The sequence below is a fragment of the Aethalodelphis obliquidens genome, unplaced genomic scaffold (genome assembly GCF_003676395.1).
Source record: "Aethalodelphis obliquidens isolate GAN/ISIS:26980383/991018 unplaced genomic scaffold, ASM367639v1 scaffold9, whole genome shotgun sequence".
Classification (NCBI taxonomy): Eukaryota; Metazoa; Chordata; class Mammalia; order Artiodactyla; family Delphinidae; genus Aethalodelphis; species Aethalodelphis obliquidens.
This window is the reverse complement of record NW_020837953.1, coordinates 6,048,700-6,120,788: the sequence shown is the minus strand read 5'-3', so window position 1 is coordinate 6,120,788 and position 72,089 is coordinate 6,048,700. Positions and strand designations below refer to the sequence as shown.

Sequence of the window (72,089 nt, the reverse complement as noted above, 5' to 3'; positions counted from 1 at the left end):
AAAGGAACTTCTCTAGGCAGGGAACACAAGAGAAGGAAAAGACCTACAGTAACAAACCTAAAACAATTAAGAATATGGTAATAGGAACATACATATCAATAATTTAAATGGAAATGGATTAAATGCCCCAACCAAAAGACATAGACTGGCTGAATGGATATAAAAACAAGACCCGTGGGCTTCCCTGGTGGCAAAGTGGTTGAGAGTCTGCCTGCTGATGCAGGGGACACTGGTTCGTGCCCCAGTCCGGGAAGATCCCACATGCCGTGGAGCGGCTGGGCCCGTGAGCCATGGCCGCTGAGCCTGTGCATCCGGAGCCTGTGCTGCACAACAGTGAGAGGCCCGCGTACCGCAAAAAAAAAAAAAAAAAACAAGACCCGTATATTTGCTGTCTACAAGAGACACACTTCACACCTAGGGACACATACACACTGAAAGTGAGGGGATGGAAAAAGCATTTCCATGAAAATGGAAATCAAAAGAAAGCTGGAGTAGCAATTCTCATTTCAGAAATATAGACTTTAAAATAAAGACTGTTACAAGAGACAAGGACGGACACTACAAAATGATCAAGGGATCAATCCAAGAAGAAGATATAATAATTGTAAATATTTATGCATCCAACATAGGAGCACCTAAATACATAAGGAAAATTCTAACAGCCATAAAAAGAGAAATCAACAGTAACACAGTGATAGTAGGGGACCTTTTTTTGTAACAAATTTATTTGTTATTTATTTATTTTTGACTGTATTGGGTCTTCATTGCTGCACACAGGTTTTCTCTAGTTGCAGCGAGCTGGGGATACACTTCGTTGCAGTGAGTGAGTTCTCCTTGCTGTGGCTTCTCTTTTTGTGAAGCACAGGCTCTAGGTGCACGGGCTTCAGTAGTTGTGTCACACAGGCTCAGTAATTGTCCCTCATGGGGTCTAGAGCGCACAGGCTCAGGAGTTGTGGTGCACAGGCTTAGTTGCTCCATGGCATGTGGGATCTTCCTGAACCAGGGCTCGAACCCATGTCCCCGGCACTGGCAGGTGAACTCTTAACCACTGCACCACCAGGGAAGCCCAATAGTAGGGGACTTTAACACCTCACATCCAACAGTGGACATATCATCCAAAATGAAAATAAATAAGGAAACACAAGCTTTAAAAGACACATTAAACAAGGTGGACTTAATTGATATTTACAGGACATTCCATACAGAAACAACAGAATACACTTTCTTTCCAAGTCCTCAGGGACATTCTCCAGGATAGATCATTTCTTGGCTCACAAATCAAGCTTTGGTAAATATAAGAAAATTAAAATCATATCAAGTATCTTTTCCAACCACAAGGCTATGAGAATAGATATCAATTACAGGAACAAAATGTAAAAACTACAAGCAAATGGAGGCTAAACAATACGCTAAATACTAAATAACCAAGAGATTACAGAAGAAATCAAAGAGGGTATAAAAAAATACCTAGAAACAAATGACAATGAAAATATGATGACTCAAAACCTATGGGATGCAGCAAAAGCAGTTATAAGAGGGAAGTTTAGAACAATACAATCCTACCTCAAGAAATAAGAAACATCTCAAATAAACAACCTAACATTAAACCTAAAGCAATTAGAGAAAGAACAAAAAAAACCCAAAGTTAGCAGAAGGAATGAAATCATAAAAATCACATCAGAAATAAATGAAAAAGAAATGAAGGAATGATAGCAAAGATCAATAAAACTAAACGCTGGTTCTTTGATAAACAAAACTGATAAACCATTAGCCAGATTGATCAAGAAAAAAAGGGAGAAAACACAAATCAACAGAATTAGAAATGAGAAAGGAGAAGTAATAACTGACAGTACAGAAATGCAAAGGATTGTGAGAGATTACTACAAGAAACTTATGCCAATAAAATGGACAACCTGGAAGAAACAGAGAAATTCTTAGAAAAACACAAACTTCTGAGCCTGAACCAGGAAGAAATAGGAAATATAAACAGACCGATCACAAGCATTGAAAATGAAACTATGATTAAAAATCTTCCAACATACAAAGGCCCAGGACAAGATGGCTTCACAGGCAAATTCTATCAAAAAAAGAGCTAACACCTATCCTTCTTAAATTCTTCCAAAATAGAGCAGAGGGAGGAACACTCCCAAACTCATTCTGTGAGACCACCATCACCCTGATACTAAAACCAGACAAAGATATCACAAAAAAAAGAAAATTACAGGCCAATATCACTGATGAACATAGATGCAGAAATCCTCAACAAAATACTAGCAAACAGAATCAAACAGCACATTAAACAGACCATACACCATGATCAAGTGGGGTTTATCCCAGGAATGCAAGAATTATTCAATATACACAAATCAATCAATATGATACACCATATCAACAAACTGAAGGATAAAAACCATATGATAATCTCAATAGATGCAGAAAAATCTTTTGACAAAGTTCAACACACATTTATGGTAAAAACTCTCCAGAGTGTAGGCACAGAGAGAACTTACCTCAACATAATATAGGTCATATATGACAAACCCACAGCCAACAACATTGTCAATGGTGAAAAACTGAAACCATTTCCACTAACATCAGGAACAAGACAAGGTTGCCCTTTCTCACCACTGTTATTCAACATAGTCTTGAAAGTTTTAGCCACAGCAATCAGAGAAGAAAAACAAATAAAAGGAATCCAAATCGGAAAAGAATTAAAACTGTCACTGTTTTCAAATGACATGAAACGATACATAGAGAATCCTAAAGATGCTACCAGAAAACTTCTAGAGCTAATTAATGAATTTGGTAAAGTAGCAGGAAACAAAATTAATGCACAGAAATCTCTTGCATTCCTATACACTAACGATGAAAAATCTGAAAGGGAAATTAAGAATACACTTCAATTTACCATTGCAAAATAAAGAATAAAATACCTAGGAATAAACCAAACTAAGGAGACAAAAGACCTGTATGCAGAAAACTATGACAGTGATGAAAGAAATTAAAGATGACACAAATAGATGGAGAGATATACCATGTTCTTGGATTGGAAGAATCAACATTGTGAAAAGACTATACTACCCAAAACAATCTACAGATTCAATGCAATGTCTTTCAAACTACCAATGGCATTTTTCACAGAAGTAGAACAAAAAATTTCACAATTTGTATGGAAATACAAAGGACCCCGAAGAGCTAAAGCAATCTTCAGAAAGAAAAGCAGAGTTGGAGGAATCAGGGTCCCTGACTTCAAGCTATACCACAAAGCTAGAGTAATCAATACAGTATGATACTGGCACAAAAACAGAAATATAGATCAGTGGAACAGGATAGAAAGTCCAGAGATAAATCCATGCACATATGGTCATCTTATCTTTTATAAAGGAGGGAAAGCATACAATGGAGAAAGGACAGCCTCTTCAATAGGTGGTGCTGGGAAACTGGACAGCTACATGTAAAAAAATGAAATTAGAACACTCCCTAACACCATACACAAAAATAAACTCAAAATGGATCAAAGACCTAAATGTAAGGCTAGACACTACAAAACTCTTAGAGCATAACATAGGCAGTACACTCTATGTCATAAATCATAGCAAGATCCTTTTTGACCCACCTCCTAGAGAAAAATAAACAAATGAGACCTAATGAAACTTCAAAGCTTTTGCACAGCAAAGGAAACCATAAACAAGATGAAAAGGCAACCCTCAGAATGGGAGAAAACATTTGTAAACAAAGAAACTGACAAAGGATTAATCTACAAAATATAAAAGCAGCTCATGCAGCTCAACATCAAAAAAACAAACAACCCAATCCAAAAATGGGCAGAAGACCTAAATAGACATTTCCTCAAAAAAGATATACAGATTGCCAACAAACACATGAAAAGATGCTCAACATCACAATGATTAGAGAAATGCAAATCAAAACTACAGTGAGGTATCACCTCACACCAGTCAGAATGGTCATCATCAAAAAAATCTTCAAACAATAAATGCTGGAGAGGGTGTGGAGTAAAGGGAACCCTCTTGCACTGTAGGTGGGAATGTAAATGGATACAACCACTATGGAGAACAGTATCGAGCCTCCTTAAAAACGTAAAAATAGAATCACCATATGAACCAGCCATCCCACTACTGGGCATATACCCTGAGAAAACCATAATTCAAAAAGAGTCATGTACCAAAATGTTCATTGCAGCTCTATTTACAATAGCCAGGACATGGGAGCAACCTAAGTGTCCATCGACAGATGAATGGATAAAGAAGATGTGGCACATATATACAATGGAATATTACTCAGCTATAAAAAGAAATGAAATTGAGTTATTTGTAGTGAGGTAGATGGATCTACATTTTGTCATACAGAGTGAAGTAAGTCAGAAAGAGAAAAACAATACCATATGCTAACACGTACATATGGAATCTTAAAAAAGAAATGGATCTGAAGAGCCTAGGGACAAGAGAGGAATAAAGACTCAGACATAGAGAATGGACTCGAGGACATGGGGAGGGGGAAGATTAAGCTGGGATGAAGTGAGAGAGTGGCACGGACATATATACACTACCAAATGTATAATAGATAGCTAGTGGGAAGCAGCTGCATAGCACAGGGAGATCAGCTCGGTGCTTTGTGACCACCTAGAGGGGTGGGATAGGGAGGGAGGTTGAAGGGGGAGGGGATATAGGGATATATGTATACATATAGCTGATTCATTTTGTTATACAGCAGAAACTAACACAATTTAAAGCAATTATAGTCCAATAAAGATGTTAAAAAAATTCAACTGAGTAAAGATCTTATTGGCTGTATTTAAGCATTCATGAATCAGGCTACATCCAACCTAGCAGATAGAAAGGAGCTCCAAGGAATTGAACAAAATGAAAGACTTTCATAATCAGAAGGAGTAGAAATAAGGAAGTCATACTAGACCAAAAACAGGTTATTTATTGCTAGATTAGTTTTCTTTAGGGGATAGCAGAGGTCTATCAGGTAGATTACCTAAATAGTGCTGATCAGGTGAATCCTGATTGACTGGTTTAAGATTCCATTTCTGGGAGAGTCAAAACTGTAATTAAGTCTTGGTTTGGTGGCCTGCAGCTTCACATAAGCTACTCATTTTTGGACATGGTGATTTATTTTTAACAATTCTTTCCTGAATCATACCTTTGATGTTGTATCTAAATAATATCTCTTAAAATTTAGTTTTAAATCCTCTTTACAAGGGTGAAAATCTTCTTTAGACAACATTGAATACAGAAATGATGATTTAACTAAGAATATTTGAAAGTCTTCAACATATCCTATATATGTCCTGTAGGATTATATATCCTGTAAAAGTCCCAAAAGACAAAACTAAAACAAATTCTACAGAAGAATTATTTAAGATATATTGGATAAGAAATGTCCAGCAAGGTGAATCTTTTTTAAAAAGTGAGCACAAATATTAAGAATATAAATACAAATACGTCCATGTCCAGATATGTCAAAGATAAAAAAAAAATCTTTAAAGCCAACAGAGTAAACAAATAGAAAGATTACCTACAAAAATGGCAATCATTCTGATAGCAGACTTCTCATCAACAACAGCAAAGAACAAAGACAATGGAGTAATATCTTCAGCATGCTGAAGGAGAACAGTCTTAAAATAAGATACAAAATCATTATTCAAAAGTAATGAGGAAAAAAATAATTCCAGACATACAAAGGTTAAGATCTTTACTAAAAGAAGTGGTAAAAACTATAGTTCAGCAAGAGGAAAGGATTTATACTAGGAACATGAAAATAGTATAACAAAATATTGATGAGACTTTTTTTGGGAAAAACACATAGACAAAGTAAGTCCTGAATTATTGAATAAATACCATAAAGTTAGCAGTTGTCTCAATATTAATTTGTAAATATATCATGATACTGATTAAAAATTTCATAGCTTTTTTAAAAAATGAAATTTGGCAAGATGACAATAAAATCCAAGTGGGAGAATAAGAACAGAGGACAGCCAAGATAATTTGAAGAAGATGAAGCAGAATGTGATTGCACTTGTCCTACCAGCTATTAAGAAATATTTTACTTCTCTCCTTCCAATTTGAATATTATGTTTTTTGTTTTTTTTTTGTCTGATCGCTGTGGCTAGGACTTCCAATACTATGTTGAATAGAAGTGCTGAGAGTAGGCATCCTTGTCTGTTCCTGAATTTATCAGAAAGGGTTTCAGCTTTTCACTATTGAGTATTATGTTGGCTGTGGGTTTGTTGTAAATAGCTTTTATTATGTTGAGATATGTTCCCTCTAATCCACTTTGTTGAGAGTTTTTATCATGAATTTATGTTAAATTTTATCAAATGTTTTTCTGCATCTATTGAGATGAACATGTGGTTTTTGTCTTTCATTTTGGTAATGTGGTATATCATATTAATTGATTTGTGTATGTTGAACCATCTTTGCCACACTGGAATGAATCCAACTTGATCATGGTGTATGATAATTTTTACGTATTGTTAGATTCAGTTTGCTAATATTTTGTTGAGGATTTTTGCATTTATATTCATCAAAAATACTGGCCTGCGACTTCCCTGGTGGCGCAGTGGTTGAGAGTCCGCCTGCCGATGTAGGGGACACGGGTTCATGCCCCGGTCTGGGAAGATCCCACATGCCACGGAGTGGCTGGGCCTGTGAGCCATGGCCGCTGATCCTGTGCATCTGGAGCCTGTGCTCCACAATGGGAGATGCCACAACAGTGAGAGGCCCGTGTACCACCAAAAAAATAAATAAATAAAAATAAAAATACTGGCCTGTAATTTTCTTTTTTGTAGTGTCTTTTTCTGGTTTTGGTATCAGGGTAATAGTGGTTTCATAGAATAAATTTGAGAGTATTCCCTCCTCTTTAATCTTTCAGAATAGTTTGAGAAGGATAGGTATAAGTTCTTCTCTGTATGTTTGGTAGAATTTCTCAGTGAAACCATCTGGTCCTAGACTTTTGTTTGCAGGGAGTTTTGTTTTTGTTTTAGTTTTTGTTTTATTACAGATCCTATTTCCTTTCTAGTGATTGGTCAATTCAAATTGCCTGTTTCTTTTTGACTCAATTTTGGCAGGCAGCATGTTCCAAGAAACTTGTCCATTTCTTCTAGCTTGTCTCATTCATTGGCATATAACTGTTCATAGTATTATCTTATGATTTTTTGGTATTTCTTCAGTATCAGTTGTTATTTCTCCTCTTTCATTTCTTACTTTGTTTATCTGGGTCCTCTCTCTCTTTTCTTCTTGGTGACACTGAGTAAAGTTTTGTCAATTTTGTTTATCTTTTCAAAAACTAATTCTTGGTTTTATTGATCTTTTCTATTGAGTTTTGAAGGGAAGAGGTAAGATTGTCATTATTTGTGATGATATGATACTCTATATAGAGAACCCAAAAGATTCCACAGAAAAACTATTAGAACTAATAAATGAGTTCAGCAAGGTTGCAGGATACAAGATTAATATACAGAAATCTGTTGCATTTCTTTAAAGAAACAATGAAGTATCTGAAACAGAAAGTAACAAAACAATCTCATTTAAAATTGTATCAAAAAATAGAATACCTAGGAATAAATTTAACCAAGGAGGTTAAAGACCTATATGCTGAAAACTATAAAACATTGAAAACTATAAAACATTGATAAAGGAAATTGAAAATGATTCAAACAAATGGAAAGATATCCCATGATCTTGGATTGGCAGAATTAATATTGTTAGAATGGCTATAGTACCCAAAGCAATCTACAGACTTAATGAGATCCCTATCAAAATACCAATGACATTCTTCCCAGAAGTAGAACAAATAATCCTAAAATTTATTTGGAACCACAAAAGACCCAGAATTGCCAAAACAATCCTGAGGAAAAAAAACAAAGCTGGAGGCTTAACCCTTCCATATTTCAGACAATATTACAAAGCTACAGTAATCAAAGTAGCTTGGTTTTGGCACAAAAACAGACATATAGATCAATGGAACAGAATAGAGAGCCCAGAAATAAACCCACACATCTATGGTCAATTAAACTATGACAAAGAAGGCAAGAATATACAATGGAAAAAAGACAGTCTCTTCAACAAGTGGTATTGGGAAAGCTGGACAGCTACATCTAAATCAATGAAATTAGAACATTCCCTCACACCATATAAAAAAATAAGCTCAAAATGATATAAAGATCTAAATGTAGTACATGACACCATAAAACTCTTAGAAGAGAACTTAGGAAAAACATTCTCTGACATAAATTGTACAATATTTTCTAAGGTCAGTCTTGCAAAGGAAAAGAAATAAAAGGAAAACCAAATGGGACCTAATCAAACTTCAAAGCTTTTACACAGTAAGGGAAACAATCAACAAAATGAAAAGACAACCTATGGAATAGAAGAAGATATTTGCAAATGATACAACCAACAATGGATTACCTCCAAACTATACAAACAGCTCATACTCAATATCGAAAAAACAAACAACCCAATCAAAAATGGGTAGAACACCTAAATAGATATTTTTTCAAAGAAGACATACAGATGGACAATAGGCACATGATAAGATGCTCAACATTGCTAATTATTAGATAAATTCAAATCAAAACCACAATGAGGTATCACTTTATACCAGTCAGAATGGCTATCATTAAAAAGTCTACAAATTATAAATCCTGGAGAGGGTGTGGCGAAAAGGGAACCCTGTGACACTCTTGTTGAGAATGTAAATTGGTGCAGCCACTATGGAAAACAGCATGGAGGTTCCTCAAAAAACTAAAAATAGAGCTACCATATGATCCAGCACTCCCACTCCTGGGCATATATCCCCAAAAGATGAAAACTCTAATTCAACAAGATACATGCACCCCAATGTTCATGGCAGCACTATTTACAATAGCCAAGGCATGGAAGCAATCCAAGTGCCCATCAACAAATGATTGGTTTAAGATTTATATATATATATATATATATATATATATACACATACACACACACACACACACACACACACACATACACATACACAGGGCATATTAGCCATAAAAAAGAACGAAATTCTGCCATTTTTAGCAATATGGATGGACCTAGGGATTATCATACTAAGTAAAGTAAGTCAGACAGACAAAGACAAATATTATGTGATATCACATATATGTAGAATCTAAAAAGTAATAAAAGTGAATCTAGATGTAAAACAGAAACAGACTCACAAACATAGAAAACAAATTTATGGTTACCAAAGAGGAAAGTGGGGGGAGGAATAAATTAGGAGTATGGGATTAAGAGATACAAACTACTACACATAAAATAGATAAGCAAAAAGGATTTACTATATAGCACAGGGAATTATATTCAATAACTTATAATAACCTATAATGAAAAATAATGTGAATGTACATATTATATATATATATACGAATCACTTTTCTGTTGACATGAAACTAATACAATATTGTAAATAAACTATATTTTAATTTTAAAAAGACATATTTTAAAGGCATAGACATTAAAACTGTGGAATATGCCCAGAAATAGACAAGTATAGCCATGGAACAAATTACAAAGCTCAGAAGCAGATCCAATAATTGATGGGAACTACATATGTAACATAGATGCTGTCTCATGTCAGTGGAGGAAGAATGAATATATTTGTTGTGTTTTTCTTTGCATATACATTTGAACTTGGAGGGACAAAATCGGAAGTCTTAATCTTGTCATAGATCAAGCTATCATTCCTTATCAATATTTAATAATAATATGACATATCAATAACTGTTTCTCTCATTCCTTGTTTTATCTCTCACTTGATTGGAAACTCAGAAATCAGGGAGAAAGGAATTAACTGTGATTAAGTATTAACTTAATCTTAAAATCTTATCTGTAAAATGAGGATAATAGTATTACTACTTCAACAAATGCTGTGAGATTTAAATGAGTTAATGCATGTTAAATGCTGAGAGCAATCCTAGTTCAATAAATGTTCACTATTATAATTATCACACCACACTCCCTTGCTTGTCAGACTATTTTGTTGGTGGTGCAAAAAATCCTGGTCAGATTTTATGGACCCCAGTCATTTTATCACTTACAAATGATTTAGAATAAGAAGTAGATATCATTGTAACCCATATCCTTACCTATCACCAGCTTTATGTATTTCAAGACAGGAAGCTGGGACCACTTTAACCCTAATTTATCTAGACAATGTAACAAATTTCATGATGGGGCCACTGTGCCCATTATGGTCAACAAATTTCTTTCCTGGTTCTGTGCTCCAAGTCACATATACACATTAAGCTATACATAATTATTTTCCATCCATACATGGTATTTAGACCAAAACATAAAATGTCCTTCCCACATTTGTCATTTTATCGAACTGCATATATTTTTCCCCTAGCTTATTTTATGCTTTTGGAAATAATTTGCATTATTCCATTTATCACATTATTCCATTCTACATCATTAGGAATAATGAAGTAACTGGGGCCCTCTGAGAATCAATGGAAATAAATTAATTTGACACTTCCTTTCTCACTGAAGGTTGGGATTGTTGTGATGTATCTATTAGCTATCATCTTGATGCCTGGGAGCAAGCGTGGGCTTGAGAGCATTATTTGTGTTGGCTTGTATTTCACTGCACTATACTTTGAGTACTATACTGTGCTTTGCTTCCTTAGCAACATCAATGCTTTCTGTTTTCAAAAGCAACACATTCAGTATTCTTAGGAGGACCATCTTCTTGGATAGTACATTCTTAACAAGTGAACTGATTGGAAATTGATCACAGAGTATATCCAATTACATATATTTTTTAATGTCTGATATGTCTATTAAATAGGTTAAAAAGATACATAAAACATAGTCTCTGACCTTGGGTGTCACAGAAATCTAGAGAGAGCTAGAAAAAAATAGAAATTTGTTCAAGGTATACATTCAGTACAGGGAAGAAAGTGAGTTACTTTTCAAGGGACATCGGGCAAGGCTTCACAGAGAATTCTCAGCTGATAATAGGGTTTTAAAGGATGACTACAAATTCCTTAACCAGACTGAGTCAAAAAAGACAACATGTTCAAAACTATTGAATTAAGAAATAATATACTGTCTCTCAAAATTAAAAGACTGTACACATATTCACTAAAACTTTATTACTGACTATAAACACAAATGTGTACATTTAAAATATAAATATTTTATGCTGGTTAACTTGCTGCATAAAAAAATTACCTCAAAACTCAGTGGCTTAAAACAACAGTAATTTATTATTGTTCATGTGTCTGCAAGTCCACTGGAGGTCCCCTGACAACCGATCTGGGCTGGGCTCAGGTAGGGCAATTCTGCTCTATGTGTTTCTCAACCTCCTCCTGTGACCAGTGTGCTGCCTGAGCATGACCTCATGGCGATGGCAGACATGTAAGGGCAAGAGGAAACACTGAAGTTTCTTAAAACCTAAGCACAGTACTACTTCCACCTTCTGTTACTGTCCCAAGCAAGTTACAGGGCCAAATCTCAAGTCAAGTGTCAGGGAAGTACACTCCACCCATGATGAAGCAATGGCAAGGGTGTACATGCTGGGATGGGTGAAGAATCAAGGCTATTAATAGAGTCTACTTTAGACCTCCAGCAAGGATTTGCTGCAGTCTACAACAAAAGGCATAGAAGGAGGTCTGCTACTAAAAGACCTGTCTAAATAGACACGTTACAATAGAAACCCCAGGCCAAGGGAAACTTATAATCAGGTATGGGCATGAGTTCTGAGATTCCTGACAGTCAAAAGGAAAAAGAAAGAGGGAAAAGAAAATTTTCTTTGCAAAAGGGCAAAAGGAAAAATATGGGGGCTTCCCTGGTGGCGCAGTGGTTGAGCGTCCGCCTATCGATGCAGGGGACATGGGTTCGTGCCCCGGTCCGGGAAGATCCCACATGCCGTGGAGCGGCTGGGCCCGTGAGCCATGGCCGCTGAGCCTGCGCGTCCGGAGCCTGTGCTCTGCAACGGGAGAGGCCACAAGTGAGAGGCCCGCTTACCGCAAAAAAAAAAAAAAAAAAAGGAAAAATATGTCTGAGAAGGAAGAACATTAATTTATGATAGAAACTAAGTACGTACACGTATATTGAACTCACCAGCACATTTACTATATATGCATGCATTCCCAAACATTGTGTGGTTAGAAAATGGGCTATTATGTATAACAAGATACATTCTTAATCTAAATAATCTTGTATGAGTCCATCATTCATTCTTTATCTCTCTCTCTCTCTCTTCTTCCCCCCAGCTCTTGCAAATATGGCATAACCTTTGTGTATAGGGTCCGTTTTAACTGTAAGGAACAGACTATCCCTTTTACCTCTAAAGAATCCCCTATTTTTCAGCCAGAGAGAGCAGACAAAGATTAACAGGCAGATTGTTTTCCATCTCCAGTGTCTGACTGGATGACAAAGAAGTCTGTTACTTTAGCCAAGTTGTCTGCCAACATTTCACTTTCTTCACTTGTTGTTTGTTGCCTGGTCGCAAGGAAAAAGCAAAACAAAACAATCTTCAGCAAAATCTGGACCTTTTAGCCCCCACTTAATAAATATTTGAGTCAATATATTGCTTCACATCCTGTGTGGGTTGGTATGAAAACCTGTTTTGCTATCTTATACAGAAACAAACAAATATATGCCTTTGAGCTGATATCTGGTGATGCCCTGTGTGTGTGTGTATACTGTTTTAAACTTTCTCAAACAAGTGGCAACACGGTGAGGTTGAAAGGTTTTAGTCTATGACAGCCTCTGATTTTATTGCAGTTACTTACTCTCTGTGAAATGGAAACATCAGTTAATATATTTGAATCTTAATTCCTTCATTTGTAAAAGTGACAACAATAATATCTACCTCAAAGCATGGTTATGAGGATTAACATTGAGACCGTTTGTGTGTGTGTGTGTGTCTGCCGGGATGAAAGTTGTAGCACGTATTGAGTATTTAGGAAATGTTTGACACCTTTCCCATATGAAGTCAGAAGGATTATGCCTTATTCATTCACTAAGCACACGACAGATTAACAGATTAAGTTAACAGATTAACTTAAACCAAGAAAAAAAGAAAACTGAGCTATGAAATAATCAAGTACATTTCCAGTAGTCACACAGAGGAGACTCAAGACTAGAAACTACATTTCCTAGTTCCTCGTTCTCAAACCTTTGTTTTTCCATTGTTATACTTTCCATTCATTCATTCACTCATCCATTATACATTTGCACCCACTCTGTATTAAATACTCTGCTAGACACTGTACATTTAAATAAGTAAAAGAGACTTACCCTCAACTAGCTTACAGTCTATAAGGCTACAAAAAGAGAAGAACAATTATATTATCCTGTAATAAAGCTTATAACAAAGGATTTGGTAAGAGATCAAGGAGAAAAGAGCTAAAGTGATTTTGAGAAAATACCTGTGTCCATGGTTCTCTTTCTGAGAACTTCTTATAAACCTCTAGTTCTGTTGGGACCTGGCTGTTAATAAATGACACATCTTTCAAAAAGGTTAAACTGACAATTGTCTGAAAGAGTATTTTGTATGTTAAATCTATAGCAGTAGGTTTAAGACAAAATTAGAATGAATGGAACATTAAAAATTTGATATTTCCCATTAACTGGAATCTTTGATAAGAAAAAGATATTGTCATGCCAAATCTGTAGACACTCTGTCGCTACTTTAACTGTTGTCTCCCTTCTACCTTCCCCAATCCCACCGTCCCTTCAGCTGGCCTCTGCCCTCTTATTCTTGATGGCTAAATTTAGGTGTAACCTCTTCTAGCTCTTGTGGGACTTTAATTATCTATTTGGCTATCTTCAAAGATGTTTTGCATCTGAAATAATTGTAATCAAGTCTACCATGTACAGTTGTTTAGACTTCATACTACACATTATAATCTGTGAATGGCACCCCCGGCTATTGTGAAGCATACAACCTACACAGCTATACCAGTCGTCCCTAAATTAAATCAAGCAGAGAAATTTCCTCTTCTCTCAAGGGCCTCTCTAATTTTATCAAACTCTTTTTAAAAAGTAATTATTGAGATTTTTGAAAATTGAAGTACAGTTAATTTACAATGTTGTGTTAGTTTCAAGTGTACAGTGAAGTGATTCAGTCACATATACATATATATTCTTTTTAAGATTCTTTTCCATTATAGGCTATCACAAGATATTGAGTATAGTTCCCTGTGCTACACAGTAGATCCTTGTAGGTTATCTATTTTATATATAGTAGTGTGTATATGTTAATTCCAAACTCCTAATTTATCATCCCCACCCCCTGCTATCCCCTTTGGCAGCCATAAGTTTGTTTTCTATGTCTGTGAATCTATTCTGTTTTGTAAATAAGTTCATTTGTATCACTTTTTTAGGTTCCACATATAAATTATATCATAAGATATTTGTCTTTCTCTGCCAGACTTACTTCACTTAATATGACAATCTTTAGGTACATCCATAGAGATATACTGTGTATATATACCACATATTCTTTATCAATTCATTTGTTGATGGTCATTTAGGTTGCTTCCATGTCCTGGCTATTGTAAATAGTGCTGCTATGAAAATTGGGGTGCATGTATCTTTTCAAATTAGAGTTTTCTTCAGATATATGTTCAGGAGTGGGATTGCAGGATCATATGGTAACTCTATTTTTTATTTTTTAAACTACTGAAAATGCACACTGTAAGAAATAAATTCATGCAAAATAAACAAGTGTACATCTGTCTCATCCTCTACTTTTCTAAGCTCCTCCACAGAGGTAATCACTATTAACTATTTCTTATTTCTCTTTCTCCCCTGTACAGTGTTAAGTTTCAGTAGCAATTAACCTTTGAAATATCCTCACTTTCATGTCATTTACAAGTTACTTATTACATCCCCATTAAGACCACTCTCCTGACTCCAGACACACCTATCCATCTTCCACATTTCTCGTGTCTCAAAGCACTTAAAACTTACATCCAAAAACAAATCCATGATCTTTCCCTGCAAGATTTTACCCTCTTCCAGTGCTCCCTAGCTCAGTGAATTCACTACCGTCTACCCAATTAAACAAGTCAGAAACCTAGGAGCCATCTCAGACACCTTCTTCTTCCTCATCCTGACATCCTTCCCATCCTCCAACTTCTGTCAGTTTTACCTCTTCCCTTTCTCCTCAACTTATCTCCCTTTCTACTTACACCAACAACAACAATCCAGCTACCATTATTTCTTATCTGAACTATTGTTATAACTTTGTTACTCATACACTGATATCCAATATCTTACCCTGATTCATTATACACACTGCAGTCTGAAAGATCTTCTGGAAATACAAATTCAATATGTCACCTCCCTTCTTAAAAACCTTTGCATGTCCTCCCATTGTTTGTAGCACAGCCTAGGAGACCCTGTGACCTGACCCCTTCTAAACCTCCTAACCACATCTTCCCAACACTCACTGTTTCAGTCTTCTCATTTTAGTTACTCTGTTCCTCTTTCAATTTGCTGCTTTTTATTAAAATTATGCACCAGATTATTCGTCTTTGTAACACATTTCAATGAAGACTGATAAGCAAGATTTTCTGTCTCTCCTCTCATCCAGGGATTCCCACTTGGTCTCCTTAGGAGTTCATTCCATTCCAGTCTTTCAATGCATCAGCGTGGGCACTTGGGGATGGCCCAATCTGGAAAACTTTATGGAATGTGCACCTCATGCTATAATTGTCTAAAGCATAATATAATAGAGGAACAAATGTCATGCAGCAGGTTTGTGAAAATAACATTCATTTCCTTCTCACTACGGAGGAAGGCCTTAACTAGGTAAGACTAATGGAATAATTTCTGTTTTGTTCTGGTCTTAAGTCATCACTACATCACTCAAGTTCTTCTGATTTCCTTCTGGGTCTTTCCCCCATTATACCTAAGACAACCTCATTCTGAGGTACTGATGATTTGCAGCAGAGCTCTTCACACTATTTTACAGAAATTTCTTAACATTTGCTCATGCTGTTCTTTAGTGTTTACTTCAAACATTGAAGTTTCTTTAAAGAATTGATAAGGAGGCTTTGCTTCCAAGACACTAACAGGTGATAGGTAGAAAGTTACTAATTAGCACATCTTGATTCTGAATATAGGATCCAACAGATTTTTTTGTAGTCTGGGTACTCAGCCCAGCTGCCTCATTATTTTTCTCTTAGGATTTAGTATGTGGTTGTCTGTCTCCCTGTCTTAAAAACATTTCTTTTGGTATGGCATGAAAAAGTACTGTAAGACTCCTTGAGTTAGGAAGGTAAGTTCCTGACTGAAGTCCAAGATTAAAACAGAATCCTTCATTGGGGAGATACCTGGACAAGATTATATTTCCCATACAGCATCATTAAACATCCTCTTTGTTGCCCTAGTTCACGATTTTTTTTATTGTTTAACCAGTACGTGTTGACAGACTTGTGGGTTGCAGGTCTGTCTGACTGCCAAGTGCACATTATTTCCGTCAAGGTACATTCCATTATATTCTCTAGGAGGAAAAGTTTTAAGTGATGCCAAGTGAGAGATTACTAGTTACATTTCTACCTGAATCTGCCATTATTTTAAGGATTAATTTCTTTCCCTCCAGTTAGCTAATTGTTGTTATTCACCTCCGGTTTGGTATACCACATTTTCTGCCTTTCCAAATCTTACAGAATTTTCAAGATCTAATTTCTTTTTTCCAGCTAATATGCACTCCTTGCTGTTTTGAAATTTCATCGACTTTGGAGTTTGTTTATTTTTAATTTATTTTGTTCAGGAGAGTAGTTAGTGTCATTTGACAACAACCCTATAATTATCTAGTTTCTTGGATGGTTCTTTCTTTTTATTTAAATTGTTAATAACCTGCCAGATTAATAATGATTTTCCCTGAAGGCAGAAGCTAGTTTCTTCTCACAGTGGGAGGACATGCAAAGGTTTTTAAGAAGGGAGGTGACATATTGAATTTTCTTCTATTGGATCCTCAGGATATAGCCAAAAACCTGGGCACAGATTTGGCATTTTATGAATAGTTGTTGTCTATTGTAACTTCAAGTGAAAAAATACCAATCGAGTCATAGTCCTAAAGCACGCAAGGTGATGAAAGCTGGAAGAAGGCAGAGTGGTTTGTGATAAGCAATATAGTATATAAAATGTACAGAGGCGTTAAAAACATGGATTTTAGAGCCATACAGACCCCAGTGCAAATCCTGGCTATGCCACTGGATAATTATGTGACATGGGTAGGGACTTCCCTGGTGGCACAGTGGTTGAGAATCTGCCTGCCAATTCAGGGGACACGGGTTTGATCCCTGGTCTGGGAGGATCCCACATGCTATGGAGCAACTAAGCCCGTGTGCCACAACTACTGAGCACAAGTGCTACAACTACTGAAGCCTGTGCATTCTGGGGCCTGTGCCCCGCAACAAGAGAAGCCACTGCAATGAACCCACGCACCGCAACGAAGAGTAGCCCCTGCTCGAGGCAACTAGAGAAAGCCCGCACACAGCAACGAAGACCCAATGCAGAAAAAAAAAAAATTATGTGACCTGTGTAATTTAATTGACATCTCTAAGCCTTTGTCTTCTCATCTGTAAAATGCAGATAGTAACATCTGTCATATGGAGTTGTTACGAAAACTGAGTGAGATAATGCATGAAAGTCTGAGCGTAATATCTAGTTCTTAGTAAACACTTAACAAACAGTATATGTCTTAATGTTACTTATTAGTAGTATCAATATTAGTACTATCAGTATTAATGTCAATATTGAAAGAGTGATGCCTTTGCATTTGCCTCTTATTCTGACAGTTATTATTTATGTGACCTTTGTCAGGTAAGGTCCTTTGAGATGCAGATGACAAGACGGGATATACAAGAGACTTATTGCGGGAATGATTATGAAGGATAAAGATGGGGGGAATAGGAGAGGGTAGGTGATGTAGGTCTTCCAGCTTTAAAAGGAGAGTAGAAATGAAGGAGCATCAGATAGAATCTCTGACTGCCATTCTGAGTATGGCCAGGCCAATGCCGAGCCTCAGAGCAAAAGTTGGAGGAATTCCACATGGGGCAGGAGTGGACTGGCTTTAGTGCCACTGCTGCGCTCAGTCATGGCCTGGGAGCAGCCTGAGTGAAGTGTGGCCTTGGCATGAATGTCAGTGTAGCTCTGAAGATGCAGCAACAGCATCATCTACACTACGTGCAGCAGATTTTCTTAAAAGGAGATCTGAACAATGTACCTCCATGCCAACCACTTGGTCTTAGACTCATTATTCTGTCTGTTAGAATCTTACGTTGTCATCTGTGACATGAGGAACACAACAAGTATTCCATGGAGACAGTGCAATATTTCACTTAGATGATCTACGTGGAGTATCTGGAACACAGACAAGTGCACAGAAAATGTCCATTCCTTTCCTTTTCCCCAGTTGCATCTTCTGTCTTTAACTTCTCATCCCTTAAAGATAGATTCCCAATCTTTCCTGAATACCTCCAGTGTGAAGTTTCCACCTAATAGATAAATATCTTAAAATCTTCACTCTTGCTTTGGTCATCCAATCTTTTGGCCAAACATACTAGAATCAAATTATTCATATAATGGCTCTGGCCATCTTGTTCCTTTATCTAGACAGAAACAGTCTCACCAAAAAAAAACACAATAAAAAACAGAGAAATGAAGAGCAATTCATATTGTGGCGTTACGTCTCTCTACTTGAGGGAATAAAGCTTTCTTCTCTTTGAGATTAAATACTTTATGAGAATGTTATGTTTTGTCCTATTCAAATCATTGGGGCACACTCAAGAAATAAAACTATTTAGGTCAGAGAATATGAGTTGAGGGGAAAGATCACTATCTTGAGTCTATTGGAGTTCTTAGAAAAAAACTCTTCTGAATTCTAGCCCACCAATAGACCACACAAAGGGGCAGAGGTTGAAATAATTACATATTACACAGAGAAATTGAAAAAGAAAACATCAGTAATGGGATTACAATTCTACAGGAGAATTTTTTACAAGCTATGGCAAGCAAAGGCAGTTTTTAAATGATTCTTCCTATACACAATCTTATAAACATTGCTCTTCAGAGAAACACATTTGGCTTTTGCTTCTGCTTGATTTATAACCTTGTGATAACAAAGGTGTTGTGTAGCCTCAAAAGCTTTTCATGGAGAAGCTTTCCCTCTTCCAGCTCCAAACACCACCAGTTTAAATTGGTTATGTTCCAAAAGTTTCACAATGTTGTGTGGTTGTCTTTGGGTGCCTTGACAAATAAACAGAAGAAATAGTTTAATATTATTCTCTCGAGAAAGTTTCTCAATAAAGGATCTTTGTTCCATGGCTGACTTAGCAAGGCCAATCCTGACTGTACCAATTCATTCTGGATATTTATTTGAATTGAGCATTGTTGAGCTCCATTCTATGACATGGAAGATACAGCACTCAGGTTCCTCTGATGGCCTGTTGATGCTCCAAGTGGTCAGACTTCCTGCTAAAGATATTCTAAAGTTCCTTACCACTTACAGAAAAAAGACAGATTATTTGGCCTAAGCTTCTCTTCTATTTAGAAAATAATCTTTTTTTTAATGTCTCTACTTAGTAAACATATTGAAAAATACAATGAACAACATAATAAGCACACATGTATCCAAAATCCAGCCTTGCCAAATCTTAACATTTAGCTGTGACTGCATCAAGTCTTTTCAAAAATGACACTAATAATTAGAGCTAGAGTTGTAGGCTTCTGTGATACCCTCCTTCATCCCACTTCCTTTCTGCCCTTCCCAGAAGTAAACCATGTCCTGATTTTTTTTTCCCTTGTCACTGAAAATTTATATCTTATAATTATTTTTTGAATTTAATTTTATTTATTTTTTTATACAGCATTTTCTTATTAGTCATCCATTTTATACACATCAGTGTATACATGTCAATCCCAATCCCCCAGTTCATCACACCACCACGCCCACCTCCCACTGCTTTCTGTTGGTATCCATATGTTTGTTCTCTACATCTGTGTCTCAATTTCTGCCCTGCAGACTGGTTCATCTGTACCATTTTTCTAGGTTCCACATATATGCATTAATATACGATATTTGTTTTTCTCTTTCTGACTTACTTCACTCTGTGTGACAGTCTCTAGATCCATCTACATCTCTTCAAATGACCCAATTTCATTCCTTTTTAAAGCTGAATAATATTCCATTGTATGTATGTACCACATCTTCTTTATCCATTTGTCTCTCGATGGGCATTTAGGTTGCTTCCATGTCCTGGCTATTGTAAATAGTGCTGCAATGAACATTGGGGTGCATGAGTCTTTTTGAATTATGGTTTTCTCTGGGTATATGCCCAGTAGTGGGATTGCTGGATGATATGGCAATTCTATTTTTAGTTTTTTAAGGAACCTCCATATTGTTCTTCATACTGGTTGCATAAATATACATTCCCACCAGCAGTGCAAGAGGGTTCCCTTTTCTCCACACCCTCTCCAGTATTTGTTGTTTGTACATTTTCTGATGATGCCCATTCTAACAGGTGTGAGGTGATACCTCATTGTAATTTTGATTTTCATTTCTCTAATAATTAGTGATGTTGAGCAGCTTTTCATGTGCTTCTTGGCCATCTGTATGTCTTCTTTGGAGAAATGTCTATTAAGGTCTTCTGCCCATTTTTGGATTGGGTTGTTTGTTTTATTAATATTGAGCTGCATGAGCTGTTTATATATTTTGGAGATTAATCCTTTGTCCATTAATTTGTTTGCAAATATTTTCTGCCATTCTGAGGGTTGTCTTTTCATCTTGTTTATGGTTCCCTTTGCTGTGCAAAAGCTTTGAAGTTTCATTAGGTCCCATTTGTTTATTTTTGTTTTTATTTCCATTACTCTAGGAGATGGATCAAAAAAGATCTTGCTGTGATTAATGTCAAAGAGTGCTCTTCCTATGTTTTCCTCTAAGAGTTTTATAGTGTCCAGTCTTACATTTAGGTCTCAAATCCATTTTGAGTTTATTTTTGTGTATGGTGTTAGGGAGTGTTCTAATTTCATACTTTTACATGTAGCTGTCCAGTTTTCCCAGCACCACTTATTGAAGAGACTGTCTTTTCTCCATTGTATATTCTTGCCTCCTTTGTCATACATTAGCTGACCACAAGTGCATGGGTTTATCTCCGGGCTTTCTTTCTTGTTCCATTGATCTATATTTCTATTTTGGTGCCAGGACTATATTGCCTTGATTACTGTAGCTTTGTTGTGTAGTCTGAAGTCAGGGAGTCTGATTCCTCCAGCTCCGCTTTTTTCCCCCAAGACTGCTTTGGCTATTCGGGGTCTTTTGTGTTTCCATACAAATTTTAAGACATTTTGTTCTAGTTCTGTAAAAAATGCCATTGGTAATTAGATAGGGATTGCACTGAATCTGTAGATTGCTTTGGGTAGTAGAGTCATTTTCACAATATTGATTCTTCCAAGAAACCAAGAACATGGTATATCTCTCCATCTGTTGGTATCATTTTTCATTTCTTTCATCAGTGTCTTATAGTTTTCTGCATACACATCTTTTGTCTCCCTAGGTAGGTTTATTCCTAGGTATTTTATATTTTTTGTTGCAAAGGTAAATGGAAGTGTTTCCTTAATTCCTCTTTCAGAAATTTCATCATTAGTATATAGGAATGCAAGAGATTTCTGTGCATTAACTTTGTATCCTGCAACTTTACCAAATTCATTGATTAACTCTAGTAGTTTTCTGGTGGCATCTTTAGGATTCTCTATGTAGAGTATCATGTCATCTGCAAACAGTGGCAGTTTTTCTTCTTCTTTTCCAATTTGTATTCCTTCTATTTCTTTTTCTTTTCTGATTGCAGTGGCTAGGACTTCCAAAACTTTGTTGAATAATAGTGGTGAAAGTGGACATCCTTGTCTTATTCCTGATCTTAGAGGAAATGCTTTCAGTTTTTCACCATTGAGAATTAGGTTTGCTGTAGGTTGGTCATATATGGGCTTTACGATGTTGAGGTAGGTTCCCCCTATGTCCACATTCTGGAGAGTTTTTATCATAAATGGGTGTTGAATTTTGTCAAAAGCTTTTTCTGCATCTGAGATGATCATATGATTTTTATTTTTCAATTTATTAATATGATGTATCACATTGATTGATTGATTTATATTGAAGAATTCTTGTATCCCTGGGATAAATCCCACTTGATCAAGGTGTATGATACTTTTCATGCATTGTTGGATTCTGTTTGCTAGTATTTTGTTGAGGATTTTTTCATCTATATTCATCAGTGATATTGGTCTGTAATTTTCTTTTTTTGTAGTATCTTTGTCTGGTTTTGGTATGGGTGATGGTGGCTTCATAGAATGAGTTTTGGAGTATTCCTTCCTCCTCAATTTTTTGGAAGAGTTTGAGAAGGATAGGTATTAGCTCTTCTCTAAATGTTTGATAGAATTCACCTGTGAAGCCATCTCTTCCTGGACTTTTGTTTGTTGGAAGATTTTTAATCACAGTTTCAATTTCATGACTTGTGATTGGTCTGTTCATATTTTCTATTCCTTCCTGGTTCAGTCTTGGAAGGTTATACATTTCTAAGAATTTGTCCATTTCTTCCAGGTTGTCCATTTCATTGGCATAGAGTTGCTTGTAGTAGTCTCTTAGGATGCTTTGTATTTCTGCAGTGTCTGTTGTAAATTCTCCTTTTTAATTTTATTGAGATGAGTCTTGCTAATGGTTTATCAATTTTGTTTATCTTCTCAAAGAACCAGCTTTTAGTTTTATTGATATTTTTCTATTCTTTTCTTTGTTTCTATTTCATTTATTTCTGTTCTAATCTTTATGATTTCTTTCCGTCTGCTAACTTTGGGTTTTGTTTGTTCTCCTTTCTCTAGTTCCTTTAGGTGTAAAGTTAGATTGTTTATTTGAGATTTTTCTTGTTTCTTGAGGTAGGCTTGTATAGCTATAAACTTCCCTCTTAGAACTGCTTTTGCTGCATCCCATAGGTTTAGGATTGTTGTGTTTTCATTGTCATTTGTCTCTAGGTATTTTTTAATTTCCTCTTTGATTTCTTCAGTGATCTCTTGGTTATTTAGTAATGTATTGTTTAGCCACCATGTGTTTGAGTTTTTCATGTTTTTTTCCCTGTAATTCATTTCTAATCTCATAGCGTTGTGGTCAGAAAAGATGCTTGATATGATTTCAATTTTCTTAAATTTACTGAGGCTTGATTTGTGACCCAAGATGTGACCTATCCTGGAGAATGTTCTGTGCACTCTTGAGAAGAAAGTGAAATCTGCTGTTTTTGGATGGAATGTCCTATAAATATCAATTAAATCTATCTGGTCTATTGTGTCATTTAAAGCTTGTGTTTCCTTATTTATTTTCATTTTGGATGATCTGTCCATTGGTGTAAGTGAGGTGTTAAAGTCCCCCACTATTTTTGTGTTACTGTTGATTTCCTCTTTTATAGCTGTTAGCAGTTGCCTTATGTATTGAGGTGCTCCTATGTTGGGTGCATATATAGTTATAATTGTTATCTCTTCCTCTTGGATTGATCCCTTGATCATTATGTAGTGTCCTTCCTTGTCTCTTGTAACATTCTTTAAAGTCTATTTTATCTGATATGAATATTGTTACTCCAGCTTTCTTTTGATTTGCATTTGCATGGAATATCTTTTTCCATCCCCTCACTTTCAGTCTGTATGTGTCCCTAAGTCTGAAGTGGGTCTCATGTAGACAGCATATATATGGGTCTTGTTTCTGTATCCATTCAGCAAGCCTGTGTCTTTTGGTTGGAGCATTTAATCCATTCACATTTAAGATAATTATCGATATGTATATTCCTATGACCATTTTCTTAACTGTTTTGGGTATGTTTCTTATGTCCTTTTCTACTCTTGTGTTTCCTACTTAGATAAGTTCCTTTAGAATTTGTTGTAGAGCTGGTTTGGTGGTGCTGAATTCTTTTAGCTTTTGCTTGTCTGTAAAGCTTTTGATTTCTCCATCGAATCTGAATGAGATCCTTGCCAGATAGAGTAATCTTGGTTGTAGGTTCTTCCTTTTCATCACTTTAAGTATATCATGCCACTCCCTTCTGACTTGTAGAGTTTCTGCTGAGAAATCAACTGTTAACCTTATGCGAGTTCCCTTGTATGTTATTTGTCATTTTTCCCTTGCTGTTTTCAATAATTTTTCTATGTCTTATTTTTTGCCAATTTGATTACTGTGTGTCTCAGCATGTTTCTCCTTGGGTTTTTCCTGTATGGTACTCTCCACACTTCCTGGACTTGGGTGGCTATTTTCTTTCCCATGTGAGGGAAGTTTCTGACTATAATCTCTCCAAATATTTTCTCGGGTCCTTTCTCTCTCTCTTCTCCTTCTGGGACACCTATTATGCAAATGTTGTTGCATTTAATGTTGTCCCAGAGGTCTCTTAGGCTGTCTTCATTTCTTTTCATTCTTTTTTCTTTATTCTGTTCAGCAGCAGTGAATTCCACCATTCTGTCTTCCAGGTCACTTATCCGTTCTTCTACCTCAGTTATTCTGCTGTTGATTCCTTCTAGTGTAATTTTCATTTCAGTTATTGTATTGCTCAACTCTTTGTTTGTTCTTTAACTCTTCTAGGTCTTTGTTGAACATTTCTTGCATCTTCTCGATTTTTGCCTCCATTCTTTTTCTGAGGTCCTGGATCATCTTCACTATCATTATTTTGAATTCTTTTTCTGGAAGGTTGCCTATCTCCACTTCATTTAGTTGTTTTTCTGGGGTTTTATCTTGTTCCTTCATCTGGTACATGGTCCTCTGCCTTTTCATCTTGTCTATCTTTCTGTGAATATGGTTTTTGTTCTACAGGCTGCAGGACTATAGTTGTTCTTGCTTCTGCTGTCTGCCCTCTGGTGGATGAGGCTATCTAAGAGGCTTGTCTATCTTATAATTTTTAAAAACACTTTTTTTATTATAAGAATTTTGTTTAAGCCATCAGACTACCACCCTTTATTTTATTTTTTATTGAAGTATCATTGATTTATAACAGTATATTAGCTTCATGTGAAAACACTCTTCTAAACTTATACAAATGTGGATATTTATCTTCAATCACTCTTATTATCACAAGAGATGGAAAGTATAAGCAAAATGTACTGACAAAGGTATTCCTAAAATTTCTATCATTCAGAGTCAACTTTTCAACTCTTGTCCTGATTTTGATGTGCATCATTCCTGCACATGTGTTTATATTTCTCCTATGTATAAAATATATACAAAAACAATTCATGGTATTTTCCAGGTTTTAAAAGGTACATAAATATTATATGCTATGTATTCAACTAAAATTTATGTTTGCATGTGATGTGAGAGATATATTTTTATTTTTCTTTCCTAATAAGTAATTTTTACATCCTTTCTCCATATGTAGGCTATAATGTATTCTCTCTCTTTTATCAATTTGTTCAAGTTGTTGAATTTTATCAGAAGTTTTGTCTTCATCTATTGAGGTGATCATCTGATTTTACATTTTCTTCTTGGGTCATTTGTGATAGCTATATTTTTCTAGGATATGGTCCATTTATGCTAAGTTTTTGAATTATTAAGCAAGGCTTCACACATAAGGTGATATTTGTGCAAAGGCCTGAAAACAGTATCTGAGGAAAAATTATACAACCAGAGGAAACTGCAAGATCAAAAGTTCTGAGGTGGAAACATGGTTAGTGATTGAGGAACAGTCAAGACGGAGGTATGGCTGGAGCAGAGTGACAAGGTAGAGAGTTGAAGGGGATGTGTTCAGAGAGTTAACAGGTGCAAATCACATAGGGCTGTATCAGTCATTGTAAGTACTTTAATCATTAATGGGAAGCCATTGGTTGGTTAAGCAGAGGGTTGACATGACATGAACTGACTTGCACCTTTTAAGGTTCAGATGTTGAGAGCAAACTGTAGAGCCAAGGGCAGAAGCAGGAAGGTCTGGTAGGAGGCTACTGAAATAATCCTGTTGAAAGAAAATGGTGGGTTGGATTATAGTCACAGTGGTGAGTGACATTAGTGAGAAAAATGGGACAATTTTAGCTATCATCTTTCAAATATTAATTCCCCTGCCATTTTTATTTATCATTTTGAATCCCATCTTCCATGTCTCCTAAATTTTTTAATGTTTATCTCTCTGTAGTATATTCTTGGCAATTTCTTCAGGTCTATTTTCCAGTTCACTAATTTTTCTTCAGCTTATTTCAGGCTACTATTTATATTATGCATTGCTTTTAATATCAATGACCGTATATTTTATTTATATATTCTTTCTCAGATACATATTTTTAATGGTTTGTTACTCCTATCTCATATATGTGATTTCTCTTTTTTTTTAATGTCTTTAATCATTTTTAAAGTACTTATTTCATAGTTTCTATTATCTGAGGTTTTAGGAGGTCTACCTCTTTTTTACTGATCATCTACCTCCCTCTAATGATTGTTCCCTCATTATTATGTGATTTTTCTTTGTGACCTATTCTTCAGTGGGGCATTAGCTTCAAAAACATTTTATAACTATTTTTGATGGTGTGTCTGGCCAGAATAATTTTGCACTCACTTCTTCCTGGAGCTACCAAAATAACACATGTCTGGAATCCCTTTTCTGTTAATTTCTCAGCTTGCAGCTTTCCAAGTCACTCATGTAGCATTTATTCAAATTCCAAATTCAAGTGCAACCAGGACTTTGGTAACAAATAATCAGAGAAGACAATTTTGTTTTTATCTCCAGGCTGACAAACAGATTTTATTTGTGAATGTCTATAACAGCAGATGAATATTTTTAAGCCCTATACTTTCTTTTCATAGCCTTTGGATGGCTCTTACTTTGGGGGATAGATATCAACCATCTATCTCCAACACTCCACACCTAATGTCTCATTCATTGTCCCCTTAGGTACATAAAAGTCAAGATCTTTGTTAGTCCCAGGGTCAGCTCATGAGCTTACTAGTGAAGTTTGCAGAATTTTTGTTTTTTGGTTCCTGTGGATTTTCCTTTCTAGTCGATTCAGCTATGCATTTAAAGGATGTTTGTTGTGTTTTATGGAGATGTCTAATGTAACATATTGATAAAAATGGACAGTGAACTGTCTTGCCTTTCATAATCTGTTACTAACTTATCTTTCTGCTTTCATCTTCCATTTGTCACCCACAGTAGCTTCATAAGTTGGCCAAATTGATCAATTATAACCTTGCTCCTTCTGTTGTCTTCTCCTGGATTTCTTCCCTTGCTAATCTCTTATGTCCATATATTCCTCATATATTATGGCCCTGCTTAAATGTCACTTCTTTCAGGAAGTCTTTCCTCATCCAGCAAAGAGAAGTGATATTCTCTCCTATAGTGTCTTATCTTTACTTCTTATGTATTGGCTTCCACATCCATTGTGCCCATTGTTATGCTCTTACTTTCTCTAACTCCACCCCACTCCTACATTAAACTGGAAACTTTTGATCCAGGACAAAGTCTGTGGTCAATTCATTTTGTATATATCCCATATGTAGCACTATGCCTTTTAGAGTCTGAGAGCTTATTAAACAAAATTGAATTGAAGCAGAGTTTCAAATAGAAGCTGTATTATGAACGTATTATAGAATGGGATTAGTATATATCTAGCGAATACTTAGATTAGATATCTTAAATGCATTCCAATCTTAAAACCTAATAAAAATAATAATTGTCTAAATGGTTAAACCTATTGTTTTTCGGGCACTCTGCTAGTGCTACTTATATCATCTCTAATTCTCATGACAATTCTGAAAAACAGAAGAGGTTAAGGTAGTTGGTCAAGATCAGAGAGGTAGGAAGAGGCAGAGCTGAGACTTGGATCTAGATCTATCTGGCTTCCAAAGACAACAAAAAGCAAATATACATAAAAACCAAAATAGAAAATCTATATGCTTTATTGATGATAAAGTTGTTTGCTCCATGTGGATGATCGGAAATGGTGGACCAAAGTAGAAGGAGCTGGAATGATGCCACTTGTGAAGGCTCAGCTCCACCGTCACCCCCTCCAGAAAGGACTGACTCCACCTCCCTGGTTAGTTTCCTCCTATTGGATTTCCAGTCCTCTCTGTATTTACCTTAATTGTTGCACTTTTATCACTTGATTTTAAAAGTCTGTTTATGGGGTTGTCTTTACACTAGGCACTGACTGACTTGTAAACAGGAACTTTATTTTTTTGCTCTGTTTTACCATTTTATTCCCATGATAAGGAAAAGTCTTCTTATCAGAATGTTTACATATAATATCCTCGTTTTGATGATTCACAATGCAAATTAGTAACTAAACGTTCTAAGAAGTTATTCAGAAAAGATATTTGTTTGGCCTTAACTAAAGTAACATTTCCCAATCTTACTTGACCACAGAATCTTTTTTCTCAGAACACTTATTAGCATATTTTGTGAATTGGATGTTCCAGAAAATAAAACTTAGGAAATAGTGTTCTTACATGACTTTCTTGAATGTTCCCTTTCTCCTCATTTTTGGGGTGACAGGTACATAGTGACAGTGATAGGTGAATAATGGAACTCTCCAATTTTATAATATAAAAGGGATTGTCCTCATACCAATTGCTAAAAGAAATCATGCTGTGTAGCAAGAGGTAAACTCAAAGTTATTAAAGAAAACTGCTGTCTTGGCAAGAGAACGTACTTGTTATTTCTGTTTTTGAGGTAACCACACCTGTTCTAGGGATTTGGGAGGGCAGAATCCCTAAACCCAAATTTGCTCTTTGCTTTTATTTCTCCTTTAGAATGTGACTCTGTTCCTTCAAAAGCATGGGCTTCTTTGTCCACTCTTTCTGTTGAAGCACATAAATCCAAGTTTATGGCAGCTGTAGTATTTAGAAATACAAAATACAGGGGAAGGAGTTCAATAGTTTTCTCAAAGCTAATGGCAGCCAAGGGCTGAGCCCTGTGTGTCGTAAATGATAGGACTGTCCAGAGGAAAAAATCCTCTGTAGGCAGTTTTTATCCCCTTTTAAATTTTTTGGTTTTAAAGAGTGGAATCTTTCAGTAGCAGAAACAGTTGCAATCAAACCCCACCTGTTTTTTATATCTCACAGCTCCTCAGGGAAAAAAGAAAATGAAGATGACCTGGGGAAGAAGAGGAGTTGATGCCAAGTTCCTAGCAGCACTGTTTTCCGGAAGACTTACTATGCAGAGGTGCTTTTCTTTTTATAACCATTTTGGTGTCTCTTGCCCCATGAAATGGCTCTTGAAAAGTCCCCTTTTCTACAGCCATAAATGCCTCTACTATGACCCTCAGGAAAATAATCGTAAAACACACTCATGTGAGGAATTCAATGTTATTTTTCTCATGGGTCCCTGGTACACTATGTACACAGGCACAGGCCTACATTTAATACCAAGACACTTGGAAGTAGTGCACCCCAAGATTTTCAGTGCTGAATGTAATTATAAAACACTTACGGAAGCAGAGTTACAAAGATGTTTTTATCCTCAAAGTTGTTGTTTTTGTTTTATTAACTTTTCATGGTAAGGAGGCAGTAACTGTGCATGGTAAGGAGGCAGACTTCTAAATCAAAAACAAAAGTCAATTTAAAAATAATGCTGGTAATATTTTGATAAGGGAATAGTAGCATTATTCAGTATCTATCATGAATCAGCATTCTGTATTTTACTCCATTAAATTCTCACATCATCCCTAAAAGGATAATTGCTATCCTCATTTTACAAATGAGGAAAATACATCTTGGAGTTAAGAGGTCACAGAGCTACAAAATAGTGGAGCCAACCTTTGAAAACAGGTCTGAAAGATCTCCAAGGATGCAACAGGAGGTGTTGGTGGGTAGGGCAGTTTTAGGTCAAGTTACCGAGTGAGGTAACATCTGCATAAAGACCTTAAGGGCATCAGCTCAGAGTCTGTGTGCAAAGCCATTACCAAAGGACATGGGAACACTGGGCACGAAATCGTGGGACCGTTAATGCAATCCATCTAACACACCAAGCTAGTTGGCAAGGGGTGAAGTGGCACAAAAAGAGACTGGGGGTGTAGGCAGGGTCCGGACAACACAGGGCCTTGTGGAGTGTGCTCAGGGGGTCTGGTTTTTTTAAGGCTGAGAAGGAAATCCTGGTGGTGGCTAGGACTAGCTGATACCAACAAAAGCACAGACCAGTGGGCAGAGTTGAGCTATATTGTGTCCATTGAATGGATGGAATTGGTGACATTTTAGTTTTGGGGGCTGAAGAACTCAAGGATGATAGTTGGGTCTCTTACTTGAGTAAATGTTCTATAATGGCCCCTTGTCTGAGCTATAGAAGAACAGGGAAAGACAGGGAATTTCAGGGTAGGAATCAAGAGTTCTGTTTAGGGCACTGACTTAGCCAGTGTCCTGATAAGAAAAGCAGAAACTACTAGATATTTGACCCAAAGAGGAATTTGTTGCTGGGAAATGGTCACAGAGGTCTGGTTTGCATTGTAACTTTCATGGCCCTAGGCACTGTTGCTTTCATGGGCCCCTTCCTCCATACATTTTTTTCCTTCCAATTAAAAAAAATAAAAATAAAACATTTCTAAGGCCCTAAACTGTTATGGGCCTGAGGCACTGTGCCTGCTGTGACTAATGGGTAAGTCAGCTCTGACAAAGGTGTTGAAAGGATTTGTAAGCAAAGGGGGATGGGACATTACACGGAGGTCAGGAAGCTGCTGCCACCAGTGAGCTAGGGCTCAGGAGCCACACTTAACCACTTGGTGCTGGAAACGTCAACTCCTGCTGCTAAGTAGGAGCCTTCATTGCTCCCTCTAGTACTGTGGTCACCTGTACTGCTGATATTACCGTCACAGAAACTGCTGAAATCATGGCAGCTGTCACTGAGCAGAAAACACCAGGGTTGCCATTGCCAGAGATACTGCCAGGAGCTCAGTAGCTTTTCGTTTCTTCCCCTTTCTCATCTCCATGTAATACCTTTAACTGGCAGAACCTGACATGAAGTCTGCAGGTTTGGGAGTGTGAGAGTTGTCATTTGCAGGGTTCCAGTCCTAGCAGGGGTTAATAATCAACCAATAAATATCTGGCACATGCATGTTAAGTTTGAGATGTCTGTGAAACATGCTAATGGAAATGTTGAGTGAGATCACTTTTAAGGCAGTGTAGAGAAAGAGGAGTTGGTCAACCGAGACTAAGAACTAAGATCACAACGTTTTCATCAGATTAAGGAGGAGAAAATGGCAAAGGAGATTGAGAAGTTAGAAAGGAAAAGCAGACAACTGTGGCAGCTAGAAAGGGTGGATGATCAGCTGTGTTAAATCCTGCTGAAAGGTTGAATAAGACAAAAACATAAAGGTGACATTGGATTTCACATCATGGATGTCATTGGTAACTTTGACAAAGGCCATTTCAACCAAGTGCTATGCATGGAAGCCAAAATGGCTTCATGTTTTCTGATTTATTTTATGAAAAACCCTGTGATATGTGGATCATATCTACAGAGTGGTGGAATAAAATTTCCAACCCAGGTTTCTGATAAATCCAGTTTTCTTTCTACTATCTTAAAAATTCTTAAAATAATCACTGTCCTTCCTTCACAAGCAATGACATTGAAAAATAAAAGGTTCCAATCCTTTCTTGCAGAACTTCTGGCCACGTGAAACTTGGTCCACATTGAATTGCAAATTAAAAAAATATACTTAGATACAAAATTCCACAGCCTCTAGGATTTCTCATCAAGAGGCACTTTGAGTGTGTACAGATGGAAACCAGGAGTGGATATGGTCTTCCCATTACCACCTCCCCCAACACTTATTTTATCATCCTTCCCTTAAAGAGCAGGGAATATTTTGTGTTCTCATTCCTTTATTTTAAGGCAACAGCAGGGAACTTTAGATCATATCTGTCAGCTAAAAATTCCAAGGAAGCTGTCTGCATGCTAGTCAGGCTCAGAAGATGAAAGGTCAAGTAATAACTGGTGAAGTGATAGGAACTGCAAAAGAGGAAAATGAAAATCTATTGAAAAATGGGGAGTTACTGTGGAAGGCTAAGTAGCTAAGAAGGGCCCTAAGGGAATATTCCCAGCTGTTTCCAGAAAGTCCATGGAATCACAGCCTGGAATGAGTGGCACCCACAGAAATATTAAGACAGAGAGGAAGATTCCAGGAAGAATGACGCTTGATCATCTCTGAGGCTTTAAATCATCTGGAGAAAACCAGGCACATTCCTTCTGCCAGTCCCTAAATTTGTCTCTTGCCTGGATTGTTGCAACAGCCTCCTTATTGGTCTCTCCACCTTTGATATAGCTCCCCAGGGTGACTCTCTCCACAATAACTAAGGTGATCTTCCAAAAGCACAAATCTAACCACCTCTTTAAAATCTCCAATGCTACCCATTGCTCTCAGGATAAAACAAATTCCTTAACATAGCTTACTTCTCTTACCTTCTCCACTCCTCTCCCAACACACACACACACACCCCTCTAATATTCCAACTATAATATAATACCCTATTGGTTCTATTTCATGTAGAGATAAGGATATAGAAGTTTTTTTTTTTTTTTTTTTTTAAAAAGCAATGTCTTGCTTTGGGACATAGCTGATGAGTGACATGGCTAGCACTAGAACAGTAGTTTTCTGCATCTGATGCAAAGCAGCAATATCGAGTAGGCAATTCTGATGCCTGCTTGAGCTTTGAGTTCTTCAGTTTGTCTTATTCCTCTTCTCACTTCTGCTAACTTCACTTTTGGCTCCTTCATTTCATCTCTCACTGAGCAGTTGATCCTTTTTCTTCTAGGATGTGGTAAAGGCAGGATGAAATTTTTCAGGCTGAAATCAAAATATCAGCAGGTTTGGTTTCTTCTGAGGCCTCCTGTCCTTGGCTTGCAGGTGGCTGCCTTCTTGCTGTGTCCTCACATGGCCTTTCCTCCATGCACATGCATCCCTAGTTTCTCTTTGTGCGTCCAGATTTTCTCTTTTTATAAAGAGACCAGTTAGATATAAGGACACCAGTCAGACTGGGTTGGGATTCACCCTACTGCCTCTTTAAAGACCATATTTCCAAATATGGGGGTGGGGTGGGGTTGGGTGAGGGACACAATTCAGTCCATAATACTTACTAATGGGGTTTGTGTACCTGTTGGATATTGTACCGTTTCTCAGACCTTGGATCATATTGGACATTGCCACCTTTCACATCAGAATTTGTGCATAACAAGCTTGACTCCAAAATAATGGATAAAAGCATGTTTTCAAAAAGATCTGACATCATCAAAAGGAATGTAGCACAGTCTAATGTTGAGACTGAGAATTACCTCAAACTAGTACTTTGCACGGACTGCAAGACATGTCAAGCATCACTGTGTTTCTTTGAAAACTTAAGATATCCTGAGTTGCTCCTCTGACTGCTGTGGTGGCCCAGGGTACCTTAGCACACAGTTTGAGAACCCTTGTAATAAGTGACTTACATATCTATCACATTTGATCTTACCAATAATTCAGAGTTAAGTATAGTCCATTGTACTATTTATGAGAGGAGGAAACTGAGGCTAAAACTAGATATGTCAGTTCACTAAGGTAGTACAGTTAATAAATAGTGAAATTAGGTCTATTTGCCTCCAATGCTGAGTTGTCTCACACTACAGCTGGGACAGATAGAGTTGATTAATATTCTGCGTCCAGTCCCACCTCCTTTCAAAGTACCTTCCTATACTGCTAGAAGCTAAGTTACAAACCATTTTTTCATACTCCTTTGCAGCTAGGGTTCAGGATGCAAATTAAATGTGCTCACATGAGATTTTAAGATAGGATTAGAATAGAGGTCATCGTCATTCTTGACTCTTGGGCAGTGCCATTCCTACAACTTGTCTCCAGGCCTGAGTATAAAGATAGTTACAGCACTGAGCAGATTCAGTGCTCCATTGCCTAGTCGCCAAATTTATGGAGGTCAAGAGCAGCTGTGATGACAGCAATGGGAGCTTCCTGATCTGGCTTACTGACTCTTGCATTGCAGTCATTGAGGTAAGTTCTGGAACTCAATAGTTTCAGTAGCTACCCCCAAATTCCTCACTTTTTGACTGCAACAAAACGAACAGCTCTGGGGTGTGGTGGGGGAGGGTCATTCTTGTGAGGTGTTTGAACGTTCCTGGATATACAGCTACTGTCCACACTTCCAGCCTTTTTAACATTTTAGAAAGCCCTAAATTCCCTGTGAAGAGATCTTTAAAAATTCTTAATATATGTTTCCAACACCTAAGTCTGAGTGATATCATTATATTGCACATAATATAATATGACTTATGAGAAAATAGCTGCAATATTTGTTTTAAAGAAATAAAAAGCATAAAAGAGGATTCCAGCCATCATGGCCTGTGTGTTTAGAAGGCTCAGACAGGATGAAATTCATGACCAACTCAAAAAGACATAATTAACTTCTATGTAAAGTCCAATGTCTATAAAAGCAAATTGTGGGGACCTTCAAGATGACAGAGGAGTCAGACGTGGAGATCACCCTCCTCCCCACAAATACAACAAAAATACGTCTACATGTGGGACAATTCCTACTGAACACTGGCAGATGGCCTCAGACTTCCAAAAAGGCAAGAAAATATCCACATACTTGGGTAAGGCAAAAGAAAAAACAAAAAACAGAAACAAGAGAAGAGGGACAGGACCTGCACCTCTGGGAGGGAGCTGTGAAGGAGGAAAAGTTTCCACACACTAGGAAGCTCTTTCACTGGTGGAGACGGGTGTGGGTGTGGGGGAAGCTTTGGAGCCATGGAGGAGAGCACAGCAACAGGGGTGCAGAGGGCAAAGTGGAGAGATTCCCGCACAGAGGATCAGGGCCGACTGGCACTCACCAGCCCGAGAGGCTTGTCCGCCCACCCACTGGCCGGGATGGGTGGGGGCTGGGATCTGAGGCTCGGTCTTCAGAGGTCAGACCCCAGGGAGAGGACTGGGGTTTGTTGCATGAACACAGCCTGAAGGGGGCTAGTGTGCCACAGCTAGCCGGGAGGGAGTCCAGGAAAAAGTCTGAACCTTCCTAAGAGGCAAGAAACCACTGTTTCAGGATGAATGAGGAGATTCAGAGCACTGCCTAAACGAGCTTCAGAGACAGGAGCGAGCCATGGCTATCAGCACGGACACCAGAAATGGCATGAAATGCTAAGGCTGTTGCTGCAGTCACCAAGAATCCTGTGTGCAAGCACAGCTCACTATCCACACCTCCTTTCCTGGGAGACTGTGCAGCCTGCCACTGCTAGGGTCCTGTGATCCAGGGACAACTTCCCCAGGAGAACACACGGCATGCCTCAGGCTGTTGCAAAGTCATGCCAGCCTCTGCCTCCACAGGCTCGTCCAGCATTCCGTACCCATCCTTCCCCCCAGCCTGAGTAAGCCAGAGCCCCCTAATCAGCCTCTCCTTTAACTCCCTCCTGTCTGGGTGGGAACAGATGCCAGAGGGCAACCTACATGCAGAGGCAGGGCCAAATCCAAAGCTGAAAGCAAGGAGCTGTTCGAACAAAGAAGAGAAAGGGAAATTTTTCCCTGCAGCCTTAGGAGCAGCAGATTAAATCCCCACAATCAATTTGATGTACCCTGCATCAGTGGAAACCAGAACAGACAAAGAAACATAACAAAATTGAGGTGGTGAATTTTGGGAGCAACTGTAGACTTGGGGTTTCTTGCATGTGACTGACTAGATTCTGATTTTTATCTTTATTTTAGTATAGTTTTTAGCACTTGTTATAATTGGTGGATTTGTTTACTGGTTTGGTTGCTCTCTTTTTTTTATTACTATTTTTAATTTTAATAATATATATTTTATTTTAGTAACTTTATTTTATTTATTTATTTTTCTTTCTTTTTTTTCTCCTTTTTCTTCTGAGCCATGTGTCTGACAGGGTCTTGGTGCTCCAGCCGCATGTCAGGCCTGAGTCTCTGAGGTTGGAAAGCTGAGTTCAGGAAATTGGACAACCAGAAACTTCCCAGTCCCATGTAATATCAATCACTGAGAGATCTACTAGAGATCCCATCTCAACGCAAAGACCCATCTCCACTCAATGACCAGCAAGCTCCAGTGCTGGACACCTTATGCCAAATAGCTAGCAAGATGGGAACACAACCTCACCTATTAGCAGAGAGGCTGCCTAAAATTATAATAAGTTCACAGACACCCAAAAAAACACCACTGGACATGGTCCTGCCCAATAGAAAGAAAAGATCCAGCCTCATCCACCAGAACACAGACACCAGACCCCTCTATCAGAAAGCTTACACAACCCACTGAACCAACTTTACCCACTGGGGGTAGACACCAAAACCAATGGGAACTACAAACCTGCAGACTGGGAAAAGGAGATCCCAAACACAGGAAGTTAAGAAAAATGAGAAGACACAGAAATACGCAGCAGATGAAGGAGCAAGGTAAAAACCCACCAGACCAAACAAATGAAAAGGAAATATGCAGTCTACCTGAAAAAGAATTCAGAGTAATGAGAGTAAAGATGATCCAAAATCTTGGAAATAGATTGGAGGAAATATAAGAAACGTCTAACAAGGACCTGGAAGAACAAAAGAGCAAACAAACAATAATGAACAACACAATAAATGAAATTAAAAATTCTCTAGAAGAAATCAATAGCAGAATAACTGAGGAAGAAGAATGGATAAGTGACCTGGAAGATAAAATAGTGGAAATAACTGCTGCAGAGCAGAATAAAGAAAAAAGAATGAAAAGAATTGAGGACACAGTCAGAGACCTCTCACACCAACATTCGAATTATAGGGGTCCCAGAAGAAGAAGAGAAAAAGAAAGGGACTGAGAAAATATTTGAAGAGATTATAGTTGAAAACTTCCCTAATATGGGAAATGAAAAATTCAACCAAGTCCAGGAAACGCAGAGAGTCCCATACAGGATAAATCCAAGGAAACACTCACCAAGACACATATTAATCAAACTATCAAAAATTAAATAAAAGAAAATATACTAAAAGCAGCAAAGGAAAAGCAACAATAACATACAAGGGAATCCCCATAAGGTTAACAGCTGATTTTTCAGCCGAAACTCTGCAAGCCAGAAGGGAGTGCAGGACATATTGAAAGTGATGAAAGGGAAAATTCTACAGCCAAGATTACTCTACCCAGCAAGGACCTCATTCTGGTTCGATGGAGAAATTAAAAACTTTACAGACAAGCAAAAGCTAAGAGGATTCAGCACCACCAATCCAGCTTTACAAAAAATGCTAAGGGAACTTCTCTAGGCAGGAAACACAAAAGAAGGAAAAGACCTACAATAACAAACCCAAAACAATTAGGAAAATGGTAATAGGAACATATACATCAATAATTTAAATGGAAATGGATTAAATGCTCCAACCAAAAGACATAGACTTGCTGAATGGATACAAAAACAAGACCCACATATTTGCTGTCTACAAGAGACACACTACAGACCTAGGGACACATACACCCTGAAAGTGAGGGGATGGAAGAAAGATACTCCATGCAAATGGAAATCAAAAGAAAGCTGGAGTAGCAATTCTCATATCAGACAAAATAGAGTTTAAAATAAAGACTGTTACAAGAGACAAAGGACACTACATAATGATCAAGGGATCAATCCAAGAAGAAGATATAACAATTGTAAATATTTTTGCACCTAACATAGAAGCACCTCAATACTTAAGGCAAATGGTAACAGCCATAAAAGGGCAAATTGACAGTAACACAATCATAGTAGGGGACTTAACACCCCACTTTCACCAATGGACAGATCACCCAAAATGAAAATAAATAAGGAAACACAAGCTTTAAATGACACATTAAACAAGAGGGACTTAATTGATATTTATAGGACATTCCATCGAAAAACAACAGAATACACTTTCTGCTCAAGTCCTCATGGAGCATTCTCCAGGACAGATCATATCTTGGGTCACAAATCAAGCCTTGGTAAATTTAAGAAAATTGAAATCATATCAAGTATCTTTTCCAGCCACAATGCTATGAGACTAGATTTCAATTACAGGAAAAGATCTGTAAAAAATACAACCACATGGAGGCTAAGTAATACACTACTAAATAACCAGACATCACTGAAGAAATCAAAGAAGAAATCAAAAAATACCTAGAAACAAATGACAAAGAAATCACGATGACCCAAAACCTATGGGATGCAGCAAAAGCAGTTCTGAAAGGGAAGTTTATAGCAATACAATCCTACCTCAAGAAACAAGAAATATCTCAAATAAACAACCTAACCTTACACCTAAAGCAATTAGAGAAAAAAGAACAAAAAAACCACAAAGTTAGCAGAAGGAAAGAAATCATAAAATCAGATCAGAAATAAATGAAACAGAAATGATAACAAAGATCAATAAAACTAAAAGCTGGTTCTTTGAAAAGATAAACAAAATTGATAAAACATTAGCCAGACTCATCAAGCAAAAAAGGGAAAAGACTCAAATCAACAGAATTAGAAATGAAAACGGAGGAAACCTGACCCTGCAGAAATACAAAGGATCATGAGAGATTACTACAAGCAACTCTATGCCAATAAAATGGACAACCTGGAAGAAATGGACACATTTGTAGAAAAGCACAACCTTCCGAGACTGAACCCGGAAGAAATAGAAAATATAAACAGACCAATCACAAGCACTGAAATTGAAACTGTGATTAAAAATCTTCCAACAAACAAAAGCCCAGGATCAGATGGCTTCACAGGCAAATTGTATCAAACATTTAGAGAAGAGCTAATACCTATCCTTCTCAAACTCTTCCAAATATAGCAGAGGGAGGAACACTCCCAAACTCATTCTACGAGGCCACCATCACCCTGATACAAAAACCAGACAAAGATGACACAAAGAAAGAAAACTACTGGCCAATATCACTGATGAACATAGATGCAAAAATCCTCAACAAAATACTAGCAAACAGAATCGAACAGCACATTAAACAGATCATACACCATGGTCAAGTGGAGTTTATCCCAGGAATGCAAGGATTCTTCAATATATGCAAATCAATGAATGTGATACACCATATTAACAAATTGAAGGATATAAACCATATGATCATCTCGATAGATGCAGGAAAAACTTTTGAAAAAATTCAACACCCATTTATGATGAAAACTCTCCAGAAAGTAGGCATAGAGGGAACTTGCCTCAACATAATAAAGGCTCAGTGGTTCTCCATCATTCCTGACTTCAGCCTGGAGCTCCAAGGGGGGCTGCACCTAGAGTCCCAGCCTTACCCAGATCCTCATGCCCCCTTAGTGGACCCCACACCTCATTTGAGTTTTAACCTCCTCCTGTCCAAGAAAGAGAGAGAAAGCCAAAGATAGCCTGACCCTGCCCTTCTAGCTCAGCTCGGAAAAACAGCAGACTCTACTGCGTCCTGGGCTGCACCAGGCTACCAGCCACATTTTCTATGAGCCAGATGCTTATGATGGCCTGGACCAAGAAGACCCAGATGATGACCTAGATGTTTAACTGGCCAGGAGATTTGACTAGACTGTAATTGGCAGAAGAGGGAGACCATGGGCCCATAAACATCCTTCCATTGTTTGCATTGGCCTTAGCCTGTCTCTGCCCCATCTTTTTTCCCTGTGTCTGTGGAGGCCCTGCACTGTGATGCATGATCCAGGGAGCAGCTTAAAGTTAGGAGAGAAAGTGAGATGTGGGCATAAGGGAAGATGACAACACCAACCCCCAAGCCTAATAAAATCTTTATTTTTTATTAAAACAAATAATGACAAAAATATGACAAACCCACAGTCAACATTGTTCTCAATCGTGAAAAAGTGAAACCATTTCCATTAAGATCAGGAACAAGACAAGGGTGCCCACTCTCACCACTATTATTCAACAGAGTTTTGGAAGTTTTACCCACAACAATCAGAGACAAAAAGAAATAAAAGGAATCCAAACTGGAAAAGAAGAAGTAAAACTGTCACTGTTTGCAGATGACATGATACTATACATAGAGAATCCTAAAGATGCTACCAGAAAACTCTTAGAGCTGATCAATGAATTTTGTAAAGTAGCAGGATAAAAAATTAATGTGCAGAAATCTCTTGCATTCCCATACACTAATGATATTAAATCTGAAAGAGAATTAAGGAAACACTCCCATTTACCACAACAACAAAAAGAATAAAATACCTAGGAATAAACCTACCTAAGGAGACAAAAGACAAAAGAGGAAAACATAGGCAGAAGACTCTATGACATAAATCGCAGCAAGATTATTTTTGACCCACCTCCTAGAGAAATGGAAATAAAAACAAAAATAAACAAATGGGACCTAATGAAACTTCAAAGCTTTTGCACAGCAAAGGAAACCATAAACAAGATGAAAAGATAACCCTCAGAATGGGAGAAAATATTTGCAAATGAAGCAACTGACAAAGGATTAATCTCCAAAATTTACAAGCAGCTCATACAGCTCAATATCAAAGTAACAACCCAATCCAAAAATGGGCAGAAGACCTAAATAGACATTTCCCCAAAGGAGATATACAGATTGCCAACAAACACATGAAAGGATGCTCAACATCACTAATCATTAGAGAAATGTAAATCAAAACTACAGTGAGGTATTACTTCACACCAGTCAGAATGGCCATCATCAAAAAACCTTTAAGCCATAAATGCTGGAGAGGGCGTGGAGAAAAGGGAACCCTCTTGCACTGTTGGTGGAAATGTAAATTGATACAGCCACTATGAAGAACAGTATCAAGGTTCCTTAAAAACCTAAAATTAGGACTACCGTATGACCCAGCCATCCCACTGCTGGGCATATACCCTGAGAAAACCATAATTCAAAAAGTGTCATGTACCACAATGTTCATTGCAGCTCTGTTTACAATAGCCAGGATGTGGAAGCAACCTAAGTGTCCATTGATAGATGAATGGATAAAGAAGATGTGGCATATATATATGCAAAGGAATATTATTCAGCCATAAAAAGAAATGAAATTAAGTTATTTGTAGTGAGGTGGATGGACATAGAATCTGTCATACAGAGTGAGGTAAGTCAGAAAAAGAAAAACAAATACCGTATGCTAACACATATATATGGAATCTAAAAAAAAAAAAAATGGTTCTGATGAACCTAGGGGCAGGATAGGAGTAAAGATGCAGATGTAGAGAATGGATTTGAGGACATAGGAAGGGGGAAGGTTTAGCTGGGGTGAAGTGAGAGAGTGGTATTGACATATATACACTACCAAATATAAAATAGATAGCTAGTGGGAAGCAGCCACATAGCACATGGAGATTAGCTCGGTGCTTTTTGAACACCTAGAGGAGTGGGATAAGGAAGGTGGGAGGGAGACACAAGAGGGAGGGGATACGGGATATATGTATATGTATAGCTGATTCACTTTGTTATACAGTAGAAACTAACACAACAATGTAAAGCAAGTATACTCCAATAAAGATGTTAAAAATAAATGTAAAAAAAACAAATAAAATAAAATAGAACAGGTACTGCAATCATGGGATAGATAGCAATTACAAAGGTTAAAATGCAGGAATTCTGCAACATGTATATGAGAAGCTGGAAAAATCACTTAGAATAAAAAATTTGCTGTGTGAAAGCCATTGTTAAGGGTCTTGAATAAATGCAAGCTCATATAATTTGGTGAAAAAAAAGAATGAGCCAGTGACCTCAGAATCTATATTCTATATATTGATCAAAGGAACCTAATTAGGGCACAGTATATAAATAAGACCTGATTGAAGGGACATCTGTTGCTCAAGGTGGCCCAATTTTTAATATGGATTCCTGCATTTGTTCAAAGTCATTGGTCATAGCTTAGTGGCATTTTTGAGCTCATTACCCTCATTTCATTTAACCTTTCCTGAGAACATTCACAATTATTATACTCATATATTCAGTTCTATATACCAATTCATAGATAATTCCACTTTTACCTACATTCTTAGGGAGAGTGTGCATATGCTATTGACCTTACTTTTTTTTTTTTTTTTTTTTTTTTTTTGCGGTACGTGGGCCTTTCACTGTTGTGGCCTCTCCCGTTGCGGAGCACAGGCTCCGGACACGCAGGCTCAGCAGCCATGGCTCACGGGCCTAGCCGCTCCGAGGCATGTGGGATCTTCCCGGACCGGGGCACAAACCAGTATCCCCTGCATCGGCAGGCGGACTCTCAACCACTGCGCCACCAGGGAAGCCCTGACCTTACTTTTTGTTCCAAACTTTCTGCTCTTCGTTTTTCTATGTTAAAATATAAGTTTTCTTTTCATAAATATTATATAAACTATTTTCTAATATATTAAAAAATAGACAAAATTGAGTTATTTGTAGTGAGGTGGATGGACTTAGAGCCTGTCATACAGAGTGAAGTAAGTCAGAAAGAGAAAAACAAATACCGTGTGCTAACACATATATATGGAATCTAAAAAAAATAAATGGTTCTGTTGAACCTAGGGCCAGGGCAGGAATAACGATACAGACGTAGAGAATGGACTTGAGGACACAGGGAGGGGGAAGGGTAAGCTGGGACGAGGTGAGAGAGCGGCATTGACATATATACACTACCAAACGTAAAATAGATAGCTAGTGGGAAGTAGCCGCATAGCACAGGGAGATCACCTCAGTGCTTTGTGACCACTTACAGGGGTGGGATAGGGAGTGTGGGAGGGAGATGCAAGAGGGAGGACATATGGGGATATATGTATACATATAGCTGATTTACTTTGTTATACAACAGAAACTAACACAACATTGTAAAGCAATTATACTCCAATAAAGATGTTAAAAAAAAGAAAAAAGGACATTGCTAGGAAAGTATTGGGCTACTTCCCATTTATGATTTTAGGATTCATTGAACAGTTTAGATGGATGATTTCAAAAAAATAAAAACTTTTCCATGTTTACATCACTAGCTTTATTTGTTGGTAAACACACACACACACACACACACACACACACACACACACACATATATACACCTAGATGGTGAACTTTTTAATTGAGAATAATTATTATTATTATAATTAAAATAATTACCTTATTTTACTAAAAACATGAGGAAGGAAAGAGTCTATTTTAACAGAAAATAGATTAATAAATCAAACTTGGCTGAGTATCAAAAGAGCAAATTCCTCTTGATAAACCTAAATTTAAAGAACTCCCGAAGCTTGTATAGTGTCCTGAATTTGGGAAATTATCTTTCCCAAAGGACTAATCCCAACAAAAATAACTGGGTCGTGCCTTCGTAACTGCTTCCATCAAGGAATGGGGAAGACTCTGTTTAATATCCAGTCTTAATGTCATTCAGACACAAGTTTGCCTTATAAATCAGAAAAGGCAGCAGAGATGTTTCTGTCCTGAGGTCAGCAGTATTAGTTAGAGCCCTGGCAAGAAAATGAAAGGCACACTCAAAAAGATAATTGAAGAGGGTTTAATGAAATGTCTATTTACACTTAAGGTCAGGGATAAGGGAAACAACATGTGGTGGTGAAAGACTCAGGGACTAGCAATAGTGATTTCCTGCAGCTTCTGCCAGGCATACACTCTTTTCCCTGTCTATTCAGAACTAGAGGCCATTGCTGCCTATAAGTTCTTAATGGGCAGACAAGAGTGATGTTACTGGAACATGGTGAGATCTTTAGCCATGGGAGAGAGTAAGCCTGGCAGGAGCTGTAGCCATAGGTGGAGAAAGGCAGCTACTGATAATCCAGCAGAGCAGTGGAGCTGGCAAAGACATACAAAAATAAAAGTCCCAAAGCCCATTTTACATGGGGAAAGTTCCAGATTTTGCAGTAAAACAAACAAACAAAACTTAATTCAATACGACATACTGATCAAATTTTCCTGGGCTTGTTACTTATGTGTTCTGAAATTGTCCTCTCGACTTTAAAATAGGAATAATAGTGCCAAGGATGTCAGAGGGATCAACGGGAAAACTATATCTAAGAGTGATCTGAAAACTATGAAACTCAAGAGAATGCCATTTATTTTAATCATTATTTCTATTGTGTTATCTTCATTATCATCATTGTTATTATTATCTTCAGAGACACTCATTAACTTCAAAAGAATACTTGAATAAGGCATCTTATGACCAAATATGATATTTTTTTTACATGCCAGAATATTTCATAGCTTAGTCCCTGCTGGCTACCAATATTTAGATATCAGGGATCCATGAACTAAGTACAGTAAAGTTTTCAGAGATTAATAGAATACTCTAGTCTTAAAAGAACTTACAGAAACACAAGTGAAAAGTCCCTCAAACCTTTGTCTATGTGAAAACTTGGAGAGATGTTCATTCAGTGGGTCCCTAAATCTAAGGTAGCAAATATGGCACAACCATTTCCACTCCCACCTCATGCACCCATGGTAGACATTGCAGAGCCCAGAGATAACATTAGAACCCAGATAACATTAGAGCTAGAGATAACATTAGGATCTTCCTTAATACAGCATTCCAGGAAGCCATTAGTGAGTTATTGATTGGAGGTGGCACATGAGATGAATCATACCCACTATCACTGGACATTCAACTGATAGGCAGTGTGTTGAAACTGATTGAACCCTAGGGTATTGGTTTGAGCTTCATAGTTGATAAAGGATTCCAATAAATTAGAGAAAGTCCAGAAAAGAGCAATCGATTTAGTTGAAGGTTTTCCTGAAAATGGAAGCCTTAGGAAGGATAAGCGTAAACTCTTCAAGTAACTGCAAGGCTGTGTGCTAAAGAGGGGACAGCCAGATTCATTGTGACCCCAGAGAAAAGAACTAAAGCCATAGGCAGAACTGTCTGAGTGCCATCTATCAGCTCTTTGGCATCCAGAGCTAACCATCATGGTGTAACTTTTAAAAATACTAAGTTCAGTTGAGCCTGGCTGAACATCTACCAGGGGTGTTTTGAAATAAAATAATTCTTGATTCAGGAGAGTGGGGAAGCTAGATGACTAGTAACATCCATTCCAGCTGTAAATGTTCACAGTTCTAGGTCATTCTAGATGTTCAGTGGTGCACACCAGTTCTCAGAGAGCAGCTGTAAAGGAAAGCCATACCGGTTCACTTGGAGATCTTCAGATGGGTATAGAATTGGCAAAGTCCCATTCAATCCATTTGCCAGCTTTATTTTATAATGTGTCAGCCAGAATGCCTGTAGCCAATATTTTGTGCCCCAGAAAGGAAAACCCACAATGCAGTAAATTATCAATGATGCTGCCAAAAAGGAATTTCACTCTCAGATCAAATTTGGATTAAACGTAGTACATCCAGGGCATTAGTTGGTTTTTTGGGTTTTTTTTTTTAAAGATGTTGGGGGTAGGAGTTTATTAATTTATTTATTTATTTTTGCTGTGTTGCGTCTTCGTTTCTGTGCGAGGGCTTTCTCTAGTTGTAGCAAGTGGGGGCCACTCTTCATCGTGGTGCACGGGCCTCTCACTATGGCAGCCTCTCTTGTTGTGGAGCACAGGCTCCAGACACGCAGGCTCAGTAGTTGTGGCTCACGGGCCTAGTTGCTCTGCAGCATGTGGGATCCTCCCAGACCAGAGCTCGAACCCGTGTCCCCTGCATTAGCAGGCAGATTCTCAACCACTGCGCCACCAGGGAAGCCCCCAGGGCATTAGTTTTTACTAATCTAAAAGACCTGTTGATGTGCTAAGAATCAAATTCCCCCCTTTAAAGGTCTGTCTGATATAACACTTGAAAGTTGAGATGAAATCAATCATTAACAGTGTTTAATATTCTCTAACTTCTAGAAATATAATACTGTCAAGGGGCTGAGGTGTGAAAACTGGCCCAAGGTCAGTTCTCATATTGGATGAAACCACTTTGAAGTATCATTTTCTTCTCCCTATTCAGTTTAGCCATTTCTTCAATATATCACTTTATCCATCACTATTTATTTAAATTAAAAACTTCACCTGATACTTGGGTCTCTAGGTGCGTGTAGGGACAAAAGGGGACATAGTATAACATACACATGAAGAACAAAGATTCTAGTTCCCAATTTCTGTATAAAATGACCAAGCAGGAAAAGAGGATTTAGATATCTCCATCTGTAATGCCTGGGTATCTCTCTAAATGCGAGCAAACAAATTTCTACAATGCTGACTCATTTGCGGACAACCTTGAGGACATCCATTCTGTCTTTTTTTTTTTTCTAACATCTTTATTGGAGTATAATTCCTTTACAATGGTGTGTTAGTTTCTGCTGTATAACAAAATGAATCAGCTATACATAAACATATATCCCTATATCTCCGGAGGGTGGGAGGGAGATACATCCATTCTGTCTTATTTCTGTTTCCTTAACTCTCAGCGCAATGCTTGGAACACAGCGGGAATCAATAGTCATGTAGCGACTTGAATAAAACACAAACTACCAAGTTCTCCCTTCCCTGTCCTCCTCAGAGTGTTCCACACGTGCAATTATCTCGTTTGTTTTGTTTTTCCCTTCTTTCTTATATGTGTGTCTCCCACACTAGCCTGTAAGCTCCTTGACAGCGCAAAGGACGACACCGTATGTCACTGATTCCAGCGTCTAATGCAGTGCCTGGCGGGCACTCATTTAATGTTTGTTGAAGGAATGCTTTCTGCAGTGAGATCACACTCACAACACTCAAATAGGCTTTACGGAAGCCTGGGTCATAAAGAACAATGGCTTTCAGAGTGGCTGGAGTCCTCAATCAACCATTTACTAACCATATAACCTATGGAAATATATTTATCCCTCATGATTTCAACATCCTAATTCGTAAAATGGAAGAATAGTAATTTAAATATATGATGCCTATAATTTACACAGCACTTTCATACATATATTCATTCCATTCAGTTTTCATCTTCCCAGTTACAGCGTAGGTACTCTAGGGAAGACAGTCACGTGACAAGTAAGAGTAAAGACTTTAGAGTTGGGTTTTGTGGTTTGAAACACAGATTTGATTCATTAGATATTTGATTCATTAGATTTGATTCATGAGATATTGGGAAACTTACTCCTATTTCCGTGCCTCAAGTTCTTCTTCTATAAAATAGGGATATTAATAGTACCTAATTCACAGATTGTCACATGTAGAGCATGTAGAATGGTATCTGGTGCATGTATACAGAAAATTTAGCTATTAATATTACTATTATTGTTATTTCTACATCTCTCCCTTCCTTTAAATAGAACCTGAAAATTTTTATATATCATTTAACCCAACATCTAGCTGCTCAAACCGGAAATCATCATCTTCCTCTTCTATTCTAATGACATTTTCTTGATAAAGTGATATTGGCTCATATTATCTTTTTATTAATTTGATGAGCTCCACAGCTAAATTTCCAACTCCTCTAGTACTAGACCACTTTGCAAGATCACTTAGGTCCAATATTAGCCCTGAAATCTAACCTCTCTACAGTGAGACCCATCTCAATTAATTTCTCCTCTATCTTTCCAGTCACTCTGATTAAATATTTCAAAATTGTCTTCACCTCTTTCCTCTCCCTAACAAATGTTTATCTCAGCTTCTTAGCCTTTCTCCACAGTGTCTCCCAAATCCATCCTTACTTTGTCCCACTACTGGCAGCCTAGTTTAGATCACATCAACTTTCACCTGGGCAATTGCATCAGCTTCCTAACTGATCCTTCAGCTTGTTGCCCCCCAATTTCATCCTCTATTCCACAGCCAGACCAATCTTTCCAAAGTACTCCTTAAATATCATGAACCCCTCCTCAACACCATTCAGTAAGGCTCCAGATTGCTGGCCATGTAAAGGTGAAACTCTTCAGGTTAACATCCATAGTCCCCTTAACCTGGACCCCTTTGTCTTTCTAGGTTTTAACTTCCAATAAAAGATGTGAGGGGAAAATACTAATATTTATTTTAGAGTCTATCAAAGCTAGGATGATGCTAATCCTTTCTGCCCCATTTTGATTCCCATGTATTCACCAGCATGTCTCTTCCAACAGACGTAAGAACTGCAGCAGGTCACTTCTCCTTTCAGAACAGACGTGATGCCAGACTTAGTCCCCACTGCCCTTTGTAGATCTCCTCTTTCACTGGCTGTCATTTTTATCTGTCATATCTGCCTTCACGGTCTGCCTCCGTTTCCTTGCCATGACTCACTGGATCAGTGACGGAATTTCAGACTACTCAGATGGGTCATGATCTAACTTTCCTTTAAGGTACCACTCATGAACTGCTTATGGACTCTCAACATAGAAATTATTGGCAAAATGTGCCTCTTCGAACTTCTGGGACATCACTAGAGCTAGATGCATGTTGAGATTTCTACAGAAGCACTGAAAGGTGGGTGTCATCACCCTGTTCTTAATGGAAACTCGGGCTTGGGACAGTAAAGAACCTTGTTCGAAGACACACAGCTAGTAAGTAGCACATCCAGAATTGGAGTCCAAGTGGTTTGAGGTGAAATCCTATGCTATTTTCCAAGTACGTGCTTCTTGCTCAGTTAGTGAACTAGGTCACTTTGTTCTACATACTTACATACTTCAGTAGTAAACACAATATATCATAATAGGTGTGGTGGTGAAAATTCTTTTCTGTACTTCTCTCCCCATTCCTAATCCCTCCAGAATAAAGTGAACTCTGACTTCTCAGAAGAAAAGAGCAGAAATCATCGCCTTACACTATAGAGGCAGCGTGACATATAGAAAGAGAAAAGGCTTAAGAACCAGACCAGACAAATCACAGTGTACTAGCTTGATGACCCTGAGCAAGTTATTAACTCCCCGGAGGCATTTTCTTATGTAGAAAGTGAGAATAATATTTCTTACTTCACTGGGTGGTAGGGAGTGAAAACTATATTTTTAAAGACCTAGAAAAATCATCAAATGTTAACTCACCATGTCTTCTATTTCCTAAATGACTATCTCCTACTGTTGCCAATAAAGAATTTTTTTTTTTTTTTTTTGTGGTACGCGGGCCTCCCACTGCCGTGGCCTCTCCCATTGCGGAGCACAGACGCTGGACGCGCAGGCTCAGCGGCCATGGCTCACGGGCCCAGCCGCTCCGTGGCATGTGGGATCCTCCCACACCGGGGCACGAACCCGTGTCCTCTGCATCGGCAGGCGGACTCTCAACCACTGCGCCACCAGGGAAACCCAATAAAGAATATTTTTAAAGAAAGAACTTATTCTTCCCATAAAATTCTAAATCTTTCCATTATAGTCTTCCAAAGAAGACTGAATTCAGCTTTGTTTTGAAGGTTAACACCTTCATATAAAATGGCATTTATTGAGAAGAACCGTGGTCAAATCAGAGACCTTGATTCCTTTTTGTGGATTTGTTATTCAAGGAAGGCTAGAACCCACTAGCTGCCAAAGCCATGAGTAAAGCAACATTTCAAAAGCTAAACCGTCTTCCCACATAAGGAGCAATACAATTCCAACCTCAGAGTTATCCAACCTCAGATGGAGAGAAATGAAATAGAAATACGAGTTATATAAGTGAGGAGCCCAGAGCCAGTTTGCAATATTTTCCAAGAATTTCTTTATATAAGCCATGGAAAAAACACTGAACAGTTATTTTGGGCCCAACAGTGTGTGTGGCAGAGCACCTCACAGAGTTTTCTGATTCGTTTTTACTGCTATTTTATTATACAATCTGTGTTGTATAAATTTCTCAAAGTCAATTAGATTCAGAAGGTCTCTGACACATGATCTCAAGCAATATCCCACTCAGGGCAGGCCTCTCATCCTCAGTCTCCAAGGGCTGAATATTTGCCCTCTGCATGAGGGAAGAGAAATAGTGGGAGGAAAGACAAGAATGGCAATAGATGGTTATGAAACAGTGTACCTCACAGGGTATTAGTAATATTATATGAGTTTACAGCACTCTTTATTCATCTAAATATTAGTTTCTTTGAGAAAACTGGCATTGAATTTAGTTCTAATAATACTTTGCCAGGCTACACTCCTTCGTAAGTTATTTTTCCTCTGCCTCTCTGCTAGTCAGTGTCCTTGAATAGGTTGCCACCCTACACCCTCTTCTTCTCTGATGCTTCTTTGCAACGTATTCGTATTTATTAATTTAGCCTTTAACTTTTCACTGGTAATTCTTAAATCTCTGTCTGCAGTTCAGAACTCTCTCAAGCATCAGAAGTCATAGATTCTATTGATTTCTGAATATCTTCACCTGTCATTAAACAGAAAACTTCAATAATCAGTCCAAACTGAACTCATCAGATTTACCTCTAAACCTCTTTCTCCTCTTGAATATTAGTCAAATAAAAGTATAATAAACCTCATGGGCTTCCCTGGTGGCACAGTGGTTGGGAGTCCACCTGCTGATGCAGGGGACACGGGTTCGTGCCCCGGTCTGGGAGGATCCCACATGCCGCGGAGCGGCTGGGCCCGTGAGCCACGGCCGCTGACCCTGCGCATCCAGAGCCTGTGCTCCACAACGGGAGAGGCCACAACAGTGAGAGGCCCGTGTACCGCAAAAAATAATAATAATAATAAACCTCTAATGTTTTTACTTAGTTTTTTTTTTTTTTTTTAACATACCTAAGTTCTGGAGTCAAAGCAGAAATCTAAACCATAATTAAAGGGAGTAAGAATTCCCCAAAAGTAACTGCAACTAGCAAACACCCAGAATCTGATTAATTTACAGCAACATGTTTTTCTTCTTTTTAATAAACTTTTTGAAGTATAACTGATGTTCAAGTGGCCTCCTTTTCCAGAACATAGTGGAATAACAAGGGACATATTTGCGTTACTCCCTTAAACAACTTGAAATCCATGAAAAAATAAATATGAAAAACCTTTTCAGACATTGGACAATAGGTAGCACAAGACTGAGATAAGGGAAACAAACAAGGTGAGTTTTATGATTGTCCAGCCTAGAGTGGCAGAACAGGTAGGGAACACTTAGATAGGTCAGAGCTTGGCAGGCAAAGGTGGTTCAAATTTGAGAGACACAGTACCAGAGTGTGGGGAACTCCAGAGAGCTGCAGAGGGGTCCTTCAAATTCTTGGCTGAATACCATTCTATGCTTGCATGAAAGGAAATTACTCAAAGCCAGGAAAGAGCCATACAGAGGACTGAAAGAGTGTGTGTGCCAACCAAGCAGAATAGAAATACATTGTAATAGTTAGGGCATCAGGTCAAGTTCTCAGAAAAGTATCATCATAATGGTGGGGCTAAGCTAGCTCTAGACATAAAGGTACTCTGGACATGCCTTAGGAAAGCTTAAAAGCAAACAATTGATTCCAAATAACTCAACTGCATGCCAGAACAAAATCCTACATTACATAAAGGAATATAACAAAACTCAGCACTGAACAATGTAAAATGACAACGTCTGGCATCTAATATAAAATTAACAGATATTCAGAGGAGCAGAATAATATAGAAAATAATCAGGGGGGAAATTAATCAATAGAAACAGACACTTAAAAGACAGACATGATGAAACTAGCAGACAAGTCTGTTAAAACACATGTTCTATATATTCAAGAAGATGGCAGAAAACATAAAGATGATAAGAAGGAAAATGCAAGAGATAAAAATAAGACTCAAATGAAACGTATAGAAATAAGAAAAGCAATATCTGAAATAAAAAATATATGGATCATATCCTGAAGAAGAAAAATTAACTTGAAGATCTAACAGTTGAAACTGCCCAAACTGAAGCGCATAGAGAAAAAGAAACAGAGCATCAGGACAGAAAAAACAAAACATTCTTCAAAATGAAAAACATTGTCTAAAAAAATTCAGACCAGCAAAGCAGTATGAAATTCACATCCAGCAGATCTGCACTGTAAGATTTGTAAAAGGAAATTAAGCAGAAGAAAATGTTACCAATTGGAGATTCAGATCTAAACAAGGGATTTAGCCCCCAGAATGGTCAATATATGTTTTCTCATTGTTAATATCTTTAAAACAATTAACTTAAAAAACAATAATAATAACATTAAATTGCAGAGTTTAAAGCATAGATAGAGGTAAAATTAATGACAATACTAGAACAAAGTATAAGAGAGGGAAATTGAAGTACGCTGTTGTACAGTTCTTAAACAATACATAAAGTGGCATAATATAATTTGAAGGTGGACTGTAATAAGTTAGAGAAGTATATTGTAAACCCTAAAACAACCACTAAAAAATGTGAAGCAAAGAGATTAAGCCAATAGTGGAGAAGAATAAAATACTAAAAACTTCATTCCCAAAGAAGGCAGAAGGGCTTCCCTGGTGGGGCAGTGGTTGAGAGTCCGCCTGCCGATGCAGGGGACACGGGTTCGTGCCCCAGTCTGAGAAGATCCCACATGCTGTGGAGCAGCTGGGCCCGTGAGCCATGGCCACTGAGCCTGCACGTCCGGAGGCTGTGCTCCACAACGGGAGAGGCCACGGCAGTGGGAGGCCCGTGCACCACAAAAAAAAAAAAAAAAGAAGGCAGAAAAGAGGATAGAAAGGAAGAATAGAAAACAAATTGCAAGATGGCCATTTAAGCTCACCAAGTTAATAGTTACATTAAATTTAGATGGTCAAAATGCTCCAACTAAAAGAGGGTGATTTTCAGACTGAATGCAAGAAATCCACTTTTAATATAACTACATAGATACTCTAAAAGTAGAAGGATGTAAAAGACATGCCATGTTTACACCAAACAAAGGAATACTGAAATGATTATATTAATATCAGGCCAAGTAGATATCAGAAGAAGGAATATTACTAGAGTTAGAGAGGAGTATTTTATCAAGTGATAAAAAAGATTACTTCATCAAGAAGGTATATCAATCTTAAAAAAAAATGTATGCAGGTAAGAACAGAGTTTCAAGAAAATATGAAGCAAAACCAAACAGAATTGAAGGTAGAAACATAAACATCCACAATTGCAGTTGGGAGTTTCAAAACTTTGTTCTCAGCAACCGATAGAAGAAATTCACCAGGATCTACAAATCTTTAACGATACTCTCAACCCACTTGACCTAAATGAAATTTATTGGACACTCCACTCCAACAGCAGAACACAAATTTTGCAGTGAGATAGATCATAGTCTGGGCTACATATCAAGTCTCAATAAATTTAATCATACAGAATTTATCTAACCACAAGGAATTTAAACTGGAAATGGATGTCAAGAAGATATCTGAAAAATCTTCAAATCTTTAGAAATTAAATAACACACTTCTAAATAACCCATGACTGAAAGTAGAAGTAAGAAGAGAAATTAGAAACTATTTTCAACTGAATGAAAATGAAAACACAACACATCAACACTTATGGAATATGGATAAAGCAGTTCTTAGTGGGAAATTTATAGCACTAAATGCTCACATTATAAGGCTCTTGAAATGATCTAAGATTCTATTTAAGAAACTAGGGGAAAAACAAATTTACATACAATTAAGTACATTCATTTTAAATGCACAGCTTAGTAAGTTATGATAAATGTACACAATCTATGTATATATCACCATAATCACCCCCAAAAGCATCCTTTGAAGCCAGACTATCACTACCACCACTGTCACTAATACAAGCTGAGGGTGACAACTGATCTGTTCTTAGTCATTATAGATTACTTCATTCCTGCTCCAAGAGGAAATAGCTTCTTGTTCCTAACATTCACAGAATCATGGGGGCATATGTAAGACTGGGTCTTGAAGTGTGGGATCTAAGGAGTTAGAATACAAGACTGCATAGGTGAGCATTTATTGACTCAAGATTCAACATTCTTGCAAGTATATCTGTAGCTAGTTCTAATTCAAAATCTTGGGTCTGCAAAGGACAATAGTGAGATGGAGATGCAAGATAATGATAAGAAAGCAAGGAAAGTGAGAATATTAAAATGGATTTATTAGGTGAGAACAGAATTTCTACCATCTATGTTCCCAAGGAAGGTCGAGAGGATATTTATTTTATTAAGGCAACATACACTAGCAAAAATGCTATTGGCATCTTTGAGAAATTTAGTGGTGTCTATCTTTTATAGGCCAGGGTACACAGGGGAGATGCTGCTGGAATTGCAGAGGCCAGAAAACAATATCCAAACATCGCAGATAAGGTGGACATAATTATCAAAATGGGCAGCAATATTGGAGTGGCATTAAGGAGGCTTTGGCTTGCAGGGATCTGTGGCAATAGCTAATACATCATGGAATTCCTAGGGGTGAAATAGGTGGACAACATACTAGGATGATGTTCAACTTGTACAAGATAAAAAACATTTGAAAGCAAAAATCTGATTTCATCTTCTGCCATGTAAAACTATGGTCCTTCACCTAGTTTTCAGACCTAAGGCTGTTCACAGAACTAGGCTCCATTGACAGAAGACGCCGGGTCCCCTTGATAAAGGTCTTTAACCATATCACAGCAAGAGTATATGGCAAATACTCTGCTTATTTGTCCATAAACATGTGCCATTTGCCTGGCAATGGGGTATTGGGAAAAAGAGAATACCTAGAATTTCCAAGGCATATTGAATAATAGGTCAAAGCTGACACACAGATACAAGGCAGCTTAGGTTTTTCCCCCAAAGCAGAGCCTGAGACAAGAGATTTCTTGTAGGTAGTTTATTTAGAGGAAAAAATGTCAAAGCATCAGAGTGGGGGCAATGGGAATGGTGAAGCAAAGAAGGAGGGAAAACCAATGTAAAGTTGTATTATCAAGCTGGTCCTGAGTGTGGGCAACTGTGGCTTGATCCCGTTAGGGACCCTCTGAAGAATAATTTAGAATGCATCTCCAAATTGTCTACCAAGGAATAAAAGATAGGAATATTTACCTACCAGTTCTCCTCCCCCATTTGCCAAGGGTTACCTAAATGATGTTAGTCTCTTCACATATCCTTTTTTGTTCTTTGCATCAGAATGACATGACAGTGTTTCTGCAAGTATCCCAAAAGGCAGGTCAGAGAATCCCAGGGGCAGAAAATGAGACACTCAGTGCCGCTGTAGCAACAGGGACAGAGCTTGTTTCTTAACCCTCTTACGAAGTCTTGCATAGATTATGGCTGGCGACCTCTTTGAAGGAGACTCTGTGAAAAGTTGGACTCGCATTTCCCCTCTCTCAGGGATGAGATGAGGGCAACATTTGGCTCCATATTGCAGTATGGGAACCAGATATGATAGAAGACACTAGAGGATCTCAGGTACAAGGGATGGACTGTATTAACTCCCTCTTATACAATACTTTAGATCCCCTTGGCGTCATCTACCTCTTATTCCAGCAAGCACTGTTCTGTGTGGTCTCTGACTTAATGCCAGTGTAATCTGGCAGAGTCTCACCTCAGCTCTGCACCATGTGCCTGTCCTCTCCTGAAGCTTCCCTCTGATCTGAGGCATGGGATGTGCTGGCACCACACTCAGTGTCCACACAAGCAAAGTCCAGAAGTGAGGCAAAGTTAACGCCCCTTGGAGGTGAAACTTTAACAAATGATGGATAGAGAAAATGGTTAATTTCTTCTTCTTGTCTCCCTGATCATGGATAATCTGGAAACGTATCACATACGATACTCAATCAGTCCTGCGGGATCAGACAGCTAGTAACCTCTAGCTCTAACCCACTCGATAACACATCCTTTTGTTATCTTTCTCTGCTTTGCTTCCCAGTGTGAAAGAGCTGTTACATGCTATTGTATGGGATAGAATACAATCCCATAGAAGGATTCTATTGCTTGCATTTCCTACCAAGTCGCTCATATATAAACCAAATCTCAAGCTCTGAATTCTGGGGAATTCAGATTAAGCAAGGAGGGTGACAAAATTATCATTATTTCAAGATGATGATTGTCTGTCCAGAAAGCCAAAGAGACAAAGCAACAGCAACAATGAAGCTTTAGGACTAGGACTCAGTACATTGACTCATGATAAAAATATACAAAAATTAATAGGTGTTCTATATGCCAGTAATAACTTAATAAAAATTGAGTTAATAGAAAAAGTACTCAACCTAAGGAAGACGAAATGACTATATTCTGGGCCATAAAAGACATGAATTATTGGGAAGACATACCATTTTCCAATATGGAAAGCTTAATGTTATAAATATGCAAGTTCTCCACAAATTAATCTATAAATTTAATAAAATCCTAATTAAAATTCTAATTCTTTAGCCTAACGACTTAATTCCAAAATATATTTGAGAGAATAAACTCATGAAAATAGCCAGGGATATTTTTAGAAAGAGTAATAAGAGATGATTAACCCTAACAGATAGGCAAGTTTGATATAAAGCTATAGTTTAAAAATTGTACATTACAGCTGTAGACAGTCCAGGAACCCAGACCAAGTAGAGACAGATGTAATATATGTTAAAAGTGGCATACCATATCAGAGGGGAACTAGTGGATAGTTTTTAATAATAATAGCACAATTGGCTAGTCACTTGGGAAAAAATGCATTTCCTATCACCCTTCACAGAGAAATAAGTTCCAGATGTAGTAACAGCATCTTAGTTTGTTGTGTGTTCTTCCATAACTTTATTTTGGCATTTGCTTTTTTTTTTTTAACATTAAGGATTGCTTGGATATAGTGTTCTCTGACTTGCTTTCTTCATTTATTGATAGTTACCTCTGGGGAGTAGAATGGAACAGAGTTTGAGAGTGATAATAAAAGGGAGTTTATCATAAATTAATTAGTTCATTCAACAAGCAATTACTGAGTGCCTGATACGTGCTGGACATTATTCTTAGTGCTGGGGATACAGCTGTGAAAAACAACAGTAACTCTGCCCTCATGATGCTTGCATTCTGGTGGGGAGGAGAGAGACCATTAACAAAATAAACAAGTAAAATATACCATGTGCTAAGTGGTGAAAAATGCTGCAGAGAAAAATAAAGCAGAAAAAAGGATAAGAAGGCCAGTCTTCACTGAGAAAGAGACATGTGAGTAAAGACATGAGAGAGGTGAGGGAGAGAGCCAGGTGGATAGGGGCTATATGCCCAGGCAGAGGGAACAGTGAGCACAAAGGCCTGAGGAGGGAGTGAGCCTGGCACGTTCATTACCCTGGCAGGGGCGCTGCTCCTTGACATTGTCTGGAGAGAGACTAGTAAGAAATGAGATCAGGAAGATAAGGCATAGCTTGCAGGGTCTTAGAGGTATTTGAGGACTTGGTGTTTCCTCTGAATGAGAGAGACAGTTGGAAGGTTTTAAGCCAAGGACCGGTATGATCTAACTTAGTTTTCCTTAACAGGATTACTATGTGGGTGCTATGGGGAGAAGAGGGTGAAGGGAAACCAGATAAGACGCCACTGCAAACCTAGAGGAGAGAGATGACAGTGGTTGGGATCAGGGTAGTGGCAGGGCAGGTGAGGTATGGTAGTTGGGATATATTCTGAATGTAGAGCTGGCAGGATTTGTTGACTAGCTGGATGAAGGCTGTAAAAGAAAGAGTCAGCAAGACTTTATTATGAGCAATCAGGAAGGTGGATTTTCTGTTAGCTGAGATGGGAAAGATGATGGCAAGGGTAAGTTGTGAAGGAGATATCAGGGCTTAGTTTTGGGTCTGTTAAATTTGAGATGTTTATTAAATGTCCAGGTGGAGATATCAAATAGCCAGGTAGATATATTACCGGAATTCAGGTGACACGCCAGGAATGGACATGTACATTTGAGAGTCATCTGATCACATTTAAAGCCATGAGAGTGAATGAGATAACCAAGAGAATGAGGGAACATTTCAGTGATTCTTGTCATAAATATTAAAATTTTTAAAATAAAATTATATTTGTGTACTATTTGTACAATTTTAAAGACTAGTAAAGAACTAGAAGAAAATATATGAAAAATTTATATAATCATCTATAGAGTAAAACAGTCTAGGCTTGATACCAAAGATAGAATTATAAAAGAAGTCACTAACAGACATGATTACATAATAATGTTTTATGTCCTGTGAATCACATATGGCATATATAAAAATCAACCAGTAAATTATGCAAAATTAATGCCAATGTGTATGATATAAAAACAACTAACCTTAATATGCAAACATTTTCTGCAAATCAGTAATATTTCAGAAAAAAAGTAAGTAAAGATCTGAACTCAAAATTTATAAAAGAAAAAATAGAAACTATCATTAAATATACAGGAAATGTACAAACTAAAATAATAACATTTTCGCCTAAGTTGAAAAAAATCTATCTTTATGTGATACCACCTAGTTTGGTCAGGGGTGCTAAGAAATTATACTTTCATGGTAAGATTATATTAAAGTTCCTGAGTGGCAAAGTCTAACAGAGCCTTACATGGCCCATATTCTTTGACTAGAAAGACCACCTCTTATAATTTATCTGAAAGAAATGCTTTTGTTTATGGTTTATGATTCATTCAAAAGGAAGAGAATTACAATATTTTAAAATAGTAGAATAGGAGACATTAACTCAAGGGAGAGAAGCTTAAATAACTAATATTACAGAACTGACTAAATGAATTTTGCTACATCCATGTGGTATGCCAACATAAGTATGAAAATCGTATTGTAGAGTGATAATTATAAAAATATTTGTGGGTGCATATTTTACTTGTAAAATAAACAAAATTGATAACAAAACCAAGGGTAGCATAGCTTTCCATCTTAAAATAATTATAACCCTATAATCTGCATAGAAAAATCTGAAAGAACAAATATCAAACTTGGTTTTTTCTGGGTAGTGGAATCACAAGCGATTTTATTTTTCCTTTTCTGCTTAATTATATTTTCTCAGTCTTTTACAAAAAAAGAGCATTTTTCTAATTTTGTATGATTGAAAGAAGAAATCAAAATAATAAGGAGCAAAAGAAGATCCAACAGTCCTGGTTGCCATCCAGTATTATATAATCCTGGAGTGCTTCAAAACCACTCAGCTGTGTGCTGACAGCTTGTGCAATGTCTGGGATGAGAGTTACAGAACATCTTTGTCCCAGTGAATTGGATGGCTGGGCACACAAACAACCCACCCTTTATTTTATTTATCTGTACTCTGACAATGTTATTTTCCCTGCCATCATCATTTTGCTTTTCTGTTAAGAATTCAAATCATTTTACTATGTACTTAGCATACTTTATAGCATCCATGCAAATATCCTTGAGTGTTAATATTTCGTTTGACCAATGAGGAAACTGAGGCACAAAGACACAGAGTAACTTGCTCAGTGTAATTGACAAGTAAGAAGTAGAGCTAGATTTCAAAAGCTTGTCTTTCTATCTCCAAAACTTTGCTTTTTCTTCTACAGTTTTTCCCTAAAGAGTGGGAAAATATGATTTAAATGATAGAGGGACATCAATTAAATGGCAATAAATCTTAGTGTGAAACAGTTTGTCTCTTTTCAGTTACATTTCAAACCTGACTACATGGAGGGAAATGTCTCAGTTTTGTAAGAGTCTATCTATAAAACCTTTTCAATATTTGCTGATTCTCCTTTTTTAATAATAAATGAGCAGATCTAATGTTCAGAGCCTATTTAGAATTTAATAATGTTGCTTGGTCTCACTGTATTCAGTTTTATCTTCTATTTAGAGCAAGAGATATTTTTTTCCGTGTATAGTTGTAATACAAATTTTGTCTTTAAATAAATTTAAATTTTTCATAAACAGATTTAAAGAAAATATTCTAGCATTAAGAGTACAAGTAAGCACACCAACTATTTTATTTTTAAAATTTACTTATTTATTTATTTATTTATTTTTGGGTGTGTTGGGTCTTAGTTGCAGCATGCGGGATCTATCGTTGTGGTGCGTGGGCTCTCTAGTTGCAGTGCATGAACTCAGTAGTTGTGGCATGCAGGCTTAGTTGCCCTGCAGCATGTGGGATCTTAGTTCGACCAGGGATCGAACCCATTTCCTCTGCATTGGAAGGCGGACTCTCATCCACTGGCCCACCAGGGAAGCCCCCCAACTATTTTAAAAATTTCAAAGGTTAAATGCAAATGGTTGGAGCTTGGAAAATATCTGAACTATTATGTGCTGCCTCTTCTCACCATTTTAGGAATTTGAAATAGGACACAGTTAACTTTTATTAAACTCTTATTGTGTCTCGGTAGTTTCTCTGTGTGATCCCACTTAATTCTCACAGTTGTTCTGTGAGATTGGTATTAATACACCCAGTTTGCAAATTTGGAAATGGAGGTCCTGCATGGATATGCAACCTAAGGGCATCCAGCTAATAAATGGTGAACTTGAGATTTGAACTTAAAGTCCCAGGTTTCCGAGGACTCAGTTTTAGACCATGCTATTCAAAGAGGGATAGCTAATTTGTTTGCTTTTTGTAATTCTATTCAAGTGCAAAGTCATGAACATGTAGTAAATCCAAGAGAAGTTCAATGTTGGGAAGACTACTGTGGGCCAGGGTTGACAATAATGGCTTTGCAAAGTGGATGTGGCTGATTTAGGCTTCTCTGAAGAACAGGTTAGGCCCTGGAAGGAGATTCAAGTGCACTTCCCATGAAACGATTGAGGTGACTTCCATACCACTAAGGCCAGCTTCTGAAACACAGCATCTTACAGCCCTTCTGCTTTATCTCTGCAAATGCCCAGGGAGGGTCAACATTCTAAGTTTCTATCAACACTTCACACCTTACTGTGAATTAATTTTTAGTACTTTGATGACAGCAAGTTGGAAATGGAAAGCATTCCAAGATCCAAGAGGTCATCAAAACACAAACACTACCAAACAGGCAGTGTGAAAGCAGTGAAGCTGAGTCTCAAGTTTGTGCCCATTTTGATAATTGCCAAGTCAATACCTGCTTGGCTGTGTAAAGGGTTTTTTACCACAGTTGCCCAAATATCAGTGGTATTCTCTACAAAATATCAGGACAGCTGTCTGGCTCTTATAAATTTTCTAATATATTTCTTACTGGCATAATATCAAAAAAGAGTCTGAAGACTTTTAGGACCTTACAAAACACATGGCTAAAATTTCTGACCAAGCTTTCTAGCCTGTGTGCCTATAAAATTCTGCTCATGGAAACAACCCTCACGGGCCTCTGTTGGCCAAGGCTTTGTGTGTATTATTGGGAAGATCACTTTCAGCCCCAGGGAGGTCACAGTGTTGACCTGACATGTTTCCTATCCTTTCCGCTCTTTAGCTGGTCATTTAAGACATTTAAACTTGACACCTCAGATCCTTTCATCCTGAAAACCAGATGTGCTCAGCTGGAGAGAGGAAAGAGTGCAACAGAATTCAAACTCTTCATAGTGAAGAGGGCCGAATTGACAAGTAGGCCAGGGTTTGTCTTTTCTGCCCGCTCCCTGACCTCTGCCTCCTTTCTATTCCCAAATTGGCTTTTCAGCCTTCCACCTAAAAAGAGGACCATGTTTTCTCAAATCCCCAGGTCTTAGTGGCCCACAAGACCCATCTATTTTATCTCTGAGGTGTTTGTTTAATATGCTCCTATCTCTATACCACCGTGGCCCCTGACCTCATCCCATCTTCCTCTATTACTGCCCTAGATTATGAAATAATCCCCTATTTCTCCCCCTCAAAGACAATTCTCTTCACTCTAATAATGTTTATCAAAAAGGTCACCATCATGAAGATCATGGCTCCCATTGCTTGAGGGGCTGCCGTCAATGTGATTCATGTGAACATTTTACACACATGGTTTCTTCTCTCCTCTTTTTCCCCACTTCTGCAGTGTGCCCATCACCATAGCTACCATGAACTGCCTTCAGTTCCTTGGGGTACCTTACATAGTCTACCTCGTGACCTGTCGCAAATCACTGTTACAACTCAGGACTCTGTTTCTTCAATTGTATAATGAAGAGATTCTATAGTATCTAATGTTTATTAAGCCCTGTGGGTTAAAATTGCTGAAAGGGTTTTCTCCTTCTCTACCTTATAGGGCTCTGTGTGCTCCTGAAATGAGAGAGGGGAACAGTGAGTCAGATGTTTCCCCTGTTCACTACTTAGCCGGCTCCTGGCACATCTCCTTTTCCAAACTTTCTCAGATGTTCACCATTCTCTCTGAAGTCTCAGGCTCTGACTGCATTGGATTGAAAAGTGTGATACACCATTGGGGTCCATATGGTTTTATATTTGTTCCAGTGACCTCATGTAGCTGAGTTGTGTGTCCCTATGTCCTTCAAGGTTAGTGATATGCCTTATAGTTTTTCTATATCTACTCACAGCATCTATCATAGAGGTAGAGGAAGACAAATGGGAAGTAAGATTTACAGCACCACAGTTAAGAGAATTAACTCTGCAGCCTGTCAGCTTAGGTTCAATTTAAATCCTAACTTTGCCATTTACTGGTCGTGTGACCTTGGGCAAGTTACTTAATCTCTCTGGTCTCAGTTCTACTTAATAGGTTATTATGAGGATTAAGCTAGTTAATACAAGTAAAATGCTTAAAATAGTGTCCAGAACATAGTTAAGTGTTATTGAGGTATTTACTATTACTTTTTATTAAGAATTTATTCCATTCCAAGAATTATGCTAGAAGCACTAGATAATAATTATAATAAAAATCATAATAAATACTAATTATTGAGTACTTGCTAGATGCTTTCATTCTTTTTATGATGATTGCCAATTCTTAACAGCAATGTGTCTCATTTTACAGATGATAAAACTGAGGCTGAGAGTATTTCAGTACCTTGTTCAAATATGAGAATTAATAATATGTTTTTGAAATAGACTCGCGGACATAGAAAACAAACTTATGGTTACCAAAGGGGATAGTGGGGCGGGGAGAGATAAATTAGGAGTTTGGGATTAACATATACACACTACTGTATATAAAATAGGTAAACAACAAGGACCTACTGTATAGTACAGGGAGCTATAACATATAACCTACAATGGAAAAGAATCTGAAAAAGAATATATATCTCTCTATGTGTGTGTGTGTATATATATATATGTAACTAAATCACTTTGCTGTATACTTGAAACTGATACAACATTGTAATAAATTAACTATACCTCAAAAAATAAAATAAATAGTATGTTTTTGAAGCCAAGACTAAGACCTAGATCAGTCTGAGTCCAAACTCATATTGTTTCTATCATATCTACAATACCATGACTATTTCTCATCTAATTGCTTTCAATTATTATTATTATTTTCTGCTGAGACATGCATAGAAGATGAAGGTCACAGCCTGGCATTCTCCCTTGTGCTGAGCAGACACAGAAAGAATGTTTTCTGTGGGTTATGACCAATTCAACATCCCTCTCTCCCTCCCTCCCCTTCACACACCATAGCTGTAATGCCATCCCTTTTCCTCCCACTCAAAAAAGCATTCTGTTAAGGTAAGTAGAGTGGTATTTTTACAGGGTTAACCTGACTCTACCATTGTTATGTATGTGATGGCCTCCCAGACTTTTCCCACTTCAAGGGTCACCTTCTTCAGAGTACCGCTTAGTTTACCACTCAGGGTGGTCTCCCACCACTGGAAGTCCCTGCTTGTTTTGAAGTTGTCTCCACCTGAAACTCCTGGACCACACTCCCCATTGAGACAGTGCTGTCCCCCCTACGTTAGCAGCAGTGGAGGCAGGTAGGCTCCCCAGTGCAGCCCCTTACCTCTGTTCTCCATTACACCACCTTAAAGCCCTCACTAAAGGTTGAGCAGTTCTCTGAATGAAAATCAGAATATGGCAGCATGAAGCAGGGAGGATGGGCAAAGGACAACAATAACAAACACCACCATGTCCCAACATGACTATCAGAATATGCCTGATAGATCTCTAACAAATGAGACATTTCTACAGTCCATTTCTCCTTTAGTGAGTCCTGCTTACTGGCAGAAACTTCTTTACTCTTAGGTCTAATTCTAAGTCTCAGACAGGACTGGAAGGAAGGTATGATGAGCATCTAAAATCCTCAGGCTGAACTAACACCCCGGGGTAGAAGATTAGAGGTTGTTCTTCCAGTAGCATCACTTTTAAAAATAAATTACTCATACTCTTTTGTACTTAGGTATCAGTAGCCAACCTCTTGTGGTACGCCTCTGAATTGACTTAATTACACCGGGGCGTTGCAACATGGTGGCTGAGATCTGCTTTCTCAGATACAAGCTAGGGATTCAGGGACTGCTTTCTTCTCCAGCTCTTGTTATCTATGTTTGAACGTCTTTCTGGAAGGATGAAATGGTTTTTTTTCTCATAGTTTTATTTAAGTTTTATTCTAGATCACTTTGGAAAAATTGGCGTTTTTTCTTGGTATTTTCACATAGTCTCCATGGGAACAATTTTAAGGGCTGTATGGAAAGTTACCTGAACAAGTTTCCTTCATCATAGGCTTCTAGTCTAAGACTTAGAGACCTTTCATTCTTTTATTTATCTTTGTGACTCTAAGGAAGAAAGATAATCATCTTCATGCTGTTTCCTTAGAGCTATACTTTGAAGACCTGCTAACTGAAAACAATGTCTCACTCAGATTTGCCTTGGAAAATGTTAAAGCAGAATATTTCCATCACTGCCGTCCTATGGAGCAACACTCAGGGAGCAAACCTCCCTTCTGGGTTTCATGAGCAAACTTGTGGGTTTTTTTGCTTGCTTTGTCCTTGTTGCTGCTCTATATAATTAGAGAATCCCTGAGTTTGCAAATGGCACATGCGTTGTCTAGTCTAGTCTTTATACATTAGCAATATCCTCTAGTACTGGAGAACTTACTATCAATACTTTGGTGTCAATATATTCTATTGTTGGATGGTACTTAACATTTTAATAGTTCTTAGTATATAGTGATAAGAAGACTGCTTTCGTAGAACTTCCATTCCTGGATCCTATTTCTGACCTTGAGGCAACATCAAAGAAATCTACTTAATCAAACCGTAGTAGTTTTTCTCAAAGGTGTGAGATACTGATTTTATTTATCTCACTAGAGTACCTTATACTTATATAGAGTCATAATATATATTAACTCATCTAATTCTCAAAGGCTTGTAAGGTAAATATGACTGTTTCCATTTTACAGGTGAGCAAACAAATTGAGATATAGTTATCCTATTAACATGTGTTTAATGTGAAGGCATGGTGATAAGAGGGTGTAGAATGTTGTATGGAACAAACATGGTCTCTTATCTGTGTGAAGACTGCAATCTAGTCAAAACTCAAAAGAAATATGTCTACATACACAGACAAGTGCTAGGCAAAAAAAAAAAAAAGAAAAAAGAAAAAAGTGCAAGGTACCCTAAGAGAACTTCCAGGGTTTGGGAGCAATGGTTGAAAACTGAGTGTTCAGGGAAAGGCCTTTCTGAAATTACATTTAAATATAACATGGAAGACACAGGAAGAATTAGTCAAAGACTGACCTAGAGAGTTAGGTCAGCAAGCAGGAAGATCTAAGGTGTTAAAGAGTTTGACATGGTGAAGGCACTTTAGGAAGGCCAAAGTGATGGAGGCCAGTGATCAAATGGGAGAGTTGGACAAGAAGAGGTTAGAGAAATAGGCATGTAGGGTGTCACTGGATATTGAAAAGTCGATGCTTATTTTAAGACCAATGGAAGCAGAATTTTATGCAGGGGAGAGACAAGATCTGATTTATATTTTGAAAAGTTCCATCTTGCTGCACTGTGGACAGTGGATTAGGGCAGGGTGTAAGCAGTGAGTGGAAGGAGAAAACTTATGAGACAAGTGCAGCAATTCAGTAAAGAGATAATGGCAAATGTAATTACAGTGACAGTGGAGACACAGAAAAGCTGATGAATTAAAGGGCTATTTGCAATGTAATTTGTATGGGGTTTGATAATGAATTGGCAAAGAGTAAATGAGAAATAAAAGATGAATCCTGTTTCTGGCCTAAGCAGCTTCTGAGTTGTCATTTACTGTAATGGAGGAAGACCAGAGGAGGAACAAATGTTAGGGATAAAGGAGGCAGGAGTTTAGTTTTTCAGGAAACATAACTTTTATTTTTGAAGTATAGTTAATTTACAATATTATGTTAGTTTCAGATGTACAGCAAAGTGGTTCAGTTATATATATTTGCTTATCAGATTCTTTTCATTATAGGTTATTATAAGATATTGAGTATTATTCCCTGTGCTACATAGTACATCCTTGTTTTACATATAAGAATGTGAATCTGTTAATCCCATGCTCCTAATTTATTCCCCCACTTTTCCCCTTTGGTGACCATAAGTTTGTTTTCTACAGAATACATAACTTTTTAATGAAATCCATTCTTCCTAGATCTAGATGGATTTACAATTCATTGATTTGTTCATTCTGACAAATATTTTTGAGGATCTCCTTAGTTCCAGAAACTATGTTAGCCAATGGAAACGAGCGTATAAGATAGGATCCTTGTATATAAGAAGCTCACTATCCACTTTTGGGAAAAAATGATAAATCAATGATTAGAGTATAACATGTTAAATGTTGTGATCAAGATATACAGAAGGTGCTAAGGACACTGAGAACATAGGTAACTCTAATACAGAAGTCAGGGAATATGTATTTGTTACCATTGTGACAACTCAGCTTGGGGCCATCATGAATGTCTTCACAGGAGAGGCCTGGAAACATGGATAGGAGCTTTCCAAAAAGACGAGGGGTATAGGATGATTCCAGAAAAACCCAAATGCAAGAAAGCACAAAAGGCTTCTTCAGGAAGCTATCTGGTTCACTGTGCTGGAATGTAGGCTGCAATGGGGAAAATGGGAGAAGAAAGGTAGAATGGCATCAAATCATGGAGGAAATTTTGAAGCATATGACGAAGTTTGAACCTTGTCTTTTAGGCAATGAGGAATCATGAAAGGATTTTATGAAGGAAAGTGTCATTGATAGGTTTCGTTTTTTTAAAATTATCAACCTCAGTGTGTATGGAAGATGGGTAAGTAGAGGAAAACATTGAAGGTTGCTGCAGAGAAAGAAATGATGAAAAATAAACTAGGGACCACTGGCAGTGAAAAATTGAGAGAATTAAATTAGAAGGTTTTCAATTTGAAAACATTTGTTAGTTCCTGAGATATAAGAATTCAAAGGATAATGAAAAAGGTACATCTGGAGACATCTTCAAGATGACAGAGGAGTAACACATGGAGATCACCTCCCTCTTCAAAAATAGATCAGAAATACAACTACATGTGGAACAAATCCTACAGAACACTGACTGAACGCTGGTAGAAGACCTCAGACTTCTCAAAAGGCAAGAAACTCCCCACGTACCTGCGTAGGGCAAAAGAAAAAACAGAGACAAAAGAATAGGGACAGGACCTGCACCTCTGGGAGGGAGCTGTGAAGAGGAAAAGATTCCACACACTAGGAAGCCCCTTCACAGGCAGAGATGGGGGTGGTGGGGGGGAAGCTTTGGGAAGCCATGGAGGAGAGCACAGCAACAGGGGTGCAGAGGGCAAAGCAGAGATTCCCGCACAGAGGATCAGTGCCAACCAGCCTGAGAGGCTTGTCTGCTCACCCGCTGGGATGGGTGGGGGCTGGGAGATGAGGCTCCGGCTTTGGAGGTCAGATCCCAGGGAGAGGACTGGGGCTGGCTGTGTGAACACAGCCTGAAGGGGGCTAGTGCACCACAGCTAGCCAGGAGGGAGTCTGGGAAAACGTCTGGGCCTGCCAAAGAGGCAAGAGACCATTGTTTCAGGGTGTGTGAGGTGAGGGGATTTAGAGCACCACCTAAATGAGCTCCAGAGATGGGCACAAGCCGAAGCTATCAGTGTGGACATGAGACGGGCATGAGATGCTAAGGCTGCTGCTACAGCCACCAAGAATCCTGTGCACAAGCACAGGTGACTATCCACACCTCCCCTCCCAGGAGCCTGTGCAGCCCACCACTGCCAGGGTCCCGTGATCCAGGGACAACTTCCCCAGGAGAACACACAGCGTGCCTCAGGCTATTGCAACGTCACGCCAGCCCCTGCCGCCGCAGGCTCACCCCACATTCTGTACCCCACCCTACCCCTGGCCTGAGTGAGCCAGAGCCCCCTAATCAGCTGCTACTTTAACCCTGTCCTGTCTGAGTGAAGAACATATGCCCTCAGGCAACCTACACGCAAAGGCGGGGCCAAATCCAAAGCTGAACCCCAGGAGCTGTGTGAACAAAGAGAAAGGGGAGTCTCTCTCAGCAGCCTCAGGAGCAGCAGATTATATCTCCAAAATCAATGTGATGTACCCTGCATCTGTGAAATACCTGAATGGGCAACGAATCTCCCCAAAATTGAGGCAGTGGACTTGGGGAGCAACTGTAGACTTGGGGTTTGCTTTCTGCATCTAAATTGTTTCTGGTTTTATGTTTATCTTAGTTTAGTATTTAGAGTTGATTTGTCTATTGATTTGGTTGCTCCCTTCCTTTATATTTTTTTAATATATAGATATATATATTTTTTTATTTTTCTCTTTTTGTGCATGTGTTTGTGTATGCTTCTTTCTGTGATTTTGTCTGTAAAGCTTTGCTTTTACCATTTATCCTGGGTTCTGTCTTTTTTTTTTCTTTTCAGTATAGTTTTTAGCACTTGTTATAATTGGTGGATTTGGTTGCTCTCTTCTTTCTTTCCTCCTTTTGTATTACTTTTTAAATTTTTAATAATTATTTTTTATTTTTTAATAACTTCATTTTATTTATTTTTTTTCTTTATTTCTTTTTTTCTCTCTTTTCTTCTGAGCCATGTGGCTGACAAGGTCTTGGTGCTCTAGCTGGGTGTCAGGTCTGTGCCTCTGAGGTGAGAGAGCCAAGTTCAGAACATTGGGCCACCAGAGACCTACTGGCTCCACATAATGTCAAATGGTGAAATATCTCCCAGAGATCTCCATTTCAACACTAAGACCCAGCTCCACGCAATGAGCAGCAAGCTACAGTGCTGGACATCCCACGCCAAACAACTAGCAAGACAGGAACACACCCCAACCATTAGCAGAGAGCTGCCTAAAATCATAATAAGGTCAGAGACTCCCCAAAATATACCACCGGACGTGGTCCTACACACCAGAAAGACAACATCCAGCCTCATCCACCAGAACACAGGCACCAGTCCCCTCCACCAGGAAGACTACACAACCCACTGAAATAATCTTAGCCACTGGGGACAGACACCAAAAAAACGGGAAACACAAACTTGCAGCCTGCAAAAAGGAGATCACAAAGTAATTTAAGCAAAATGAAAAGACAGAGAAACACACAGCAGATGAAGGAGCAATGTACAAACACACCAGACCAAACAAATGAAGAGGAAATAGGCAGTCTACGTGAAAAAAAATTCAGAGTAATGATAGGATCCAAAATCTTGGAAATAGAATGGAGAAAATACAAGAAATGTTTAACAAGGACCTAGACCAACTAAAGAGCAAACAAACAATGATGAACAATAAAATAAATGAAATTAAAAATTCTCTAAAAGGAATCAATAGCATAATAACTAAGGCAGAAGAATGGATAAGTGACCTGGAAGATAAAATAGTGGAAATAACTGTTGCAGAGCAGAATAAAGAAAAAAGAGTGAAAAGAATTGAGGACATCCTTACAGACCTCTGGGACAACAATAAATGCACCAACATACGAATTATAGGGGTCCCAGAAGAAGAGTAAAAGAAAGGGACTGAGAAAATATTTGAAGAGATTATAGATGAAAACTTCCCTAATATGGGAAAGGAAATAGTCAATCAAGTCCAGGAAGTACAGAGAGTCCCATACAGGATAAATCCAAGGACAAACACAGCAAGATACATATTAATCAAAATATCAAAAATTAAATACAAAGAAAAAATATTAAAAGAAGCAAAGGAAAAGCAACAATAACATACAAGGGAATCCCCATAATGTTAACAGCTGACCTTTCAGCAGAAACTCTACAAGCCAGAAGGGAGTGGCAGGGCTTCTGGCTTGCAGAAGTGATGAAAAAAGTGATGAAAGTGATGAAAGGGAAAAACCTACAACCAAGATTACTCTATCCAGCAAGGATCTCATTCAGATTCGATGGAGAAATTAAAACCGTTACAGACAATCAAAAGCTAAGAGAATTTAGCACGACCAAAGCAGCTTTACAACAAATACTAAAGGAACATCTCTAGGCAGAAAACACAAGAGAAGGAAAAGACCTGCAATAACAAACACCAAACAATTAAGAAATGGTAATAGGAACAACATATCAATAATTAACTTAAAAGTAAATGGATTAAATGATACAACCAAAAGACATAGACTGGGTAAATGGATAAAGAAATGAGACCGGGGCTTCCCTGGTGGCGCAGTGGTTGAGAGTCTGCCTGCCGATGCAGGGGACATGGGTTGGTGCCCCGGTCTGGGAAGATCCCACATGTCGTGGAGCGGCTGGGCCCGTGAGCCATGGCCACTGGGCCTGTGCGCCTGTGTTCCGCAAAGGGAGAGGCCACAACAGTGACAGGCCCACGTATTGCAAAAAAAAAAAAACAACAACAACAAGACCGTATATATGCTGTATAGAAGAGACCCACTTCAGACCTAGGGACACATACACACTGAAAGTGAGGGGATGGAAAAAGATATACCATGAAAATGGAAATCAAAAGAAAGCTGGGGACGAGGGGAAGATGGCGGAAGAGTAAGACACGGAGATCAACTTCCTCCCCAAAGATACACCAGAAATACATCTATACGTGGAACAATTCCTACAGAACACCTACTGAATGCTGGCAGAAGACCTCAGACCTCCCAAAAGGCAAGAAAGTCCCCACGTACCTGGGTAGGGCAAAAGAGAAAAGAATAAACAGAAACAAAAGGATAGGGACGGGACCTGCACCAGTGGGAGGGAGCTGTGAAGGAGGAATGGTTTCCACACACTAGGAAGCCCCTTCGCAGGTGGAGACAGCGGGTGGCGGAGGGGTAATCTTCGGAGCCGTGGAGAAGAGCAGAGCACAGCAACAAGGGTGCAGAGGGCAAAGTGGAGACATTCCCGCACAGAGGATTGGTGCTGACCGGCACTCACCAGCCCAAGAGGCTTCTCTGCTCACCCGCCCAAGAGGCTTCTCTGCTCACCCGCCGGGGTGGGCGGGGCTGGGAGCTGAGGCTCCGGCTTCGGTCTGAGTGCAGGGAGAGGACTGGGGTTGGCGGCGTGAACACATCCTGCAGGGGGTTAGTGCACCACGGCTACCCGGGAGGAGTCCGGGGAAAAGTCTGGACCTGCCGAAGAGGCAAGAGACTTTTTCTTCCCTCTTTGTTTCCTGGTGCGCGAGGAGAGGGGATTAAGAGCACTGCTTAAAGGAGCTCCAGAGACGGGCGTGAGCCACGGCTGAAAGCGCGGGCCCCAGAGACAGGCAAAAGACGCTAAGGCTGCTGCTGCTGCCACCAAGAAGCCTGTGTGTGAGCACAGGTCACTATCCACACCCCCCTTCCAGGGAGCCTGTGAAGCCCGCAACTGCCAGGGTCCCGGGATCCAGGGACAACTTCCCCGGGAGAACGCAGCATGACGCGCCTCAGGCTACTACAATGTCACACCGGCCTCTGCTGCCACAGACTCGCCCTGCACTCCGTACCTCTCCCTGACCCCAGTCTGAGTGAACCACAGTCCCCGAAGCAGCTGCTCCTTTAACCCCGTCATATCTGAGCGAAGAACAGAAGCCCTCCGGAGACCTCTACGCAGAGGCGGGGCCAAATCCAAAGCTGAGCCCCGGGAGCTGTGAGAACAAAGAAGAGAAAGGGAAAACTCTCCCAGCAGCCTCAGAAGCAGCGGATTAAAGCTCCACAATCAACTTGATGTACCTGCATCTGTGGAATACATGAATAGACAATGAATAATCCCAAATTGAGGAGGTGGACTTTGAGAGCAAGATTTATTATTTTTTTCCTCTTTTCCTATTTTTGTGAGTGTGTATGTGTATGTGTATGCTTCTGTGTGAGATTTTGTCTGTATAGCTTTGCTTCCACCATTTGTCCTAGGGTTCTATCCGTCCGTTTTTTTTTCTTTAAAACAAAGTTTTTTTTCTTAATAATTATTTTTTATTTTAATAACTTTATTTTATCTTTATTTTACTTTATCCTTTCTTCCTTCCTTCCTTCCTCCCTCTCTCCCTCCTTTCTTCTTTCTTTCTTTCTTTCTTTCTTTCTTTCTTTCTTTCTTTCTTTCTTTCTTTCTTTCTTTCTTTCTTCTTTTTCTCCCTTTTATTCAGAGCTGTGTGGATGAAAGGCTCTTGGTGCTGCAGCCAGGAGTCAGGGCTGTGCCTCTGAGGTGGGAGAGCCAACTTCAGGATACTGGTCAACAAGAGACCTCCTAGCTACACATAATATCAAATGGCGAAAATCTCCCAATGATCTCTATCTCAACACCAGCACCAGCTTCACTCAACAACTAGCA

At 38.3% G+C, this 72,089-nt stretch overlaps 1 long non-coding RNA gene across 1 annotated transcript; it reads left to right on the top strand.

The window, feature by feature from the left end:
• Positions 1-20,929: 20,929 nt before the first annotated feature.
• On the top strand, positions 20,930-39,586 carry LOC113622378 (uncharacterized). Its single transcript, XR_003433496.1, has 3 exons — positions 20,930-20,942; positions 23,931-23,933; positions 39,493-39,586. It is a non-coding gene; the product is annotated as an uncharacterized LOC113622378 (long non-coding RNA).
• The last annotated feature ends 32,503 nt before the right edge of the window (positions 39,587-72,089 follow it).